General features: G+C 48.8%; 1 long non-coding RNA gene and 1 pseudogene across 1 annotated transcript, besides 4 other annotated features; both read left to right on the forward strand.

Annotated features, from left to right (window-relative positions):
- On the forward strand, positions 6,550-6,655 carry RNA5SP470 (RNA, 5S ribosomal pseudogene 470; annotated as a pseudogene).
- On the forward strand, positions 7,435-18,835 carry LINC01532 (long intergenic non-protein coding RNA 1532). The gene is made up of 5 exons (NR_040036.1): positions 7,435-7,503; positions 8,482-8,620; positions 9,054-9,132; positions 15,611-15,826; positions 17,391-18,835. It is a non-coding gene; the product is annotated as a long intergenic non-protein coding RNA 1532 (long non-coding RNA).
- Positions 23,998-24,499: an enhancer, noted in NCBI's record as "H3K4me1 hESC enhancer chr19:29510025-29510526 (GRCh37/hg19 assembly coordinates)". NCBI's record gives its function as "activates a minimal SCP1, AML or CMV promoter by ChIP-STARR-seq in naive H9 embryonic stem cells {active_cell/tissue: H9 hESC(naive)}" and the evidence as "EXISTENCE:reporter gene assay evidence [ECO:0000049][PMID:30033119]".
- Positions 52,746-53,247: an enhancer, noted in NCBI's record as "H3K4me1 hESC enhancer chr19:29538773-29539274 (GRCh37/hg19 assembly coordinates)". NCBI's record gives its function as "activates a minimal SCP1, AML or CMV promoter by ChIP-STARR-seq in naive H9 embryonic stem cells {active_cell/tissue: H9 hESC(naive)}" and the evidence as "EXISTENCE:reporter gene assay evidence [ECO:0000049][PMID:30033119]".
- Positions 66,866-67,367: an enhancer, noted in NCBI's record as "NANOG-H3K27ac hESC enhancer chr19:29552893-29553394 (GRCh37/hg19 assembly coordinates)". NCBI's record gives its function as "activates a minimal SCP1, AML or CMV promoter by ChIP-STARR-seq in naive H9 embryonic stem cells {active_cell/tissue: H9 hESC(naive)}" and the evidence as "EXISTENCE:reporter gene assay evidence [ECO:0000049][PMID:30033119]".
- Positions 67,368-67,867: an enhancer, noted in NCBI's record as "NANOG-H3K27ac hESC enhancer chr19:29553395-29553894 (GRCh37/hg19 assembly coordinates)". NCBI's record gives its function as "activates a minimal SCP1, AML or CMV promoter by ChIP-STARR-seq in naive H9 embryonic stem cells {active_cell/tissue: H9 hESC(naive)}" and the evidence as "EXISTENCE:reporter gene assay evidence [ECO:0000049][PMID:30033119]".

Here is a 71,007-nt window from a genome sequence, read left to right on the forward strand (position 1 = left end):
TGTACATGACAGTTGCCTCTACCCATCCCCAAGGAAGAAGAAGTTTTTTTAACTTTTATTTAAGGTTGAGGGTTACATGTGCCCCTCAGGTACATGTTTGTCATATAGGTTTGTTACATATGTAAACTTGTGTCATGGGGGGTTGTTGTATGATGTATTTCATCACCCAGGTATTACCCTAGTACCCCGATCCTCTCCCTCTTCCCACCCTCCATCCTTCATTAGGCCCCAGTGTGTGTCATTCTGCTCTATGTGCCCATGTGTTCTCATCATTTAGCTATCACTTATAAATTAGAACATGTGGTATTTGGATTTCTGTTCCTGGATTAGTTTGAAGCTTGGGTATCTACCATCCAAGTAACTTTCATTGCTGGTGGAGGGCAGCCCTCAGGGGCAGTGGCTCTCTAGCACTGGTGGCCTGTATCTGTATGGGGGGAGAGAAAGTCCTTGTGCAGAGAAGCTGGCACTTGCAGTAAGGCACCATGAGCTCGCCTGGGGAGAGTCAGCATGGAGCCATGTGGGAACCCCAGCAGTGTCTGTTACAGCACCCTGCCTGTGATGGTTAATCTTATGTCAACTTGACTCGGCTACAGGATTCCCAGTTAGCTAGGAAAACATTATTTCTGGCTGTGTCTATAAGGGTGTTCCCAGAAAAGGTCAGCATTTAAATCAAGCAACTGAGTAAAGACTGTCTTCACCCACGTAAGCAAGTATTACCCAACCCATTCAGCACCAGAAGGGGATTAAAAAAAAATGAAGAGGGGGGATTTGCTTTCTCTTCTTAAGATGGGATATCCACCTGCTCCTGCTCTTGGACACTGGAGCTCCTGAGTCTCGGGCCTTTGATTAGAACTTGTATTAGTTTGTTCTCACACTGCTGTAAAGAACTACCTGAGACTGGGTAATTTATAAAGAAAAGAGGTTTAACTGACTCACAGTTCCATGGATATACAGGAAACACGGCTTGGAGGCCACAGGAAACTTATATCATGGTGGAAGGCAAAGGGGAAGCAAGCTCATCTTACCATGGCAGAGCAAGAGAGAGTGCAAAGGATGCTACACACCTTCAGACAACCAGATCCCATGAGAACTCACTCCCCATCACAAGAACAGCAAGGCAAGGGGGGAATATGCTCCCATGATCCAATCACCTCTCACCAGGTCCCTCCTCCAACATGGAGAATTACAATTCAACATGAGATCTGGGTGGGACACAGAGCCAAACCATATCAGAACTACACCCTAGTTTTCCTGGGCCTCCAGCTTGTAGGTGGCAGACTGTGAGGGCTCCCTAGGCTCCACAGTCATGTGAACCAGTCCCCCATGTTAAATATCTCTCTCACGGCCAGGCATGGTGGTTCATGCTCGTAATCCACTTTGGGAGGCCGAGGCAGGCAGATCACTTGAGGTTAGGAGTTCGAGACCAGCTCGGCCAACATGGTGAAACCCCGCCTATACTAAAAATACACACACACAAAAAAAATTAGCTGAGCATGGTGGTGCACGCCTGTAGTTCCAGCTACTTGGGAGGCTGAGGCAGGAGAATCACTTGAACCCAGGAGGCGGAGCTTGCAGTGAGTCGAGATTGTACCACTGCACTCTAGCCTGGTGATAGAGTGAGACTCCATCTCAAAACAAAACAAAACAAAACAAAAACTTCCTCTCTCTCTCTCTCTCACTAGGTATATAGATAGATAGATAGATAGATAGATAGATAGATAGATAGATGGATGGATATGGATAGATAATAGATAGAGAGATAGATACATGCTGTTCATTCTGTTTTTCTACAGAACTCTAATACTCTACCCTAAAACAAAACTTCTGTAGTCCAAGAAGCCCCCATTCTAATCAGAACACACAAAAGCCACAGTCACTAAATAATATAATATGTAATATCCCTTTCTGGAAAGTCACAGTATTCACTCACATAGTAAGTGTTCTCAGAAGTTCTGAAATGAGGAGATACCTTGAACTCAATATTTCCCACATTTATTTGACCCTCTTTTGGGAGAAGGCAGTTTGGAAATTGTTGTTCTAGATTGGGGTTTGGCAGATGAGTCCTGTAGGCTGAATGTGACCTGCAGCCTCTCTGTGTGTGTAAACTGTGGTTGGAATGCAGCCATGCCCATTTGTTCCTATGCTACCTATAGCTGCTTTCAGCTGCAACAACAGAGCTGAACACTTGTAATAGAGAATGTGTGGCCACAAAGCCCAGAACATTTACAATCTGGCCCTTGGCAGAATAGTTCTAGACTAACAGACAGTGAGACTGTGACCCAAAGAGGGAAGGCATTTTCCCCAAGGTCACTGAGGAGATAGTGGTAAAGTTGGGACAAGAGTGCCTGGTTCCTGATCCTCCCCTTTTCCTGAAGACCCTTCCACCACTCTCAGCTCTGCCTCACAGTTCCTCTCCTTTATCTCTTGGTCTCTATCCTTGGCTCACCAAGGTGAGTGATGATCATTCTCCAGAAAGCAATCCCCGTGCTTCTGTCTAAAGGCTCCCCTGGAGGCCACTGGACCACTCACCCATCAGGTTTGTGTGAGGAGCCAGGCCTGTTTTAGGAAAGGGGATGATTCAGGAAGCAAGACCTGGATGGCATGCTTCTGTTCTGGGTGCAGGCTAGTGGAGAATGGGAGACCAAGACTCTCTGTAAAACAAAAAAGAATATCGTTTGTGCTGAATGTTTTGGAGACAACTGTAGCAGGACGAGCCACAGACAACACCCCTCAGACACTGGGTTAAAGAAGGAAGTGGCTTTATTCAGCCAGGAGCATTGGTAGACTTGCTCTCAAGAACCGAGCTCCATTAAGAAAGAGTTCCTGGCCCTTTTAAGGGCTTACAACTCTAAGGCGTCCACGTGACAGGGTCGTGATAGATTGAGCAAGCAGGTGGTACATGACTAGGTGGGGGTGGTTAGCAAGGCAAGTATTTCTCCACACCATTGTCTGTGATCTATAGATAGCACAAGCTCTAGGGTGGGGGTTAATGTTTAACCTACAGTCCTGGCCAGTGGCACCGATCAGTCTGTTATTTTTCAGTTTTTACTTCCTCCTTTTCTTTGGAGACAGGAGACAGTAAGAGAAATGGCCTCTCTCCTCACAATGACACAAGTAAGCCAGAGGCCGGGGAGTCTGTTGAGGATGGCTGGGAATTGATGGCCATGGGAGCCCTTTGCAAGGAGGGACACGAAGCTAAGATGCAAATCACAGAGCTAAGACACTGTGTGAAAGCCGAAGGACAAGCATCCAGGCAGGAGGAAGAGCAAGTTAAATGGGTGGAGAGGGAGCACCCTAGCAGGAGAGGAGGGAGGGAGCATTGAGTCAGGGAGGGTTGTGGCCTGACCATCGAAAGCCTTGCGGGGCATGTTCAGAAATTTGGACTTTCTCCTCAGGAAGATGGGGAGCTGGTGAGTGCAAGAGCAATTCCCAGGAAACAGACTAAAATTCTAACACATGTGCAGGCTTCTCCATGGACACCGATGGTCCCAGAGGCCTAGATCATGCAAGAAAAGGCACATGCCTGCCTGGGGATGCTCCAAGGGACGGGTTAAACATTCACACATCTACACCTTAGATGAGGCAGCATGTGCCGTCCTTAGGATGCCCTACATCCCAGCGTGCCCGGGTCAGTCCCCACTCGCATATGTTGCCCTGATATTGATTACTCATAACACCCCCTTTCACTCTTAATCGTTTCTTGGTGTGAATGATAAATTATATGGCTACCTAATTATACCATTTGCGTCCACCTAATTTAAGCCTCAGCTCATGAGGCCCATTACTATTGGGTCGATGGTTTATTCTACCTTGAAATATAAATTCCTTGCAATTAATAAAAACTGTCACATGTTTATGTCTTATTTCTCCTGCTGCACTGTGTATTCCCAAGGGCAAGACACGTGTGTTTATCAGTTCATTTTGATAAAGAGCATGTATTAGTCCATTTTGTGTTGTGTTGCTATGAAGGAACACCTGAAACTGGGTAACGTACAAAGAAAAGAGGTTTGTTTGGCCCATGGTTCTGCAGGCTGTATAAACATGGTGCCAGCATCTGCTTGGCTTCTGGGGAGGCCTCAGGAAGCTTTTACTCATAGCAGAAGGCAAAGGAGGATCAGGAGTGCCACGTGGTGAGGAGGGAGCAAGAGAGCGAGGAGGAGGAGGTGCCAGGCTCCTTTCAACAACCAGCGCTCCCATGAACTCATTACCACTGGGAGCACACCCCGCCATCCATGAGGGACCTGCCCCCATGACCCAGACACCTCCCACCAAGCTCCATCACCAACACTGAGGATCACATTTCAACATGAGATTTGGAGGGACAAACATCTAAATCATATCTGAGCTTTCCCACATCTAACATGAAAGTAATACGCAGGCTTAGGCACATTACTGCTCATAAATGAGGTCATTTTGTCTTCACAACAAAATTATTGGAGTATGGAGAGTCATTTCCCATTTATGAACTGGAGAGGTAAAGTGAGTCGCCAAGGTCTCACAGCCATTAGCTGTCAGAATCAGAACTTAAACCTGGGTGTGACAGGCTCCATCCCTAGGCATCTTTCTAAGCCACCACCCTGCCACTGAAGGCCTGGCTGACCTCTCTCCCAGGGCAGCTCCTGACTGCCTAATAAGACAGAGGAGAATGCACAATAACCTTTCCTGTCTGAGTTTTGCAAATATAAAGCGCCCTGTAACTGCTGAATAACAGCCGTCAGCCTTGGCGGGTGATCAGGACATAGTGAGGACTGTTGACGGTGTTGAGATTTTTATGACTATTTCCTAATGGGTGTCAGGTCAGATGTAATTCCCTGTAATGTCAGAGCTTATCAGTCTCGCTCGAGGCAGTCAGACATGGCCCACACAGCCAGGGTGTTCTTGGCGCACGTTCAAACCATCTGAGTCTCTTCTCAGAGGGTTTTCTGAACACTAGCCCCCAGGGAGGTACACACGGAAGATGCAGGTATCCCTGGGACTAGTTGGTTGAGGGAGCCACAGCTGGGGCCTTCACTAGCAGCCTTCACCTGTAGCCTCAGGGAGACTTGTAAGGTACTTTGTGCTCTCTCGGGGGCAGAGCCATGGTGCCAGGGGAACCCCAGGGACTGGAGAGTCCTCATGTTCTTTCCCTCCCTCCTGAGGCAGGCTCAGAGCTGTGGCTGCCAAGACCATTCTCACCCTAGCTCAGCCTACAGCCACCGGAGAGAACTGGGTTTCAATACTGCCAAGTGCCACTTCTCAGTCCCTCTAGGCCTCAAACTCTACCCCTGTAAGCCTCGGTGACAGGGGCCACCTCACAGGGCTGCTGTGTAGTTGAAATGCCTGGGGGCTTGCACACAGTAGGTGCTCAGACTAGGGGAGCCATCAGCATCCTCATCATCACATCCTCGCCCTCTTCAGGGGCTGGAGCTCTGAAAGAGCAGAAGGTGGGCATGGAGGAGGTGACCTCCCCCCATAAGCTGCCTTCTATGTCTCTGTCCTGGGACACCCCAAGGGGCAGGGGAACCCCGAGCTGAGAGGGTGACACACAGAAGGCTAAGTTGTCTCCTGCAAAATGCTTCCCCGGGCCCAGCTCTTCCCCTGGTTTTCTGCACCCTGCAATGAGTCCACAATTAGGTTAATGAGTAAATTGGATTCGGAAGCCTGGAAAAATGATATCCTGGACCACCCTGCTCTAAGCAAGAGCTGTTTATCAATGCCAGTGGGGTACACACATCCTCCATTCAATTCTCTGTTCATAAGTTTTCATTTTATTTTTTACTTTCAATTACGGAAATTTTCAAACACTCCCCAAAGTAGAGAAAATAATATAATGAATCCTCATTTTTAACAATTACGTGTTTCTGTCATTCTTCTCTCAGCTGCCCCATACACATACATTTTTAAGGCAAATTCCCAACATCGTGTCATTTCACTCCTAAATACATCCTTGTGGTGCCCCAGCCATCTTTGGTGCATGGTCGGGGAGGCGGGGAGAGGGGTGGGGGAGGTGGGGAGAGGGGTGAGGGAGGCGGGGAGAGGGGTGGGGGAATTCCACTTCAAAGACATGGGTGACCGGTCCTGGAATGGAACCAGAGTCCAGGGCCTCCAGAACTGCTCTTTACAAACATCCCATAATGCACCTGGAGTGCAGGGAGTTAGGAGTAGATGTGGGAGGAATCTACCTTGGAATCTTATCTTGGAATCTAACGCCAGCATGGAGGACATCACCCAGCCCTGGAAATATCCGGGTGTCTGGAGATGCATCCACGCCAGGACCCATGAGCAAGGGAGAGAATGCGACCAACTCCTGGGACTCTAGGGCAGCAGTCTTGGGGAAGTGTGGCATCCTCACTGTGAGAGAGAGAGAGCTGGAGGCAGCCACCAGCTCCCCCTCCCTGCCCTCCTCTGCCAAAGGAAGGCCCTGCTATTTCAACACAAGCGGCTTGCAGGAGGAGCCTGTTAAGAGGACGGCTGGTCCACTGAAAAAGCGGCAGCAGCTTCAGAAAGGTTAAAATGTGACTCCCCTGCCCCTGACAAAAAAACTGTTTTCAATTCAGAAAACAAGGTGTCTATGGCCATATTACCATGGACGTGCCTGGTGTCATCTGATCTCAGAAGCTAAACAGGCTCTGGATTGATCAATACTTGGATGGAAGAAAACAAAGTGTGCCCATTTTACAGATAAGAAAGACAAGCCTCAGAGAAATAAAAAATTTATCAGCCACCGGGTGACAGAGGCGGCTCTAATCCAGTGATTCCTTCCCTCCTTCCTCATCTTGTCTTCCTGGTTCAAGGTTAGCTCCCAGAGCTCATTCCCGGGAGGAAACAGTTCTGGGTGACTGATTCACTGATCAGCTTGGTTTGGGTTTCATAAAACGCTGTGCTGGAACACTGAGTCGGTACTTCTCCCAAGTTTCCAGTTCGGAGACACGAGGAGAATGCTAAAAGCTCGAATATGCAAATGAACATTTGGACAGATTTCCTCTAGAGTTTCGGCCTCCAGGCAAATGATTTATTCCCTGCAGAAATGCATTTTTGTTTCTGCTTAACGGGTGAAAAAGGAGAAAAGATTTTTCGGGACAACCAAGCTTAGGAATAAAAGTCTCCATGGGAAATGTACTTTTCTGAAAGCAAATGTTGGCTAAACAAGGACAGTGTTGACTAAACACGTGTTCCCCTCACCCAAAGGAATGGAGTCAGAGAATCCCCCAAGCTCCAAATTGTGGGGGCAGATGGATCTTTTAGAAGTTCACGGTTCGCCTTTCTCCTGCCCAGCCCCATGCCTTAAGCAAAGTGTGGGATGGTCTCGGGAGGACACCCACAAATGTAAGTAGGAAGGTGGGAAGCAGCCTCTCCTCTAATATAGAAAAACAACTGTGACAGACAGAACAAAGCATGTGGTTCAGACACGAGACCCTGAGCTAGCCCTGGGGAGGGAGACAGCAGCTTTGCAGCCGTTATCCTCAGGAAGCCCTGAGCGCTGAGAGGCACTGTTACAGAACCGAACTGGGGTCCACTCGCTAGGTGAGTAAAACCCGACAGCCACACCGAGTTTTCACAGCAATAAAAAGGAAAGTGTTTATTTGCAGGGCACCAAGCAAGGAGGATCTGGAAGCTACTGCTCAGCTCCTGACCTCCCACATGGCTTGAGGGTGAAGGTGTTTAAAGGTAGGGGTAGGCTGGGTGCAGTGGCTCACATCTGTAATCCCAGCAATTTGGGAGGCTGAGGCAGGCAGATCACTGGAGGTTGGGAGTTCAAGCCAGCCTGGCCAACATGGTGAAACCTTGTCTCTACTAAAAATACAAAAATTAGCCAGGTGTGGTGGCACACGCCTGTAGTCCCAGCTACTTGGGAGGCTGAAGTGGGAGAATTGCTTGAATCTGGGAGGCAAAGGTTGCAGTGAGCCGAGGTCACACCACTGCCCTGCAGCCTGAGAGACAGAGCAAGACTGAAAATAAATAAATAAATAAATAAATAAATAAATAAATAAATATATATATATATATATATATATATAGGGGTAAACTTCAGAAGAGCAGAAGCCACAGGCAAAATCAGAAATCAATATATGGAGGGTACACACTGATTTTGGCCTAAAAGGGTGGGGGCATCTTTAAAGGGGAGGAGCTTACAGGTCATAGGTAGATTCAAAGATTTTCTGATTTGCAATTAGTTAAGGAAGAGAAGCTTTGTTTAAAAATTGGGGGTCAGCAGAAAAACATGTTAACTGGCTAGGGGACAGGGTGACTCCCACCAAGCCTCTCAGGAATAAACTTAAAACAAAGAACAGTGTGGTCAGAGTTCTGCCTGCAATTCCCCCTTATCCGAGGTCTACCTGTCAGCGAATCCCACCGGGGTCTGCAGTGGGGTCTGGGTGTGTGAAAGAACTCAGGGACATATGTTGAGATGTTATCTTTCATTTCTGTAGAGAAACCAAAAATCTCTGGACTTATTTCCTTGGCTTTAGGTGACGATTGCTTTCTTGCTTACTTACTTTTCAGGCCTACCTAGGTGCCTGGAATTTCCCTTCGAGGAACGCAGGAGTTTTCTTTATTTTCATGCTTGGGAAGGCTCATTAGGCCCCTAAGAGAGGGTCCCTTCCCCATCTCAGGACTAAAATGCAATGAAGATGTTGCTCAGGTATGCTCGGGGAAGACAGGCTGGGAGGGCTGGGGCCACCTTTAAGGAGAATTCCTAACACACTGGGCGCCCGAACCCCTGATGGGACCTTGTGGTCTTGAATGAAAAGATCAGGCATTAGCTCTGTGTGCCCACTGACTTTTACTAAACAGGCTGCTGCCCAGCCTAGTTCAACGTGACCCCATCCCCACCCCCTTTCTCTGTGCTCCCCCATCACCCAGCCCACATGGTGGGACCTTCACTCTCATGACCAGCTCAGGCCATGCTGTGCACTCCTGATGAAGCCTCTTGAGCTCCTTCTTCAGAGCTGCTGATAATCTGGCATTGAATGGCCAGGCTGGAGGTTGAATGCTGAATCCTTTTGAATGCTGTGGTAAAGCCTGGCATGTCTCAGCACTGTCTCCTTTTGTGTTCAATCATCCTGACACTGCAGAGGCAGCTGGAGAGGGATGGGTCTGTGGAGGATGCCCCGCAGAGTGAAGTCGAGATGATGCAGCCACCAGGGCCGGAGGGTGAGTTTCCTAGTCCTTGTGTGTAACTGGGTCACTATTTTTAGTTGGAACCTCCAGTCAAAAATGTCAAACAGGGAAAATGAATGTGGGCTTGGCTGAGAAGAAGCCAGAGGTGAAGGTTTTGTTCCATCTCACTTAGCAGCTCACTCTGGGACTTGGAAAAGGCCTTTTCTCAGTTCTGGGCCCAGGCTTTCCCACTTGAACAGCTGACATTCTGTGGATCAGAGACCACCACTACCGCAGGGAAAAGGGACTTAGCCGTAGGAAGCCAGCAGCCTGCTGGAAAGTTCTTGCAGATGTCTGTAATGCTGAGGTTTGCACTCAGCTCTCCCGCTCTTGCCTGCGAAAGTCAGAAAATGTGGCCAGGTGCAGTGGCTTACATCTGTAATCCCAGCATTTTGGGAAGCCAAGATGGGAGAATCACTTGAGCCCAGCAGTTCAAGACCAGCCTGAGCAACATAGCAAGACCCCATCTCTAGTGCCTGTGGGCCTAGCTACTCGGGAGGCTGAGGCAGGAGGATCGCTTGAGCCCAGGAGTTCAGAGATTGCAGTGAGTCACGATGACACTACTGCACTCCAGCCTGGGCAACAGAATGAAATTCTGTCTCTAAAATATAAAATGAATAAAAAATTTAAAAATTCAAGAAGCAGAAAAGGGAAATGTTTAGCAGGGTCACAGGTGCCACAGATTTCAGCATGCTGCGGAGGAGCCCCACCTGCCACCGCCCCATCAGCCAGGCCCGCCGGCCCATCCCCGCAGCCTCAGGACCCCCAAATCTAGAGATCCCCAGGCCATGGAAGATGCATGGGACTCAGGACTGGAAGAGAGATCAGCAAGGCAACTTCCTCATCTCCTGGCTAACTGATGGAGCTATTGATGGAAAAATCAAACTCCGTAAGGTATTTTTCAGAGGTTTATTCTGAGCCAGTATGAGTGACCATGGCCCCGGAAATGCAGTCTTAAGAGGCCCTGAGAGAGTGCGTCCGGGACAGTTGGATTACGGCTTAGTTTTGTACATTTCAGGCAGGCAGGAGTTGCGAGTGAAGACATGAATTAATACATGGAAGGTGTATTTTGGATCAGCCCCAAAAGGTGGAATATCTTGAAGCAGGGACTTATAGATCATCAGTGGACCTAGAGATTCTTTAATTTGCAACTGATTAAAGGAGTAGAGCTTTGTCTAAAAATTTGGAGTTAGCAGAAAAGAATGTTTTAAGTTAAGGAAGTTTGTTAACCAAACTACTGGGTCAGAGTGACCTGTAGGGGTGCATGACTTACCCCTTGTCTGGCACGGCCTTAGGTCCTGTTTATAATTGGTATCCTATTGTCGCAAAGGGTCTGCTCTGTCAGTCTTCTGATCTCTATTTTAGCATGAATGCCAAGCAGTGGTTTTGTCTAAACTCCAAAAGGGAGGGAGTGTAACGAGGCGTGTCTGGCCTCCCTTCCTGTCATGGTCAGACACTCATTTTCTAAGATTTTTCTGGGGTCCCCTAGGCCAAGAAGAGGTACTCAGCTGGTAGGGGCTTAGGATTTTATTTTCAGTTTACAGAGAGTTATTGATAGAAATGCCTCCATGACTCTGATGGCTTGAACGAGAATTCTCTCTCTTTCAGTCTCTTTCTCAACACTCAAGGTAGAATTCTCATAAAATACATATGATGCTGCCAGGCGTGGTGGCTCACGCCTGTAATCCCAGCACTTTGGGAGGCCAAGGAGGGTGGATCACCTGAGGTCGGGAGTTCGAGACTAGCCAGACCAACATGGAGAAACCCTGTCTTTACTAAAAATACAAAAATTAGCCGGGCATGGTGCTGCATGCCTGTAATCCCAGCTACTTGGGAGGCTGAGGCAGGCGAATCGCTTGAACCCAGGAGGCAGAGGTTGTGGCGAGCCGAGATTGGGCCGTTACACTCCAGCCTGGGCAACAAGAGTGAAACTCTATCAAAAACAAACAAACAAACAAACAAACAAACAAAAAATGAAAAACACCATATGATGCAATACCTAGATATGTTCTGAACTTCATACTTATTAATTCTCATGTATAACATATGCTCCAGGCGGTAGCAAGAATGTCAGCTCAGGACAGCCTGGTCCTCACTCATCTGCAATGAAAGACTCTCATTCGTGGTGCTGGGGGAAGGATTTAACTGTAGAATGTTGAATGATCATGTGAATAAATTACATAGAGACCCAGAATACGTTATATGATGATCAGCCAACTTAATCAAGGATGTTCTGTCCATGAGTAAAGTATTTGGAATTTGTAGTATTAAGAAGGGAGGGAAGTCCATGAGATGTGGCTGCAGTGAAGTGCTATATCATGTCCCTGGTTCTGCTTGTAACTGTGAAAGCTGCTGCTTTTTTTTTTTTTTTTAACTTGCCTCCACAGAGAAAGTGAAAGCTCACTTGAGCATGAACATAGCTCACAGTAGCCTCTAACTCCTGGGCTCAAGTAATCCTTCCACCTCAGCCTCCACAGCAGCTAGAACTATAGGTTTGTGCCACCATACCCAGCTAATTATTTTATTTTATTTTTTGTTGAGATGGGGCCTTGCCATGTTGCCCAGGCTGGTCTGGAACTTCTGGCCTCAAGCTATCCTCCTCCCGCCCTGGCCACTCACCGTGCTGAGATTATGGGCATGAGCCACAGTACCTACTCAAAAGCTTCTTAAATCAGATCTGGGCTGGAACTGGACTCCAAAATGTGGGAACTAACACATGTTTTATCAGGCTGCCAGCTGAGGGGACTTTGCTGAATTTGTGGTCTCAAGACCCTGGGAGTGACAGCTCTCCTCCCTTCCCGCCCCCCACACACCAGACACACACACACACGCACACAGACACACACACACACACACACACACACACACACACACAGAGTCACCAGTCAGGTATGCAGAGATGAGAAATGAGCTGAAGATCCCACCTGCTGAGGTCCTGAGACTCCTGGCCACACAGAACAATAGCTCCTATTCCCTGAGCACCTACTATGTGCCACACACAGCTCTAGGTGGCTTTGTAAAATGGCCCGTTGGTCAAATTTACATAACAGGGATGTAGCACCTTCCCGCAGCTCATTTTCTAGAGAGGATGCCCCTCTTCCAGCCTGAGGAGCCGCTGTCAATGCCAGGGAGCTCTCCTCTAGTTGTAACCAAGTGGACGCTCATTCAGCCTGGGCCACTTACATTCTCTTTCTGGGGGATGGGGAACTGGGCTCAGAAATACATAGAGGCCATTGAGAGGCAGGCCCCAGCCACCCAAGCCTGGGCTGGTACTTGCAGATGGGAGCTCCAGGTTTCCTACCTACAGAGAGAGGAAAATGAACCAGCAAATGTACAGAGAGGATAAGGAATAGAGGAGGGTGCGGGATGGAGCTGTTGATCACCAAAGCTCCAGACAGATTCCAGCCCTCAGCTCCCAGCCTTCCTGAGAACCCACCTTCCCGTAGCTGCACTGACTCCATGGATGTTCTATTGTACTGGGTGCTGCTGGGGGCCAGGCCTTGTGGCCTTGTTCCAGGGCCCAGTGTGCAGTACTCCCTGTCCAGGGCACTTCCACTCTAATGGGCTCTGTGAGGCACGTCCATTCTTTTAAATAAATCTTTGTTTACTGGAGTGAGCCCAAGTAGATTTCTATTTCCTGCACCCAAGAGATGTGTCATGAGGACCAGGTTGGTATGGATTTTCTCAGTCTACAGAAGATGACTGGGAGGCTCCGAAGAGGCGAGAAGTGGCCCAAGGTCACCCAGACGCAGAGCTGGACATTTTATTTTTATTTTTATTTGTTTTTTTATGAACAAGGTCTCACTCTGTCGCCCAGGCTGGAGTGCAGTGGTGTGATCATGGCTCAATGCAGCCTCTACCTCCTGGGTTCAAGCGATCCTCCCACCTCAGTCTCCCTTGCAGCTGGGATCACAGGTGTGCGCCACTGTACTCAGCTAATTAAAAAAAAAAAATTATAGAAACAGGGTCTCACTTTGTTGCCCAGGCTGGAGTGCAGTGGTTCGATGGTGGCTCACTACAGCCTCAATCTCCTGAGCTCAAGCCATCCTCCTGCCTCAGCCTCCTGAAAAGCTGAGAATACGGGCACTCACCAACATGCCCAATTTGTTTTAATTTTTCTACAGGCAAGGTCTCTCTATGTTGCCCAGGCTGATCTTCAACTCCTAGGCTTAAGCGATTCTCCCACCTTGGCCTCCCAGAGTGCTGGGATTACAGGTGTGAGCCCTGGCACCTGGCTTTGAGCTGGATTTTGAAAGCAGCACATCATCTTGAAGCACACTCACTTCCCACAGGGCTGTCATTGCCTCGCAGGGGCTAAAAGAGTTCATTCTGCCAAAAGAGTTCGGGGCCCTGCACCCAGGGTAACCCCTGGGGTCAATAGCAGAAACCCCAAAGGGTGCTGGGAAAGCTCTGCTCATAGCAACACACCCTCCAGGGTGTTTTGAATGCTATATGATGTTGATTCCCACCACAGCCCTGCTGGAGCCACAGCACAGGTGTTACTTCGCTTTTACAGTTGGAGAAACCCTGAGCTTGGAGCAGCCAAGGGGCCTGGTGCAGGAGGGGCAGGACTCCACCCAAGACTCCTGACCTCTGCTCTTTTCACCGCCCAGCAATACTTTAAATCTGCACCTACCTTTTACATCATCTCCTCTGATCCCTTCCCTCCTTGGGCTGTTTGCTATTTCTTCTTGGCCCAGTCTCCTCTACAAATTTGCCACCCAACTTCTCAAATATTTTTCACCCCTTCCCAGTGAAGCCCCCATCTCCCCTAAAGTCAGCCTCCCCTTGTCTTCCTCACACACTCTCTTGAAACACACCACAAACCAACCACTGTGTTCTCCCCTCCCCTAAACCACTCTATCCAGGTGCATGGTACCCCATCAGTATCACCGTCTCCACCTAATGGCCAGGAGAAACCTGAAGTCAGCAGTGGCTTCAGTCTCTTTCTCTTTCTACGTCATTCACAACATGTCAGCATCACTGGCGAAGTTTCTGTCCAATCCAACCACTTCCATTGCTTCAATGTATCTCTGTCCTGTCTCAACTGGATGGCTGCAGTGGCCTCCGGAGAGGTCTTTCTGCTTCCTCCATTGTGGCTGAGTCTATTCTGTAAACAGCAGCCAGGGGCATCCCCGTGCATCCTTTGGATAAAAGCCAGGCTGGCACCAGGTGCAGTGGAATCCCCAGGGTGATGTTCTCCCAAGACCAGCACAGGAGTGTCGGGAAAGCCTCATGCTAAAATGCTGATTCCCGGCCCTGAGCCCATCCCTGCAAGTCAGAGTGGCTTAGGATGGGGTGGGAATTGCTGTTTAAGAAGGTCCCAGCTGATTTTTCCGCACGCCAAATGTTGAGGGCCATGGAGGATTCTGACAGGCGAGGAGGAAGGGCTTTGGAAGGAAGGAGCCCTCGGTCCCTGCAGCCACTGAACAAAGTCAGAATCTAAGCTCCTGGGCTGGGGCTGAGAAGCAGCTGAGGGTCAGGAGCCCAGCATCGAACATCCGGCCCTACTACTGCCTGGACGTGCAGGCTCCAGCTGAAGGACTCTCTTCGAGAAACCCATGTTCCAAGTCACAAAACGAGATACTGACATCTGCCTGGCAGGGCTGCCGTGTGGATTAATACCTTTGCAGTTTACCCAGTACTTAGCACAGGTGCTAAATGCCTCACAAATGTGGGCATTATGGTAATTAGTGATGTGTCTTCCCGAAAACATCAGTGATTTTCTGGTTGATGGATTTACATAACTTGAAGGCCAGTGGGGCTTCCCTGTGGAATGTGCCTCGGATTCCCAAGGAACATTATTCTCTGTTACCCTCTCCTTACACACACACCCCTAACACACATATGTACACATGTACCTGCACACATACACCCGCCTAACTCACATATGCACCTAGCACACATAGACACATGCACATTCACACATATACCCACCTAACACACACCTAACACAAATATATACACATACACACGCCCACCTAACTCACACACACCTAACACACATATACACGTGCGCCCTCACACATACACCTGCCTAATTCACATGCACACTATTGGCACACATATATACACATATACCTGCACATACACACCCATCTAACTTACACATACACCTAGCACACACACATAGACACTCACACACCCCTCGATACACACCTATCCACGAGCCCCATCTCAGTCCCTGCGAGGCTCCTGCTGCGCCCAGCACCGTGTGTGGTAGGGAAGGACTTGGCAGGGGTCTGGAGTGGGAGGCGCTGGCCCGTGGTCTGGATGCCCAAGGCTGGCGCTCTGCTTCCCTCTCTTTAACTCCTCAGGGACTAGGAAATCCTTCCTTTCCCTTTCTGGGGTTTCCTAAGTGCTGTGAGTGGTGCTACCTACTTAGGAATCAGTTGATTTCATTCTTCTGACAATAGTTTGCTCCAGGTCAGTTTGGGACTGCAAATAAAAGATTTTCTTTATTTTTTGGCAGGGAGGGACATTCCACTTTTTAAATCAGCTTTCTGAAGCATGATCTCCATATAATCACCTAGAAGCGTACAGCACAATGATCTTGACAGATGCCAGCATCCTTGGAACCACTGCCACCACCAACGTCTCAAACCATTCCATCAAACCCAGAACACTCCTGGTGCCCTGAAGCGTCTCCCTTCAGTGGCAGAACCAGCAGAGATTCAGTGGTCACAAGGTGAGTGAGGCGGCCTGGGTCTGGCTCCTGGCCATTAATTTTAAATAATTTGCATTTAACTTTGAACCACCACACCTGGCCATATTGGATAGTGCAGGAGGAATAAACTCACTGGCACATCCTTCTGGGGCGTCTACTGTGTGCCCCCCTCCAAGCGGAGTGTGTGGGAACAGAGAGCAGCATCCCTGCCACAGTGGGTGGCGGTCTGCTTGAGAGATATTTTATTTTCTTGAAACAAATAAAAAAGACAAAAGGATGCATGGTGTAAACACTGGTGGTCAGGCTAAAATCAAAAAACCATTAGTGGGCAACACAGCACAGAGTGGGCTCTGCCCAGGCCACATGTGTGCAGTGCCAGGGCTCGGCTTCAGACCCAGATGTCCACACCCAGCCCTGCCTATTACACAAAGGCGGACAGAGCTGTGGGCCAGCGGCTGGCAAAAGGCCTTGGGGCAACCAGAACTCTCCATCAGGGCATTGCAGCCTTTAAGAGAAGGTGGGAACTGCTGCATTTGCCCCGCCCTGGATCTCAGCCCAGGAAACCCACTGTCACAGAACAACAGTCTTAGGAGCTTTCTTATCGAGACAGTAGGAAGCTTTTAAACACATCAGTGGTGAACGCCAGGCGGGTCTCTGGAACTTTTTCATCTTGGAAAACTGAAACTCTCTACTCATTGAACACTGTACACTTGATTGAGAGCAAATTGTATGTGTTTTTGCCAGCCTCTTCCTGAAGGCGGACATTTGTCTTGATCTGTATTGGAATTCTTTATCTATGTTTAAATTTTGTATGAGATTGAATTCATGTGTATGTGAACTGAAATGAAATTAAAATGTCAAACTACAAAAAGGGGGATATTTTTATTTAAAAAGACAACAGTCATCCCATAATCATACCTTGTGCCCCCCTAGGCTGGCATGAGGCAATCCACTATTTGTAAGCATAGACTTGGGGTCAAGGTCCGCATTCCACCTCTTCTTTAACTTCTCTCTAACTCAGTTTCCTCATAGAAAAATAAAAGCCCTGACTTCATAGGACCATGGTGATGATTTACTCAGTAAGGTACTCAGCACAACATCTGATGCAGAGTAAAAATTAATGCATGTCTAATGTTTACTATATTCCAGCCACAATGTTAAGCTCTTCATACAAACATCAACCCTCCAAGGTGGATGTGATTATTAGTCCTACTCTCAGGATGAGAAAACTAAGGCATATGACTAAATTGCATGGTGCTAATAAGTAATTGCACCGGGATTAACACTCAGGCACTCTGATTCCAGTGCTGTGTTTTTAACCATTAGAGTTAAGTGCCTGTATTTGTTTCCTAGGTCTGTGTAACAGGAATTATTTATTTATTTATTTGAGTAAGGGTCTCACTTTTTTGCCCAGGTGGGAGAGCAGTTGTGTTATCCCAGCTCATGACAGCCTCAAACTCCTGGGCTCAACCAGTCCTTCTGCCTCAGCCTCCCAAGTAATTGGGATTACAGGGATGCGCCAGCACACCTGGCTTTTTTTTTTTTCCAATTATTTGTAAAAATGATATCTTGCTTTTTTGTGCAGGCTGGTCTGGAACTCCTGGGTGCAAGCGATCCTTCCACCTCGGCCTCCCAAAGTGCTGGGATTAGAGGCATAAGCCACCGCGCCCAGCCAGGAATGGATTTTCTCACAGTTCTCGATGGCGGAAGTCTGAGATCAAGGTCTTGGCAGGGCTAGGTCTCTCTGAGGCCTTTCTCCCCAGCTTATAGGTCGCCGCCTCCTCTCTCTGTCTTTCCTTGTCTTCCTTGTGTCCACAGTTGTGTCCAAATTCCCCTTTCTCATAAGGACGTCAGTCATGTTGGATTAGGGCCCTCCCTCCTGACCTTGTTTTAGCTTAATCTCTGCAACTTAACCCTTAACCTCAGTAAAGATCCTATTTCCAAATGTGTTCACATTCTGAGGTCCTGAGGATTAGGACTTTGAAAGGATTAAAACAGGCTCTTCTGGCATATTGACAATTTCAGCTAAAGACTCTTGAGAAACAGCAGGTGCAAAAAGATCACAGTGACCTCCATGCTGTACCTTGAGATGAAATTCCAATGCGAAAGATGCCCTCTCCACCCTAGAAGGGAAAGCAACATCCTTATCTTTGGGAGTGAAAAGTCCAAACTGAGAGCATACTGTGAGTACCTCATTAGCATCATTCCATTCTCTGAGCTTCCCCGCAGACTTCAGTTGCTTCTTCACAGCTCTGCTCTTTGTCCCGTCCAATCTCTGAGTAACTAACTCACTGCTTCTGCAGGTCTTCATTTCTGCAGGAGGGCTCCCATGCTACATAAATCCTGCATTACACTTTTCTCCTGTTAGTCTATGTTATGTCCATTTAATTCTCAGGCCCAGCCGGGACCCTAAGAGGACAGAGGTGGAGTTTTTCCACCCCTACAACTTTACCCAATCACAATTCAATCCTAACAGTGCCTTTCTCTGGAGGGGCTCTGCCAGCATGAATTCCTTTACGGGTGGAAGCCTCACAGTCCAGTCTACCAGTGAGGTCCACATGGGATTGGCTGGAGGGAGCTACGAAGTCAAGCGGCGTCAGGTACAGAGAAACAAATCCCACATCCAAGGGCCAGGAGGCGGTAGAGCAAACCACGCACAGCCGGGTGACTTAAGGGCAAGGAAGTCTTCCTGCAGGAGGTGAATTTGGCACAAGGGATACGTTTTTAGGCCCTGAGTGGAGGATCTGGGTTTCAAACTGGACTTTTGAAAAACACACTCTTATTGTAGAAGGGCCTGCGGGTTTGTTTTAATCACTTCTCAAAGCTACGCTAGGCATTCGCAGCTCAGGATCCCCAGTTTAGCCTAATAAAAAAAAGTAATTACATCATATTACAGATAATTTGATTGTGTCTGAGACGATAATTGAGTTAAAACGCTTATTGTAACAGACACATCAGATTGGCAAGGAGGAAGCTCGGCTTAAATACAAACAGTGTTGAGAGTGGAATTAAAGGATTGCCATTGCAGTTAATCCAATAGTAATTATTTTCTGAACATAAATTCCTGAGTAGTGAGGACACAATTATATCTACAAACAGTCATAAGAAAATAATTACTCCACGTTCCACCTGAAGCAACAGTCCATAAAAGCTCTGGTGCCGCTCTCCAGGAAGCCGGGCTCTTTCCATCAGAAACTCACGGCCGATGCCAGTACTGAGAAAAGGGCTCCCAAGCACTGCGGGACTCACCAGGCAGCTTATGACAGGCTTTCCAAGTGTGATTGCTCTGCCCGCGTGACACCCAGGCCCACCGTGTATATGACCACCCCAACAGGCCGACACTTAAGACACCCCAGAGGATGAACACGCACGTCTTTCGTTCACAGACTGCAGTCTCCAGCCTCACCCCCTGGGCCACCCACCCTCCCCCGCTGGACTGACAGCCTTCCCGTACCATCCAGAGGCCATGGCCTACTTTGTCAACCCTCCCTTGTGAAGATCCTCATCTTCCTGCCATGCCTGCCCAGCCAGACTCTAGCCCTGCATCAGCCAGACCCACTGGTAGATGTCGGGGCGATCTCACACTCGGTCCTGGAGCTGCCCAGGAACCTCACTGTCCTCCTGTAATCTCCCTCGCTCTCCTTGGCCACTTGCTCACCTGGTGAGCTTTCCCCTCTCCAAAGCGACTCCACCTCCTACTCCAGATCCTCTCCATCCCAATCCACAGAGGGCATGGGATAAAGGAGAAGCCCCAGACAGGAACTTCTTCAACTTCTGCCTCTGGCCCTCAAAGACGCCTGCAAACAGTGTCACCTGTAAAGCTCTTCTGCTTGGGTTTTGTCCTAAGGAGATGCCTGTTCTCCTCCTCACTCAGGCTGGCTCCTCACAGTCTCCAATCCTGTCCCATCCTGACTCCTTTGCAAGCCTCCTATGTGGGCTTCGGTGCCCCCCACCTCGAAAGCTTATTCCCTCAACTCCACGGGCACCTCAGTCAAACTTCCGGAAGATCTCCCTCCTTGCTCAGGGCAGCCTCTTTGCACCCTAGCCTCTGTCTCAGCATCTGCTAGCATCGCTCTCGCAGCAGGAGCCGCCCTGCTCTGCTCACCAAGATGCTGCCAGTGTAGCTGGGCCGGAGCTCTGCACCGCGCTGGAGTCCCGCTCTCCCCAGAGCCCCGGCCCTGCTGTGTGCTGCTCCTCCGTTTCTCTGCAACTCCCTCCTGGGCCTCTGAGGTTCTTTCTTGTGGCTGCTCCATAAAACTTGGTGATGGCCAGTGTTCCACTTCTACCCCAGCCTCTTTGCTGCCACCTTATGGTATTCTCCCTGGTGATCAAATCCTCCCTGAGGTTTAAAATACACTGATGCCCCCAGTTCTGTATCTCCAGGCTGAATCTGCATCCTGAGCTCAGCTTGTCTGAATGCTGTGCCCACTGTGTTCTCTCCTGCGGGCTTGCTCTCTAGCTTTCTCTCTCTCTCCCTCTCTCTCTCACCCTCTCCCTCTCTCTCTTTCCTTCTCTCTCTCTCCCTCTCTCTCTTCTCTCTCTCCTCCTCTCCCTCTCTCTCTTCTCTCTCTTTCTTTCTCTCCCCTCCTTCTCTCTCTCTCTCCCTCTCTGTCTCTCCCCTCTCCCTCTCTCCCTCTCTCCCTCTCCTCCTCTCTTTTTCTGCCTCCTCTTTATCTCTCTCTCCCTCTCCTCCTCTCTCTCTGTCTCTCCCTCTTTCTCTCCCTCTCTCTCTCCTTTTCTCTCTTCCCCCCTCCCTCTCTCTCCCTCTCTTCCACTCTCTCTCCTTCTCTCTCCCCCTCTCCCTCCCTCTCTCTCCCCCCTCTCTCCCTCTCTCTCTCCTTCTCTCTCTTCTTCTTTCTCTCCTCCTCTCCCTCTCTCTCTGTTCTCTCTCTTTCTTTCTCTCCCCTCCTTCTCCCTCTCTCTCCCTCTCTGTCTCTCCCCTCTCCCTCTCTCCCTCTCTCTCCTCCTCTCTTTTTCTGCCTCCTCCTCTTTATCTCCCTCTCTCTCTCCTCCTCTCTCTCTGTCTCTCCCTCTTTCTCTCCCTTTCTCTCTCTCCCTCTCCTTCTCTCTTCCTCTCTCTTGCTGTCTCTCTCCCTCTCTCTTTCACTTTCTATCTCCCTCCCTCTCTTTCCTCCTCTCTTCTGTCTCTCCCTCTTTCTCTCCCTCTCTCTCTCTCTCCCTTTCTCTCTTCCCCCTCTCTCCTTCTCTTTCCCTCTCTCTCTCCCTCTCTGTCTCCTTTTCTTTCTTCCCCCCTCCCTCTCTCCCCCTCTCCCTCTTTCTCCCTCTCTTCCCTTCTCTCTCCTTCTCTCTCTTTCCTTCTCTCTCCCTCTGTTTCTCCTCTCCTCCTCCCTGTCCTTCTCTCTCCTCTCTCTCTCCTCTTCCTCTCTCTCTCCTCTTCTCTTTTTCTCTCCCACTTTCTCTCTCTCTTCCTCTTTCTCTCTCCTTCTCTCTCTCTTTCCATCTCTCTTCCTTTCTCTCTCTCTCCCTCTCTCTCCTCCTTTCTCTCTCTCCCCTATCTCTCCCTTTTTCTCTCTCTCTCCCTCTCTTTCCCTTTCTCTCCCTCTGTCTCTCCTCTCCCCCTCTCCCTCTCTCTCTCCCCTGCTCTTCTTCTCTCTCCTCGCTCTCCTCCTCTTTCTCTCTCTCCCCATCTCTTTCCCTCTTTCTCGCCTCTCCTTCTCTCTTTCTGTCCCTCTCTTTCTCCCTTTCTCCTCCTCTTCCTCTCTCTCCCTCTCTTTTCCTCTCTGTCTCTCCTTCTCTCTCTCCCTTTCTTTCCCTCTCTCTCTCTCTCTCCTTCTCTCACTCTCTCTCTCTCTCCCCCCACCCCCACCAATTTTCTTCTGACATTTTCTAATCTGAGGTTGCGTTACTCCATGTGCCTGGAGAAGACGATGGCAACATAGGATTCTGCATGTAAGGATTTTCCTAAGGGAAACAGGGTTGGAAGAAAATGGAGGGAAAGTGGGAAAAGCCTGGAGAATCATCAAAAGGAGGTGCAAACCTGACCCTAAATGAAGGGAAGTGGGAGGGAAGCTTGGGTGGGAGCCACCTAGACCATGGTACAGTCTAGGGAACGTCCACCAAGGCTGTAAGGGAAGCCTCCAGCCAAAATCAACCAGCAGAGTGGTGCCTTCTCCCAGTCTGCCAGGGCTTGCCTGTCTTGGGAGCCCTGCCTGGCTCAGACATGGGCTGGGAGCAGCTCCTGGGAAGCTTTGGTGTAAACGCTGCTCAGAGCACAGAAGCTTGGTCCAGATCCCTGACGTTGGAGATCTGTCAGGCGCATTCCCAGGTCACGGTAGCGAACCAGCCCCACTGACACGGGATGCTTCCTGCAGGGCTCCCTGGACACACATTCACCCCCAGTGCTGAATCCAACGGATTCTTTCTGTACTCACTGACCATCCTCCTTCTCCATGGAGGGGGTTAGGCTCCAGGCCCTAGGAGAGCCAGGCTAAGGGAAGAGATGGGAAAACATGAAATTGTTTGAGGTAGGGGGACATGGAGAGGGTAGATGCTCATTGGCTGAAGCTGAGGGGCAGGTTAATGCAGGAGGGGCAAGGAATGGCCCCCAGCCGCTGTGGCCTGAGGGAGGCTGCTTGCTACCTTGATGCAACTTTTAATCATTATCTCATTTTAGAGATTAGTGTATCTCACACTTTGTCATGCTGCAAGAATGCCGTAAGCTGCAGAACTTGGCAACCAGAGATTTCTGGGCTCTATTTCCAGAGAAGTTGCTTTTCTAACAAATTCCCAGTCATGCTGATATCGCCAGCCCAGAGACCACACTACCCAAATAATTTTGGTGAGAGCCACTTTGGACTGCCATCCCTAGAGGTGGCTTCTTCTTTTCTGAGGAGGACACCCAGGGCCCAGGGACATACGTGTTTGCCTTAGGGAGCTCCTGGCCAGAGCCAGGCCATCCTCTCATCCCAGGCAGCTCAGCTCCGTTTGCAGTGCCTCCATCTGGGGGAAGAAAAGGGAAGAGGTGTCAAGCCCAGTCAAAGGCAGGAGAGACCAATGTCCATGCCGGTCTCATCCCTGGGGCCTGTTGTGGTCACATTTAGTCCTGCCGCCTACTGGGGGCTGCTGAAGTTTGCCAAGGGAAGACATTCTCTTGTCATTGGGGTGACACTGCAAACTCTGCCTCCTGGGTTCAAGCGATTCTCCTGCCTCAGTCTCCTGAGTAGCTAGGATTACAGGCATGCGCCATCACGTCCGGCTAATTTTTGTATTTTTAGTAGAGACAAGGTTTCATCATCTTGGCCAATCTGGTCCCAAACTCCTAACCTCAGGTGATCCACCTGTCTCCGCCTCCCAAAGTGCTGTGATTATAGGCGTGAGCCATCATGCCTGGCTGCAAAGGGCATTTTGAAGCTCTTGTCCCTGATCAATCCCTCCATGCTGCAGATGAGGGCACAATCAAGGGCAGAGAGGGGAGAGGGAGGAGCAGCTCTTAGTAGAAACGGTTTTCTTAGTGCATCCTGTGCACCGGTGGATATGCACATGAGCATTTTCTCTTCCCGTTTTGCTCCAAAGCGTGTGAGATGTTTGTGCTATGGCAAATACAACACCTGTAGGAGTGTGTTATGGGTTGAACTGTGCGCCCCCAGAAAGACATGCTGAAGTCCCAACTCTCAGGATCTCAGCTGTGACCTCATTTGGAGACAGGGTGATTGAGATGTGATGAGTTGAGATGCAGTCATCCTGGAGCAAGGTGGCCCCCAGTCCATGCTCACTGGCATCTTTACAAGGAGACAGCCTTGGGAAGGCACAGGGTGGCAGGGAGCATGCCATGTGAAGACGCAAGTGGAGAGGGGAGTGATGTGGCCGCCAGCCGGGGTTGGACTGCCTGGATTGTCAGGAGCTGGGAGAGGCCAGGAAGCACCCCCCTCCTGAGGCTGCAGAGAGTGCATGGCCAGGCTGACAGCTTGAATGGTTTGGACTTCTGGCCTCCAGAACTGTGAGAGGATACATTTCTGTCTATTACAGAAGCTCTAGAAAAGTCATAACAGAAAGTGTCTGAGGAAAGGTGCCTGGGGGTTCCTGGAAGTGCCTGGGGATTCCTGAGGGTGCATGGGGGTTTCTGGGAGTGCCTGCGGTTTCCTGGGGGTGAATGGAGTTCCTGGGGGTGCCTGGCGCATAGCAGGCAGGGACAGTGCATGATTGTTCTGCTGGCAGTACTGGGGGCTGGGCTGGCCACCCCAAATGTTACCCTGGGCATCTGCTTAACAGCCCAAACAGAGGGAATAATAGACCCTCAAAGATGGCTCCGTCCCTGAGGCCTAGAGGGCTGTGTGAGAGCTGACCTCAAGGCCAAATTCTTGCCCCCTCTCTCTGTTGGTCCATGAGCCCCAGGATCCTCTTCCTGGCTCTACACTGAAGCCTGGACTTGGAAGCTGCCATCCTAAGGCCTGCATTTAATCAGGAGAACCTGAGGATGTCTAAGCCATTAGAATAAATCACACAGATATTCCTTTTGGGGTGTTTGCAATCACTTCATAATTAACTGACGGCTTCATAGCAGCCACTTTCACGTGTGTCCAATGGTCACATAACAACATCGCCTACTCTGTGTCTACACCACGGCAGCGTGGGAGGGCTGGACGCTGAGGGTGCATCCTGCCACCTCTGCAGCCCCGGAGCCCTCCCCCAGCAACAGGGGTTCGTGGGGGCCTGGGCATCAGATGGGTGCTCAGTGCGCCTCCCCTCTCACCTCATCATGAAACCTACTGTGGGTCCTCTCGCAACAGCAGCACCCTTGGTGACCGCCTGCGGATGGGCCACTGTACCGGACATTGTGCTGACAATGTCCACGTTGTCCTGTGGATTTTACAGCAACCCTGCAGAGGGGAGTCTGAGGCTTGGAAAGGTGACATGACCTGTCTGAGGACAAGGAGTCAGTGAGTGGTGGGGCTGGGGCTCAGCCTCAGCCGTTAGGCTCCCGAGCCCTGCTCACAAATCAGTGTCCTGGGGAGGGCAGCATGGATTTGGGGTTTAACCACCTCTGGGCTGTCTTTCTGCCCAGCACTAACCCTCGGTGTCCCCCTGTGGGCTGCAGAGGGGCTAGGGCTGGGGACAAGGTGAACTGCCCACTGTCTCTTAGTGAGATAAATGGAAAATGAATAAATTCCCTGAGGTAAGTGGTCAGGCAGGACTTGCAAAAAGTGAAATGATTCAATAATTTGATTTTTAAAATTAATGAATGAATTAGGACTCTTTTTGAGACAGGGTCTCACTCTGTTGCCCAGGCTAGAGTGCAGTGATGTGAACACAGCTCACTGCAGCCTCAACCTCCTAGGCTCAAGGATCCCCTCACCGTCAGCCTCCTGAGTAGCTGGTACTACAGGCACATGCCACCATGCCCACCTAATCTTAAATTTATTTTTAATATATTTAAGATGGGGTCTTGCTGTGTTGCTCAGGTTGGTCTCAAACACCTTGGCTCAATCCATCCTCCCACCTCAGCCTCCCAAAGTGCTGGGATTACAGGTGTGAGCCACCTCACCCAGCCAATAGTAAGATTTTGCTAATGATTTTAGATGCTCCTTCAATAGGTTCCCTCTCTAGCTTTCCCCAACTGTTGCCTTCCAGTGCAGCTGTGAAAGGGAACCAAGAGAGCCCCCCTCCCATCCCCGCTCTCCAGAACTGCCCACTGGTGGAACTATCTCCCGCCCCTCCCCTCTCCCCATCCCTCTCCCATTCAGGGCCTCCTGGAGGTCGGGTGTGCCACACGTCTACATGCGCTGTTCATAACCAGAGGGTCTGAAGTCACACGATTCGGGGTCCAGCCGCAACTCTGCCCCTTGTCAGCCAAGTGAGCTCAGAGAATTCACTTCTTCTCTCTGATCTCCACCTTCCCATCTAGAAGATGAAGACACAAAACAGTTTTCCTTCAGGTGGCTCATTGACCTACTCTACAAATATTTCAGAGCCTTTTCTGCCAGGCCCTGTTCAAGGCTCTGGGTATAAATCAACGAACCCAACAAAATCCCCTGCTCTAGCCCAAGGGAGGTGAGCACCAAACAAAGTAGAGTATAGGGTTAGAAGGAAGACAAAGCGGAGTGGAGGCGTGGGGTGCCCCCGCACAGTGAAGCCTTCTCTCCCGCGGCAGGAACCCCTGGGCTGCAGCTGGGGACCGCGGGACCGTGTGCAAGACAGGAGCACTGAGCCTGGAGAGGGAGTCCCAAGGACTTCGTTTGAGTCCCTGAACACAGCGTTGCCTGAAGGGACATCTGCCCTCCTGGTCTTTGGAATTCTTGAAGCTAATTCACTTTCCCCAACCCCTACCGGACTTTCCCTTTTTATCTAAATCAGAGTTGGTTTTCTGTCATCGTCATTTGAGAGGGTCCTGGCTCAGGCACGTGCTTAAATGCTTCTAGTTTGTTTTTCCTTCTATTTAGAGGGTACGATGATTTCACTGTGCACCTGCAGTGGGGGTCTGAGTCTGCAGGCAGGAGGAGAGGGCTCGCTGCTGAGTGATGAGCGCACCTCCCCGTCCTCTCTCTGTCTGGGGAGAACCAGGCGAGGGAGGTCCAAGCCCTCACACCCATTGGGAGCTCAGCCCCCTTTTCTGAGAGCACTTCCGTGTCACCGTGTGCCTGTGGACTCCTTTATTAATTGCTCCTTAGAGCCTAAAACCCAGTTCTTTTATGAAAATTATGAAACCATCAAGCAGCCTGACAATGAAAATAATGCCTCTCTAGTATCAATGTTGTAACACTCCCTCCCGTGTTTCTGAGCAATGCATTCATCCCTGTGAGTGTGGAGCAGGCAGGAACCTGAGTGGCGTGAATAATGGGGCCCTCCGCAGCCTCCTACAACCAGGGACAGGGCTGGGAGTGGAAGGCAAAGCGTTGTTCCATCAGGAATAGATTATTCATAATTTCATGCCCTTCGGACCAGCCAGGGTCATTAATCTACGGAGAGCCTCAAGTCCTAGAATGGTGGAAGCCTTGACCGCATGCAATGCAGTGCATCAGAGTCCTGGGGTGGAGACCATCCCATCCTTCCCAGGCCATGCTGGGGGCGGCCTCCAAGCTCCCACCTGCAAACCGGAATAGAGCGAGAATGTTCTATGGAGGTAACAACTTTGGACATAAACATCTGTCATTTGGGCTTGTGCAGGTGGAGTTGAGCTCCTGTATATCCTGTTCAGAAGGGGAGGACTTGGGGTCAGAGGAAGTCCGTGCTGTGCTCCTCCTAGGACCCCGCACCTTCCCTGTGCTGGGCCGCGGGTGTGCGCAGTCTGACTCCATGGCACACGCTCAAGTGGGGTGTGTGCAGTGCAGGAATGCTGTTTTGGGGGCGGGGGCTTTGCGCCACTCCTGCAGTGGGGAAGGGGGATGTCCAACTTCAGCGCACAGTGGGGAGCAGCTGGGGCACCGAGAGCTCCTTTTCAGGATTCTTATTTGATAGGCGAGAAAGGAGGGTGGGAGAGTCCAGCCGCTCGCATGAGGTTGCACAGCTGGTAAGGGTGGGGCTGGGAGACACAACCTGTGCCCAGGGCCTCACTCTTAGTCGCCACCCCTGAGGGCCTTCCTGGCACACACACTAGGTGTCCAGTTCTGTTCTGCATGCCGGCTGTCCCCAGCAGGGCCCAGGTGAGCACATGGTGGGGAGAGGGCTGAGGAGGAAGATGTGATCCAAAAGGTCAGTTCTAGGTGTTGGGAGAAGCAGTAGGTGTGGAGAGGGGGTGAGGGAGCCCTGACTTCCTCCCCAAGCAAGGCTTTCCTGCACAGGTTTTTATAGGGGACTCTGACAGTAGACGACTGTGGGGTGACTGAGTGCTGCCAAGCTCAGGAAGCTGGCGGCAGGGGGAGGACCTGGAAATGCCTTCCCCGGAGGAGCCTCCAGCGTGGAGCAGCAGACAGGCAGACTGTAAATAACAGAGGAGGGTAATGGGAATACAGCAGGGAATACAGGTGTGACGCCTGCAAGAGCCCCACCACATCCATTCTGGGAGATGCCCCCCCGCCACTGCCAGCCCTGTCCAGCCTGGAGGGGGGCCGGAGGAAGACAGCTGAACTACGCCCCTCTGATTGAGCAGAGGGCAAACATCCCCTGCCTTTGTTCTCCTTAATCTAAATTGAATCTGGGGAGGGGGACGATTGCAAGGTGGAAGTGAAAACCCAGCTGCATTTCAAAATTACACTGATCAAAATGGAAATGGTCTGGAGGTTTTGAGGAGGGATGGCTGATGCAGGTACAAACCTTACTTCACATTAATTGGCACCCTTTTCAGGGAGGAAAGGGCAGGAATAACTTCATAATACTATAAACCAAGACTGTGGCCACTGCCATCTGTGCTAAGAAGCCAAGGGAGACTTTGAGGCTGGAATCCTTGACCCTCATTGTCTAGACCCTGAGGCCTGCAGAGGTCCAGAGGCATCCCCTGCTGCGTCTTCTCAAGAGTGAAGATCTCCTGCCCTGATCTCACAGCCTTCTCTGTCCCCTCTGACACTCTTTGACCCAAGTCTCAACAGTACCTGCCCGGTTGTGGAGGCAAAAGGTGTAGAAGAAGGGTCAGTAGCTTGGAACTGGCTGTAGCTTGGAGCCCAGCCCTACCTCCATCTGCTTCAAGGCCTTCCCTGAGTCATTGGCCCTTACAGAGAGCATTCTCCTCTCTCCACACCTGCCCAGTCTCCAGGGACTGCCCTGCCAACATCCTCAGGATCACTCATTTTGGTCAGCACAGCAAGGTGCGGGTCAGTGTCTCCAGGATTCCAGAATCCATCCCAGGAGCTCACCCTCACACTCCTTCCCTTAGAGCATATAGGAAGATATCCCCTATATACACACACTCTTATCTCTCCTTGAAATTAAGCAGTATTCACTCAGCCTGCAGGAAAGTAGTCCAAGACTTTTTTTCATGTTAATCTAAATTAAATCTGCAAATGGAAAGAAGGCCTCATGTGAGAAGAAGCCAACCTCATCCAGTTGCTGGCCGAATGTTGGAGGGAGAGCGAGTGCCTGGGTGAGCAAACGCGTCGTTGTGAAATGTGCATCCTGCGCAGGACCATGTGCACATGTGCAGGTGTCTGGGGAGGGAGCTTGGGCCATGATTCCCAACCTGCCTCCAGGGAGGTCCCTGGCATTCTAGATGTTCTGTGTTTAAAAACAGCCTCTCCAGTGGTTTCAGGAGTGAAAAGGATAAAATCTAAGAGCTGTGTGACCCCACCCTACCTAAACCTTTCCGCCTAATTAATCCAGGACTCAGAAGCCTCAGGACCATTGCTATGCCTCTGAGGCAGATTTGGGCTCCCTGAAGCCCACATGGCCCAAGATAGCTTGGTCTGAAACCTCAGCATCCGCCTCACTCCTCTGAGCTAAGCCGTCTTGGCTCCAGAGGGTCTTTGACAGAGTGTGAATAACCTGGGAGGTTTCATACTCATCAACACAGCAGCCTTGGGCCGGATAAGAAAGGGCTTGCTGCCTGGTCCTACTGGAGAAAACCTGGAATTTGGGCCACCAGATGGGTGCCCAGGGTAGGTGGGAAAACAAAGTTCTCCAAGTGCGTTAAGCTGCTGATCTGATGGGGCTGCCAGGTAAAGTACAGGATGCTGAGTTAAATTTGAATTTCATGTTGGTGATGAATCTTTTTAAGTGTAGGTATGTCCCATGCAACATTTGAGGCATACTTATACTGAAAAAGTGTTTATTATTTATCAGAAATTCAAATGTAACTGGGCATTTTTAATTTTTATTTGCTAGATCTGTCCATCCTAGCTGCTGAGGGCAATGGCATCTTGCAAATAAGATGCAGGGAGCAGCGATCCTAGTGAGTTTCCACCCAAGGATCCAGCCTTTCAGGGGACAGTGCACCCCACGCCAGCTGGGAATGGCTGAAACACTGGGCCAAAGCCACCAGTTCTCAAACGAGTTGACAGATGGAATCCTGTCTTTATTGATATCTGTCTAGTGAGGTCTTCCCTGAGACTGCTGTTTGAAGGCATAGGTGTGTCCCAAACGTGTCTGTGTGCCCTGCAGGGCCAGCTCAACCCCAGGCAGTGCTAAGGGCCAACACCTTGGGGCTGGGCGCCGTGTTGCATGTCTGTAATCCCAGTACTTTGGGAGGCCGAGGTTAGTGGATCCTTTGAACCAGGAGTTCAAGACCAGCCTGGGCAACATAGTGAGACCTCATCTCTACTAAATCAATAAACAAATAAAGGTGGTGCGTGCCTGAGTCCCAGCTACTCAGAAGGCTGAAGTGGGAGGTTTGCTTGAGCCCAGGAGGTCAGGAGGTTGAGGCTGCAGTGAGCCATGATCCACTACTGTAGTCCAGACTGGGTGACAGAACAAGATGCTGTCAAAAAAAAAAAAAAAACAAAACACCTTGGGTTTAGTTCCACTTTTACTGGACACAATCTCTCTAACACTATGTGTCCTCATCTGTAAAATGGGGTCAATCATCTCTTCTCTACTGGTCCCACAGTTGCTTGTCACGAATAAATGATAAGTTTTAGGAAAATAGTTGGTGAACTGTAAAATATTTCAAATCAAACATCCTACAGTATTTGTGTTGCTGTCAAAATACGACTATTACATTCCCCTGAGCAGAGATGTCTTACTTGGTTCCTCCCTCCTTGGTGGGAGCAGCCCCACCTTACCAAACGGGTTTCCCAGAAGGCTGTTACAGAAGGTCTCGGTGCAGGATGGGCTTGCTTCGGTCACAGTGGCATGGCAGCCCCACCACGGACATCAGCAGCCAAGCCTCCACCAGATGCTTTGACCAATGTTGCAGGCAATAGGAGGCACTAGGGAGGCATCAGCACACCCCAGCTTGGACTGTCTGTTTTTAAATAAAATAAACCCTGAGCCAGGCGTGGTGGCTGATGCCTGTAATCCCAGCATTTTGGGAGGCCGAGGCGGGGCAGATCACCTGAGGTCAGGAGTTCGAGACCAGCCTGGCTGACATGGTGAAACCCTGTCTTTACTAAAAATACAAAAATTAGCCGGGTCTGGTGGCGCATGCTTGTAGTCCTAACTACTTGGCAGGCTGAGACAGGAGAATCGCTTGAATCCGGGAGGCAGAGGTTGCAGTGAGCCGAGATCATGCCACTGCACTCCAGCCTAGGTGACAGAGCATGACTCAGTCTCAAAAAATAAATAAATAAATAAATAATAAATAAATAAACCTGCAAGGGATGCAGCATGTCAGGAACGGATATAATTTTAAGTGCTTCTAACTGAAATATGTAGATTGATAGCTGAATCACAAGGACATCTCAACATACATACGTTTATTCCCACACTTTCAACCGTGTACTCAACACACCTTTCCTCAGCCCACAGTGAGTCCGGTCTTCCCTCTGGGAAGCCGAGGCAGGGGTGCTCCAGGCTGCTCCACGGGAGATCGGGGGCTCCTCAGACCTCCCCTCCCCAGGCCTAGCGATTCAGTGTCCAGCTTCAGGTCAGGCCCGGCCCCACTCCCCACCTGTCTTTCTGTCTCTGTCTTTCTCTAGGGGTCAGGCGGAGCTCCACCAGTGTCTCCAACTCAGGTGCTGGAAACCAGTCACAGCACTGGGCTTGGTGACACCAGGCCAGGGACCTAGCAGACCCTGTGTAGAGCTGATTTCTTGCTCCTCTACACAGGGGGTGGGGCTGCTGCCCTTCAGCAGAGCCTCGGCTTTCATTTAAAGCCAGCAGTTTGAGCCCTGCCACAGGACATAGTCAGAGCTTTGCCGCAGCCTGCTGCTCCCGGGGAGGCTTCCCTGATTGCTGCAGCTTACACCACGCTCCCTGCTTCCTTTCTGCTTCTCAGTGGACACGGGTCAGCTCCCTCATCCTGCCTGGGGCGTCCTCAGCTCCTGGGCAAGGCCAGCAGCTGCTCTCCATGCCCACCGCAGGGGTGGGAACACAGAGGTATTTAGGTTGCGACTCAATTAGAATTTTTAGAAATCTCCCCCTAAGTATTTTCCAAGCTAGTGAAGAAACAGAAACCCATAACAACCACGAAGCAGCCGTGTGACAGCAGCACGCTATGGTACTGGAGCAAGGAGATCAGCCCTGTGCTCAACAGGATAAATTTTTTTTTTTTTTTTTTAAAGACGGAGTTTCACTCTTGTTGCCCAGGCTGGAGTATAATGGTGCGATCTCGGCTCACTGCAACCTCCGTCTCCTGGGTTCAAGCAATTTTCTAGCCTCAGCCTCCTGCGTAGCTGGGATTACAGGCGCCTGCCACTTAATTTTTATATTTTTAGTAGAGACAGGGTTTCGCCATATTGGCCAGGCTGGTCTCGATCTCCTGACCTCAGGTGCTTTGCCCACCTCAGCCTCCCAAAGTGCTGGGATCACAGGCGTGAGCCACAGTGCCCGGCCAACAGCATGAATTTTTAGGACCCTGCAGGAGGAAACTGTCTGGGGCGCAGAAATGGGTTCATTTCCACCCAGGAAGCTCAGCTGCCCAGGAAGGTCACAGAACTGCTCGTGCCTGCTAGACTGGGATAGGACAGAGCAGGGACAGAAGGTGAAGGGCAGATGCCTTGTGCATTTGGGAGGAGAACGGAGCTGAGAAGTAGGCAGTGGTGGCCACTTTCAGCCACAGCTTCACCAGGCTCTAACATCAGGGGGCACAGGCCTGGTGACAGCCCCAGGACCTCACCACCTGGGTCAACTACCCCTTGGCAATCTTCTCTAGGCTTTGTGGTCTTTGTGTCACTCTGTCTCCTCTGTGGATTTTTCATTATGGGCGTAACAATTACTGGATTGATGCGTCGCCTTTGAAAGCCTTGTTGGAAGCGTGTCGCTTTGGAGAAATGTGCTCAGGGGAAGCCTTGAACATGCATTATCCGCCCCCCAGGTAGGCAGGCCCCTGTCTTGAGAGCACACAGGGCATCTTCTCACTCCTTAGATCTCCTGAGAGGTGCCTGGCGCTGGGGTGTTATCAACCATGGTGATGTGATGGGAGAGGCGCACCAGGGAGTGCAGGGAAGAGCAGGCTGACTTCTGGCTCTACGAAGCTGGAGAACCCTGCTAGCATAGCACAAAGAGCGCCGGACTGGGTGCCAGGACAGCGGGTCCCAGGCTTGACTCTAGCTGCGTGTCATTTGGCATTGCTTCCTCTCTCAGTGTCCTCATTTGCATAATTAGGAGACAGAATATTTTTCCAAGAGTTGCTCATTCATTCATTTAAGAATATTGCAGAGGCCGGAAGTGGTGGCTCACGCCTGTAATCCCAACACTTTGGGAGGCCAAGGTGGGCGGATCACCTGAGGTTGGGAGCTGGATACCAGCCTGACCAACATGGAGAAACCCTGTCTCTACTAAAAATACAAAATTAGCTGGGTGTGGTGGCACATGCCTGTAATCCCAGCTACTCGGGAGGCTGAGGCAGGAGAATCGCTTGAACCTGGGAGGTGGAGGTTGCGGTGAGCTGAGATCGTGCCATTGCACTCCAGCCTGGGCAACAAGAGCAAAACTCTGTCTCAAAAAAAAGAAAAAAAAGACATGTCTGTAATTCCAACACTGTGGGAGGCCGAGGGGGCAGATCATTCGAGACCAGTCTGGCCAACATGCCAAAACCCCGCCTCTACTAAAAATACAACAATTAGTTGAGTGTGGTGGCACGCCCTTGTAATCCCAGCTACTCAGGAAGCTGAGGTAGGAGAATTGCTTGAACTTGGGAGGCAGATCGTACCACTGTAATGCATCTCCAAAAAAAAAAAAAAAAAAAAAGAAAGAAATTGAATATTCCTGGGCGCAGTGGCTCACGCCTGTAATCCCAACACTTTGGGAGGCCAAGGGGGAGGATCACTTGAGGCCAGGAGTTCGAGACCAGCCTGGCCAACGTGGTGAAACCTCGTCTCTACTAAAAATACAAAAATTAGCCAGGCATAGTGGTGCATGCCTGTAGTCCCAGCTACTCAGGAGGCTGAGGCAGGAGGATCATTCGAACCTGGAAGGCGGAGGTTGCAGTGAGCTGAGATCACACCACTGCACTCCAGCCTGGGGGACAGAGCGAGACTCCATTTATGAAAATAAAGAATATTTATTGAGTGCCTTTTATGTCCCAGGCACTAATCTGGGCATTTGAGCTACAGGAGTGAACCAAAGAACCCTAGTGCAGGAGCAGGGGAGTGCTCAAAATAAAACTTGAAGCAGGGTGGTCTGGAGAGGCCCCATTGGAAGACTGTCTCTTAGCGACTTTCTTTTCCTTCAACCCAGCAAGGCCAGGCCTGTGGGTGAAGAGTTGTTCATTTACAAATAGACTAGGCCAAGAAAATCTTACCCTCTTTGCAAGTGAAGATCAATAACTCATGAATTCAAAACTAGGTTTGTGAACAATGATGCTTATGTTAATTTAATTTTATCAGTAGGTTTAATAATGTCTTATTAATTCAATAGAAGGCTTTTTAAAAAAAATAATGAAAAGCTGCATTTGAATTAGTCTTGAACCAAGCAGGGCGCTGACCTTGGTCTCCCCTGACGATCCACAAATAAGGCTTTTTTGTGGACGAGTCGTGCCTGCTCCCTGCCATGCATGGTTCTTTCCATCCCGCCCCACACTGGTTTCTGGCATCTGGCTTCGCCTGTCTGATGCAATGCAGAGAAAGAGATCCAGAGGGAAACGTGGAAAGTGGGAGATGGGGTGGAATGTGTGGAGGGAGACTTACTCTCAAGGAAGCAGAAAGCAGCTTCTTCCCAGAATCTCTTTACAATTGGAGAGGCCCCATCAGCTGTGGGGAGGGAGGGCTGCTCACACCTGCCTGTGGGCAGCAGGTAGAATAAATTATTTCTAGAGGCTCTTTGAGCAACACTGGAGTGAAATTAGGCCACCTTCCACAATTCTAGGATCCTGCTGTCTACCCCCAGAGCCTGATCAAAACATTACTCCACCAATCCCACCAGGTCTTCCAGGGCTGTGGGGAGAAATGTCTTTGTTCCGGATAACCAGAGCTGTGCTACGGCACCTCTGCAGGATGGGGTAGCTCAGAGTTGGGGACCCCAGCTTCCTCTCTCTGGCAGGGTTGGTCTCTGGTTAGACGTGCTACTAGGGAGCTAGGCCACGTGGACATCACAGACAGGTGCAGGCATTTGGAGGAGAGGATCACAGCAGATTCCGGGAAGTTGGTGCCCTTGGGGCCTGGCCTGATCTTTCCTGTTAAGCTGTATTGTAGGCTGAGCACCAGCCAACTCCTTCTACTGCCCAAGAAGGGAAGGCTGGAGCCTTGGAAGTCTGCTCTAGATAGGCCTGCTGGATGTGAGAAGAAACCAGGCAGGATCTGAGGAAACCACTGGTGCTGGCTGCGGAGTCCAGAGCTGATCTCCTGAAGATTAAAAGTTATATCAGTAAGGAGAAAGTTGGAGAGCGGCCCTTTGGGCTCCAGAATCAGCTGAATTCAGGAGACAGGTTTTGGGAGGAAAGATCCTAAGCCTAGCTAACTCACTGCTCAGTCAATGGTGGAGAATGACTCATCAAGAGTCAAGATAATGAAAGGTGGTGGAGATAAAGAGGATGGTGATGGTGATGATGGTGGGAATAAAGATGAGGACACCATTCCTTTCCTCTGTATTCAATTCCTTGCCACATGGGCCTACCCAACATCATGTGTTTTTTCATCAAAGCCAGCAAGGCAGAGAAGCAATAAAGTCAGCTAGCAAGATGGAAATTACAGTCTTTTGTAACCTAATTATGAAAGTGACACCACATCACATGTGCCATGTTCTTGCTTTTAGAAGCAAGTTACGAGTGGCCAGGCCAGCCCACATTCCAGAAGAGGGGACAACTCAAAGGCATGAATACGAGGACATAGGGATTATTGGAAGCTTCTATGGTTTGAATGTTTGTGTCCCTCCAAAATTCATGTTGAAACGTAATCCTCAATGCAACAGTATTAAGAGATGGGTCTGTTAGGAGGTGATTAGGCTATGAGGGCTCCACTCTTAGGGTTGATATCAGCGTCCTATAAAGGGGCTTGAGGGGGCAAGTTAATCCCTTTCATCTCTTCCACCATCTGAGGATGCAGCAAAAAGTGCTACCTTGAAAACAGAGAGCCAGCCTTCCACAGACACCACATCTGCTGGCTCCTTGATCTTGGACTTCCCAGCCTCCAGAGCTGTGAGAAATAACTCTGTTGTTACAAATGACCCAGTCTAAGGTATATTGTTAAAGCAGCACAGAACAGACTAGGACAGGAGGCAACTTAGTCTGTCCACTGCACTAACCCTCTAGTCAAATTCAGTGGTGTAAGGGACTCCAGATGAAATCAGCAGAGATGAACAGCCCAAACAACTCACAGAATGGTGAGAAAAAAAATGCTCTTTTCAGCTGCTAAATTTTGGGCTTTTTTGTTATACAGTCAGAGCTAAATGCAGTATTTCAATTTTGTGTCAGAAATGGCATCCTGCTTTAACAAAAACCTAAAACGTGGCATGAACCTTGAGACTAACAAGCAGACAAAGGCTGAAAAAGCAGCTTCTGGAAAATGGCTGGTGGAGGCTGAAAGTTCCTACAGGAAGCTGGGGGGAGGATGACATTTGTGGTGTAATCATGGAGTACTGAATAGCCATGCCTGTGGTCAGTTCAAAGATAGAAATATACCTCATGAATTTGTAGATAGGGCTCAGGAGATATCCAGGCAGTATGCAGAATATATCAGTTGGCTTTTTATTTCTCATATGCATTTGATAAGATATAGAAAGAGGGGGATAAAGTGAAGAAGGGACTGCTGAATTTGAAAGCAGAATTTAGAAAAAATACAAAAGAACCAGGATTTTCTGCAGTGGAAAATAAAACTGTTGCTCAACTTCAGTGTTTTTCAACTAGAAAAATATGCTCTGAGTACATTAAAACCTGGGTGAACTTGGAAGGGTGCTACCAGCAAAATATGCCCTCAGGGTCAAGATTAAATTAAGGGTATAGTAGGGAAGGTCAAATGCAAACTTCTGACACTGTCCCTTTGGTCAAGACAGTAAATAAGAAGCAATGCCACATTCCAGGTAAAATGTCAGGAAGCAGAGCTCCCCTCAAAGATTAAAAGATGCAATGGTTCCCCCTATATTCCTGAGTTTAATTCACTAATACAGCCATTTAAGAACCAGAGGATACATCAGGAACACAGATGGTCATGGTATATCAGAGAAGACTCCTGTGGTAAGCTTAAAGGCCCCTGCCTATACCTAGGCCCTAATCTCTGTGAGTGTTGCCTTTGTATGGCAAAAGGAATTTGCAGATGTAATTAAGTTGAAGGTCTAGAGATAGGGAGACTATCACCAGTTACCCAGGTAAACCCTGAATATAATCACTCATGTCCTACTAAGAAAGAGGCAGAGGGAGATTAGAATACAGAAAAAACATTGTAAGTTGGGCAAAGGACATGGACACTTCTTAAAAGAAGATATACACACACGGCCGGGCATGGTGGCTCACGCCTATAATCCCAACACTTTGGGAGGCCGAGGTGGGCGGATCGCGAGGTCAGGAGATTGAGACCAGCCTGGCTAACACGGTGAAACCCGGTCTCTACTAAAAATACAAAAAAATTAGCCAGGCATGGTGGCGGGTGCCTGTAGTCCCAGCTACTCAAGAGGCTGAGGCAGGAGAATGGTGTGAACCCGGGAGGCGAAGCTTTCAGTGAGCCGATATCGCGCCACTGCACTCCAGCCTGGGCGACAGAGCAAGACTCCGTCTCAAAAAAAAAAAAAAAAAAAAAAAAAAAGACATACACGCAGCCAACAAATGCATGAAAAGAAAAGGTACTCAACATCACTAATCATCAGGGAATCGCAAATTAAAACCACACTGAGATACCACGTTACATCAATCAAAATGGCTATTACTAAAAAGTCAAAAGACAAAAGATGGGGGTGTGGAGGTGGAGAAAAGGGAACACTTATATGTGTTGGTGTGAATGTAAATTAATTCAACCTCTATGGAAAACAGTATGGAGACTTCTCAAATAACTAAAAATTAAGTTACTATTCCACCCAGCAATCCCGCTGCTGAGTATCTACCCAAAAGAAAAGAAAGCATTCTATTAAAAAGACATCTGCACTCAGATGTTTACTGCAGCACTATTCACAATAGCAAAGTCTTGGATCCAACCTAAGTGTCCACAAACGGTGGACTGGATAAAGAAAATGTGGTACATATACACTGTGGAATACTATGTAGCCAGAAAAACTAATAAAATCATGTCTTTTGCAGCAACATGAATGGAGTTGGAGGCCATTATCCTACATGAACTAACTCAGAACAGAAAATAAAATATTAAACAAGGCCAGGCGCAGTGGCTCATGCTTGTAATCCCAGCACTTTGGGAGGCCGAGGTGGGCAGATCACTTGACACCAGGAGTTTGAGACCAGCCTGGCCAACATGGTGAAACTTCATCTCAACTAAAAATACAAAAAATTAGCCAGGCATTGTGGCAGGTGCCTGTAGTGTAGATGCTGAGGTGGGAGAATCACTTGAAACTGGGAGGTGGAGGTTGCGGCAACTGAGATCGCACCATTGCACTCTAGTCTGGGTGACAGAGAAAGACTCTGTCTCAAAAAATAAAATAAAATAAAATAAAATAAAATAAAATAAAATAAAATAAAATATTAAATGTTCTCACTTAAAAGTGGGAGCTAAACAATGGGCACACACAGACATAAAAATGCAGAGAATAGACACTGGAGACTCCTAAAGTGGGGAGGTTGGGAGGGGGAATGAGGGTGATGGGTGCATTAGAAGCTCACTTCCCTCCATTATGCATGTAATATCCATGTAGCTAATAAGCACATGGACCCCCTTAAATCTAAAACTTAAAAAACAAACAAAAAAGGAATACAGAAGAAGAAGGAAATGATACAACTGAAGTCAACACTATGCTACTGCCTTTGAAGATGGAAGGGGCCCTTAGCCAAGGAGTGAAGCTCTAGACAGTGGAAAAGGCAAGAAAACTTATCCACTTTTAGCACTGCTAGAGGCAGCATAGCCCACTGTCACCATCATTTCGGTCCGAAGAAACTAATTTTGGATTTATGACCTCCCAAACTGTAAGAGAATAAATGTGTGTTTTGTTTGTTGTTGTTGTTTTCTGAAATGGAGTCTTGCTCTGTTACCAGGCTGGAGTGCAGTGGGGGGATCTGGGCTCACTGCAGCCTCTGCCTCCCAGGTGATTCTCCTGCCTCAGTCTCCCAGGTAGCTGGGACTGCTGGTGTGTGCCACCACGCCCAGATAATTTTTGTATTTTTAGTAGAGATGGGGTTTCACCATGTTGGCCAGAATAGTCTTGATCTCTTGACCTCGTGATCTGCCCGCCTTAGCCTCCCAAAGTACTGGGATTACAGGTGTGAGCCACCACGCCCAGCCAAATGTGTGTTGTTTAACAAATTTATGTTAATTTGTTTCAGCAGCCATAGGAAATTAATACAACCACCCAAAACTTACCTAAGTGGTAGCCCCAATTATAGCAGCTGTAGCAGATATTGTATTTTTACTAGAATAGACCAACCCAACCTCTGACATAAATAACAGCTATTGGTCTAGTGAAAGCATCCGTTTCAATTCCTATCATCAAGACAGATGGAAGACATTTGCATTCATTTGAAAGGACAGCAGCAGACACTCACAGTGTTGGCAAACCTCTGGGTTAACGCTCCTGCTCTCTGTTGCAATATAGTCCAGTTAGACCTGTCCTGTTGGCACTCCACGGAATATCCCACTAGTCCATAACATTGATGACACCATGGTAACTGAATCTAGGGGGTATAAAGTGGCAAGTACTGTGGCTACACCAGGGGGTGGGAGATAAACCGTTTGTAGATTCAAGGTGACTTGTGGAATGCTGGAAAGTGCTTCTCCCTTGCAACTCTTACTGCAAGATAAAGGTGCAACTCTTAATAAGTCTCTTACCTTTGGAAGCAGCACACACCACACTTGGGAACCTACATCGCTCCACTCATTAAATCACTCAGAAGGATGCTGCTTTTGAATGAAACCCAGAGCAAGAGATACCTCTAGAGCAGATTCAGGCTGCAATACAATCCCCACTGCCAGTGAGTCACATGACAGAGGACTGGAGGTATCTGTAGCAATCAAGATGTGGTTGCATCTTAGGCAAGTCCTAACAGAAGAGTCTCAGAGAATAACCCTGGGGTTTTGCAGCAAGTCCGTGTCCTCTTGTGTTAGTCTGCTGGGGCTGCTATTACAAAATACCACAGACTGGGTATTAAACAACAAAACAACTAAGCATTAAACAACAAAATCGTATTTTTTCACAAGTCTAGAAGTTAGTATTCCAAGATCAAGGTGCTGTCAGAACTGTTTTCTGGTGAGGCCTGTCTTCCTGGCTTGCAAACAGCTGCCTTCTTGCTGTGTTCTCACATGGGCTTTCCTCTGTGCTTCTGAGGAAACAGAGAGACCTCTCTCGTCTCTCTTCCTTTTCTTATAAGGACACTGGTCCTATTGGATAGGGCCCAACCTTATGACCTAATTTAACCTTAATGATCTCCAAACAGGTCACATAAGGTTTCAACATATAAATTTGAGGGGGACTCAATTCAGTCTATGACATATCTGCAACAGAAAATTATCTACAATTTAAAGCTCCTGGCATACTATTGGACCCTAACAGAGGCTGCACACCTGATCATAGGGCATCAAATTTCTTCCCAATATGATTTGAGTTTTGCCTCCTGAGCTGGGTGTTGTCAGCCCACTAATTAATAAGGTTAGGCAGGTATAACATCATTTTATCATATAGTGGCAATAAAACGTTTGGGATTAGACTGAGTAGATCCAGAGGACACAAATAAATTAAACTACCACTTGGCCCAGACCCTCACATCCCCTATCTTTGCTGCACAGATGGGTCTTCCTCATTCCATATCTATGGCTTTATGAATGTTTACTACCACCAGCTGAAAAAGGAGGAAAAACATGTTTGGTCCACTGATAAGTTAGGACAATATGTTGTTACAAGCCCAAAATGGACTGTTGCTACCCTTTAGTTGCATTTCAGAAGTAAAGAAGACTTCTCAGTGGCTAGGCTTAAGCAGTACACCTGGTTATTAGCTTGTATTAGAGTGAGAAATGACCTAAGATAAGAATATTCAGGACCTTTGGCTATTATGAATGGCTTTGCTGGTTGTTCAGGAACTTTGGATGGGGTTGGGGGGCTGCAAGAGGGGAAATGTCCCAGGATAAAGTATGCAGATGTATCTATGAGAGTGGCCTTGAGGTGTGAAGATAGTTCTATCACATGCTCATACCCACTGGAGAGCACAGATGACAGAGGAGGCACTGATCAACTAAGTAGCTTAGATGATCAATCTTTGCCCACTCCAGTGCCTGTAGGATGGGTCCATGAGCAGAGAAGCTACGGTGGCAGTGGGTGGCAGTGGTGCAGGTTATGTACAGTTCCAAGTGGGCTCTTGCTCATCAGGACTAATGCAGCCACTGTCATTATTGAAGATCTGATGGATGAGTACTAGATGCCAAGGTTGAGCCCTCCATGGGTACCAGCTCCAAAGAACAGTGTGCCAGTGGGTTCTCCAGAAAGAAGATGTCAAGATGGAGTCAGCAATACAAAAGAATTGTTGGGGGTAATGCCTGTGAAAGATAGAGGGAAGAGGGGGTAGACTAGGAAGGGCAAGCCTGCCAGATGTAAGGCAAACTTTCCCAGGAGGAGTGAGAAGGGAGGAGGGCTGGGTAGGACAAAATTCCATCTGAGACATGAGAAATAAAAATAAAATTCTAAGCCTCCACCCAACTGAATAGTAAACCTCCTCTTGGTTAAAGGGACCCCAGAGTGACCTTGCAAACTGAATTCTCGACCATGACAGGAGGGAGGTCGGACACACCTCATTATGTCCCCTCCCTTGCTAACCACCACTACACCTTCTTCCCTAAGAACCAAACAGAAACCAGCCCTTTCAACAGACTCCACACTGGTATCAACCAACCACCTAATGCTGCCACTGTCTTTTGCAGTTTCAACACAACTGACCCGCATTTTTTTCCCAACAAGAGACCACTGATCATGGCATGGTTCTGGTGAGTCTATGGAGAATGCCCAGTTTTTGCGTCCTCTGCTTCACCTTTTAATGTCAGAGGGCTGAAAACTCCACCTTGGTTCATGCTAACACCATATTTTGTACATGGGACCCATGAAGGGGCATGAAGCTCCATTGAACATGTGCGCATTTCTCCTTTCATAAATATTCATGACTACTCCTATAGCTTATTAAATATGTATACTTAGCCATCCTGCTCAGCATAGATGTCTGTTCCTTTTTCTTCTCCCTCCAAGGGTTGGTTTTTCATTTCTGATCAGAGGCTATGCTTCCTGGCCCGTCAGAATGACCACCCTGCAGGCTGCAACCCTTTATAAGAAATAAAGCTCTCTTTTCCAAATTTATGAACCTCATCATTCTTCAGGTGGCAGGTGCAACTCTAAGAATGTCTCTGCCAGCCCAAAGGGAAGTTCTGGCAGAAGGACTGATGGCTAGGAATGGTGCCTGGTTCCACTGCATGAGGAATCTTTGGTTTAGCTTGAAACCAGAGGTAAATTCTGAAGGCACCCATAGCTGGAGGCTACTGTCAGTTAACTGAGCTTCTATGACTGCCACAGTTACCAGCTAGCCATATGGTGGCAAGTGGACTCTATTGGGCACATTGCCCCATGGAGGAAGCTGTGTTTCACCCTCACTTGGGACTGTTTCATATTCTTAAGAATAATTTGGCTTCTCTGCCGGAAGAGTCTCAGTGTCTGGTTGTTCAGAGAATCTCACATATCATTGGCTCCCACCAAGGGACCAAATTTACAATGAAAGAGTTTCCACAATGGCAGATAACCAAGGACTCCAATCCATGGTATGTGCATTGGAGCCAGTTTGTATTGGCTTAGGAGAGTTGGCTGTTAAATATTCAAGAATTTTGAGAGGCAGTTGTGAAATCTCTGGGTGATTGAAATTGGCAATAGCGAAAGCATTTACATAACAAAACTTGGGCAATCTTTACAAATCGGACATCCCTCCCCCTTCCCCTACACACAAACCAGTTTACAAACACACCACTGAGACCACTGGTGCTAATACACTACATCACCCAGAGCTGCCAGCAGCCTGAGAAAATGCTGAAATGGCCACTTCAAGGACATGAGCATCAGATTAGGAAGAGTCCTTTGTGGGTTTAGGGGTGGTATTTTTCAAAATGCAATCTCTATTTGGAACCAAAGACTATGTATGGTACTGTGTCCACAATAGATAGGGCACACTTGTCTGGGAACCAAGGAGTGAAAATAGGAGGAGACTCTGCTATTAAGTCAAATGGCCCACCTGGGGAATTTCTGCTGCCTGTCCCCAAAGCTTCAGGCTCTGCTGGGCTAGACACCCTGGAAGAAACACTGCCACCAGGGACACAGTATGGATTCCACTGAATCTGAAGCTGCAGCTGCTGGCTTGTCATTTGCAGTTCCTTACCTCAGTAAACCTGTAAGCAAAGAAAGGAGTTACCAGCCTGACAGGGTATTGGCCAAGCTTATCATGAATGACAGAGTTGCTGCTGTGTAGGGGAAGCCAGGAGGAGTTTTTGGAGCTCAGGGAACTTACTTGGGCAGCAAATCTTGATGATTCCTTGTTTGTTGATAACTGCTAATGGGTAACTTCAAAGCCATGGCTTGACAAAGGTATGAGAACCAAATGCCCAGATCCATCAGGCATGAAAGTCCAGGTGACCAGGCAAGCAGCCTATAGCATGCTGAATGCTGATAGATGGTGATAGGAGCATAGAAGTGGTGGCAAAGGAGTGAGATATTGAATAGGAAGCCCCAACCTCAGGAGCAACTGGCCCCAGCTATAGCTTGTCCCACAAAATTTCCTGTTGATGATTGACAAACTGTGATTGACCATGAAAAGAAGTTGTTATCAGGGTAAATTTAATGTGGGTCACAAGTGGACCTGAGGGGAAAAAGGATGGACCATGGTGAATGCTGTTGGTCTCCCATCCATATTCCTCCTAGCCATATCAGTGCAGTGAGCCAGCTGACTTCAAATTGCCAATACCTGTGTCTTTTTTCAGGAAGACTTTTTCCAAAGTCATATTGAAGCCAGTCTGCCTGCTTGTAGCACAGCCTAGAAATCCAAAAAATTAATATTCACCAGGACCAGCTCTCCATTGATGATATAGCCCCCATGCTAAAAGGATAACCCTAAGACATAGGTTCTATATCATTTTCTAGGGGGTTCCCACAGGATTCAGCTCTAGTTAGCCACAGTTGGATCTGGCTTAGTAATGACCCTGCCACAACCATGGAAATAGAAGGGGATTCCTTTGTTTTAAGGTCTTTCTTTTCTCTTTCCCTTTCCCTTCCTTTCCTTTCCTTTCCTTTCCTTTCCTTTCCTTTCCTTTCCTTTCCTTTCCTTTCCTTTCCTTTGTTTCTTTCTTTCTTTTCTTTTTTTTTTTTTTTTACAGAGTCTTTCTCTGTCGCCCAGGCTGCAGTGCAGTGGTGTGATCTCAGCTCACTGCAACCTCCGCCTCCCGGGTTCAAGCAGTTCTCCTACCTCAGCCTCCTGAGTAGCTGAGATTACAGGCATACACCACCACGCCTCGCTAATTTTTGTATTTTTAGTAGAGGAGGGGTTTCACTGTGTTGGTCAGTCTGGTCTCGAACTCCTGACCTCAGGTCATCCACCTGCCTTGGCCTCCCAAAATGCTGGGATTGCAGGCATGAGCCACTGCACCCAGCCAGGTTTTCTTTTAACCTTACAGTCACTGTCTCACCTGTCTCATTTTCCCACTCCCCTATCAGTGTTTCAGATACCACCCAGATAAATAATTTGCATTTTAATCCTTATAGCAGGATCCACTTCTAAGGGAAACCAAAACTAAGACAAGTGGATGCAATAAATATGGAGAAAGGCAGATTCCAAAACTATTTTTTGAATAAGATTTGCAGGTGGGCTGAATGTGGCAACTGAAAGAAAGAGAGAAAATTGGGAATGATGCCTGGATTTCTCACGTAAGCAAGTGGGTAGAGAAGGGTATCATTTACTGAGATGAGAGGTAATTAGAAGTATAGAAAATTAAGAGTCCCATTTTGTTAACATTACATTTGAGACTTTTTTTTTCTTTTAGTCAGGGTCTTGCTCTGTTGGCCAGGCTGGGGTACAGTGGTACGATCATGACTTACTGCAGTCTCTACCTCCCGGGCTCAAGCAATCCTCCCACCTCAGCCTTCCAAGTAGCTAGGACTACAGGCATGTGCCACCACACTCAGCTCATTTTTTACTTCTCGCTTTTATAGACATGAGGTCTTGCTAGGTTGCTCAGGCTGGTCTCAAATGCCTGGCTTCAAGTGATCCTCCCATTTCAGCCTCTGGTAGTGCTGGGATTACAGACAGGAGCCACTATGCCCAGCCATACATTTGAGATTACGATAAGACATCAAAGCAGAGATTCAATTAAAGTCAGAGCTAGAGATACAACTTTGGGAAGATGGTAGGGGTCAGAAAAAAATTGGGTGTCACCATGGGACTTTCTATGACCATTAACTGTGGTCAGAATAAGCTGCCCTCTGCCCCAGGCACTAACAATATTAAAGAGAGCGGCCGCTGCGTTGGCTTGGGCCCCAGAGGGAGGACACGTGGAGCAGTGCCCCGCCCTCCATGGACTTGGCCCACAGTGAAGAATAAGTCTTATTTTTGTAAGCCTCTGTGAATCTTAGATGTCGCTACAACGGCAGACACTGCATTACTCTTAACTGTTGCAGAAACCCCTGCTTATTAAAACAAGAGGGAAGAGGCAGGTGAGGAACATGATTTCAGTTAGGCTGAGGGGTCTGATGTTGAGAAAATAAATGAGTTCACATGTAGCATTAGTCCAGAGGAAAAAAAAAACAGTATAAACACCATTTCCATTCCCCAAATCAGAGCGCTGGAAAAAGTCATCTAGCACTGTTTTTCCAGCTAGTATAACAGGAGTGTGACCTTTACCTGGACTGACATCCCAGGGTGTGTGTAATCAAATGTAAAAAATTCATTATTGTGTCGACTCTTAATTGATTGTATAACAGAGAATGCAGGTCACACAGGAGCCCCAGAACCGTTTGGCTGGGATTTCCTCATGCGCTGGTTGTTTTGCTGCGGGTTTACTTTCTGCTTTCGTTTTTTTGTCTGCTCACATTAAAAGTCTTCATTACTCCTGACGGGCAGGTGGAGACAGGCAGGGAAGGAAGGTCTGGGTTAGGATTCTCCAGGCACGCCCACTGGCAGCTAATTGAAAGCCAGTTGCATCCTCTGAAAGACCTGAATGGCTGACTGCCTAGAGGGGTGGGATTCCCGCAACCCACTTCCCTATTCAGAGCATTCTTCCTGCACCTGCTCACTGAAGTCTGAAATTTGTTTACAGGAGACACAGACTTTTATTCCCAGATTAGAGCTTAGGCTTCCATTGCAAAAGTCCAGGGAGAAAGGTTGTGTCTCCTGTAAATGAGGAGGAGCAGCAGTGCGTATGGAGGAAGGAGGTGCACAAATCAGGCCGAAACAGGAAAACAACTAAGTTTTTACAACAGGAGGAGTTTAATGCAGCTAAATGGTTACAGAAATCATGTAAACCCAGAGATTAGTAAGAAAAGAAAGACACGACTTTCCCTGGGCCAGTGGGATCAAGGGAGGAGGCAGAGTTTGTGGGACCGAGGTCAGCCCTCTGAAACTCAGACCACAGGGACATCCCGTGCCAGAGCCAGAGCCACAGAAAAGACCAGCTGCTGCCAGAGAAGCTGCCCGAGACAGGGAGGAAGGGGAAGATACACCAGGCTTCTCGCATCCTGCAGTCTCCCCAGTGCATCTCATCGCTGTCCCCAACTGGAGGCAAAGGCGGAAGCCTGGGAAAAGCAGCCCATAGCAGTCAGATCCCTTGCTATGCAGAGCAGAGCAAAGGAAGGGCAACATATGAATCAGTGGGAAAACAGACACGGAAAGTGCAGCTCCCAGGACCTGGGGTGGCTGCCTAATGAAACACAATTCCTTCTGCCGCTGCACCCCTGCCATTCCCCATTTTTAGGAATGGCTGCTCCCTTCTGGCTTCCGCTCCTCAGCCCTGATCTAGCCATGAGCTCTGAAGAGGTATAAACGATCCTATTACAGGGCCGGGTGCGGTGGCACTTTGGGAGGCCGAGGTGGGTGGGTCACCTAAGGTAAGAAGTTGGAGACCAGTCTTGCCAACATGGTGAAACCTTGTCTCTACTAAAAATACAAAAATTAGCTGGTCATGGTGGTGCGTGCCTGTAATCCCAGTGACTTGAGAGGCTGTAACAGGAGAATCGCTTGAACCTGGGAGGCGGAGGTTGCAGTGAGCTGCGATCATACCACTGCACTCCAACCTGGAGTGCAAGACTCCGTCTCAAAAATAAAAATAAAAATAAAATCCTATTACAGCTGGGTGTGGTGGCTCATGCCTATAATCCCAGCACTTTGGAGGCTGAGGTGAGAGAATTGCTTGAGCCTAGAAGTTTGAGATTGGCCTGGCAACATAGTGAGACACCATCTCTATACACACACAAAAATTAGCTGGGTCATGTTGGCTTGTGCCTGTGGTCCCAGCTACTTTGGGGGCTGAGGTGGGAGGATCATCTCAGCCTGGGAGTTTGAGGCTGCAGTGAGCCATAATTACACCACTGAACTCCAGCCTGGGTGACAGTAAGACCCTGTCTACAAAAAATGGAAAAAAAAAAACAACTGATTCTATTGCATGATCTCATTCCCAGCCCTTTGTGATTGGACAAAAGATGGGCACATGACCTGGGTGGGCCAATCAGAGTCTTCTCTGGGATTTTTCACACTGGGGCGGGTGGAGAAGAGTCCTGTCTGCTCTGGTTGTGGAGTGGAAGGACAGGAGTCTGTACACCCCCATCCTTGACCTGTGATGGGAGGCAAAAGTGATTTAAGTAGATGGAACATAGCCAAAGTCCATGTGCAGAGGAAAGTGAAAGGAACGGGAGAAAGACAGAGAGGGGGACTAGAGACCCGATAGCTTCCTGTGCCCTGACTTTGGGAAGGGCCAAGGAGAGCTCCATCCTGCTCCTTCACAGTGTGGTTGCTGGAGCCTATAGATCACTCTTCTGGCTTAAAGTAGGATATCATTGTTCTGTCCCTGATAACTGCAACACAGAAACACTCAGAGCAAGTGGGAGAAAGAACACAGGGCCTGACATCATACTAAAACTTTCACTAAGAACAAACGGGGCTGAGAGGGCAAGGAAGGTCAGGCAGTCCAATTGCAAACAGGCACCAGCGAGCAGGTGGCTAGGATACCAATGTGCAGAGTCACAGTTTTCTCGAGGGTGTCAGAGGTTCAAATCCCAGCTTCCTTCCAGGCAGGGACGGCCAATGAGAAGTCAGCTGAAGTCATGGGACAGAACTTTCGGGAAAGTTCTGTCAAAGAGGAGAGGGGTTGATTGAGAGGACAGGCTCCTTTCTCTACACCCATCACTGCCAGACTCACCCCCCTCTCTCCCTTGCATCACACAGATTCATCGGAGAATCAGGAACCTGAGGGTCCTTGCCCAAGACAAGCAGAGCTGCCAGGAGGAGGGAGACAGGATCCTCCATGCCAGTGGAGCTGCATACAGCTCTGGCTGCTCACAGCTTTCATTACCTGAGGAAAAAATACGATGTTTTCATTCTTTTGTGTGTTTTTCTGTTATTTTGTTTTATTTAAGCCACTAATTTCCACGTCTTAACTATTCAGGGCTGATAGAATTCCTAATTGACAGAGGACCCACGTCTGCCTGCTGTGTTAGTCCGCTCATGTGGCTATGAAGGATGCCTGAGGCTGGGTGATTGATAAAGAAAAGAGGTTTAATTGGCTCATGATTCCGCGGGCTGTACAAGCAGCACAGCACCAGCTTCTGCCCAGCTCCTGGTGAGGCCTCAAGAAGCTTCTCCTCATGGCAGAAGGCAGAGGGGAGCAGGCCTCACATGGTGTGAGAGGGAGCAGAGAGAGAGGAGGAGTGTCAGGCTTTCTAACAACCAGCTCTCCCACAAACTAATCACCAGGAGGATGGCACCAAGCCATCCATGAGGGATCCACCCCCATGACCCAACGCCTCCCACCAGGCCCAACCTCCCACACTGGGGACCACATTTCAACATGAGATTTGGAGGGAACAAAGCATCCCAACCATGGCAGGTGACTTTTTGTGAGATGCCTTTTTCTCAAATGAAAATCTTTGCTTTCAGGATCTCCATAAGAGATCCTTCTCCTAGGAGAAGGCCACGTCTTCTTTATGCCAAGGGTGAGCCCAGTGAGGATGAAAACCCCACTTGAACTGTGGTTCATGGGCCAGGGCCACGAGCTAGCAAGGGACACCCAGCCGGAGAAGCCTGGAGGCCTGCAGGACCCGCAGAGGGGCTCATGCTGGGGAAGTGATGTGCACGGGATCCTCCAGCTCTGAGAGACAGAAAGCATCCAGAGGCACTCCTGCATGTTCACTGCAGTCCCAAATCAGCTCCCTTGCCTCTCTAATCCCAAACCTGGCCAAGGGACTATGGGGGGTTCTTTGACTAATCCACTGTATCATTAGCTCCTTCCTTTCTGCGCTGGTTAATTTTATGTGTCTGCTTGACTGCTGTGGGGTGCCAAGACATTTGGTTTTATTAAACATTATTCTGGGTGTGTCTATGAATGCATTAGTCTGTTTTCACACCACTGATAAAGACATACCCCACGCTGAGTAATTTCTAAAGAAAAAGAGGTTTAATGGACTCACAGTTCCACGTGGCTGGAGAGGCCTCACAATCATGGCAGAAGGCAAAAGGCATGTCTTACATGGTGGCAGAGAAGAAAGAATGAGAGCCAAGCGAAAGTGAAAACCCCTTATCAAACCGTCAGATCTCATGAGACTTAATCACTAGCACGAGAACAGTATGGGGTAAACTGCCCCAAAATTCAATTATCTCCCACTGGGTCCCTCCCACAACATGTGGGAATTCGGAGAGCTACAATTCAAGATGAGATTTGGGTGGGGACACAGCCAAACCATATCAATGAGGGTGTTTCTAGATGAGATTCACATCAAAATGGATAGACAGGATAAAGCAGAGTTACTCAATGCGGCGGCAGTGGTCAGACGTGGGGGGTGCGGTGGGGGCAGGGCTCATGCAATTTGTTAAAGGCCTAAATACAATAAAAGGCTGAGTGAGAAAATATTCTTTCTCTCTGTCTGACTGTCTTAGAGCTGGGATGTCTGTTGTATCCTGCCCTTGGACTTGCATTTGGACTGAAACTGATACCATCTGCTCTCCTAGTTCTCAGGCCCTTGGACTCACACTAGAGCTAAACCATTGGCTCTGTTGGGTCTCCAGCTTGATAGCTGTAGGACTTGGACTTCTCAGCCTTTATAATCTGAGCCAATTCCTTATAGTAAATCTGAGCCAATAGTAAACAGGAGCTGATTCCCTATAGTAAATCTCTTTGTATATCCACGTGTCTACACCTATATCTATATTTATTTCTATGCTACTGGTTCCATTACTCTGGAGAAGCCAGGCTAATACACTCCCCAAGACAAAGGCCCAGATCAAAGGAGAATGGGGGCAGCACTCCCAGCAGAGCTCAGGCTGCTGCTTTTTACCAAGACCCCTGCCTTCAAAGAATCTGATCTTCAAATCTCACTGAGGGCTGAGGGTGTCGGAATTATTCACACAAGGGCATATCTTTCCAGTCTCACAAGGATTCAGACTTCTTATGTTTATTAAGACAAAAATCCTTTAAAAATAATAGTCTGTTAAGATTTGCTTCCAGTGCTCTGTTCCCCAGTGATGGCCCTAAAGACGTGCAGTAGAGAGAGAGGATCCTACAGGAAGATTCAGGGAACCAAAGATTGTCGCTGAAAGACCAGGCCCAGCTGGGAGCAGTTTTAATGCTTCTGTTTACAAGAAGGAACGAAGTTCAGAAAAGTTGCTTTTCTGTGCAAAAATGTCAGTGACTGTGAGCTCAGATGCAGGGGAGTGCAAAGTGGTTAATCAGTGTCACATAAAAATAACAAAGACCCCTGGGGGCCCTTAACTCAAATTTTGCAAGTCATGCAGGATGAATGGAGAATTCTTCCTGGGCCTTTTTTAAAAAATCTGTTTTTAGTAGTGGGGAGGGGACAGTGGATGGGCAGGAAGAAGATTAATTATCTGTGATGAACAGATTGGCGAGGCCGGGATTCTTCCAACAGAACAAGCCTCATTCATGGGGTCCCTCGGAGGTCATCCTCCCAGTGCTCTCAGTGTGGGGGTGTGGGGTTTTCCACCTGCCCACCTCTAGGAGCTGAATGCTTCATGCAGAAAGCCAACACTTTAGCCCAGGGTCACCCCATGGCCGAGGACAGAGCCCCAGGCATCAGGGCTCTACATGAAGCAGACTGCCCCCCACCCCCACCATTTTCCCTTAGACATCTATGGTGTTGAATGTCACAGCATGAGCCTGTGCTGCTCCAGAAGATCACATGCCACCTGGGTGTCTGCCAGTGGACCTGGGCAGCCCACCCTCTGCTAGCACCTTGCCTGATCAGTCTTCCTGAGGGCTTTCTAGAAGGGGTCACATAGGAGCCAGACATGAAGCAAGGCTTGGTGGCAAGGCCCATTGTCCAGCAGCCCCTGCCTTGTCCCTCAGCTCCGAGGTGTCTGTAATATTGTGGGACTGCTCCAGGCATGGGTTCAACCTTATGGCACAAAGCCTATAAGCCTCAGGGCACTCCACGCAGGACTAGGTTTCCCAGGGAACAGGCTCTGAGATGGAGAGAAGCAGTCACGATGCTTACTAGAAGATGCTATTGGGATCAATATCTGTTGGATGCAGGGGAAAGAAGCAGGATTAGGCAGAGGGAGAGGGAGATATCCGGCTGGGATTGGGACCAACAAAGACTGCAGCCGCCTTGCAGGGAGCTTTGGAGCTTCAGTGGCCCTGCAGAGATGCTCCTGATGGGGGAGGGGCTGAAACTTTATAGCCTTCATTGACCAGTTATTGGGAAGCCTATGTCACCTTGGGTGTGGCTTTTTTTTTTCTTTTTCTGTAATTTTTATTTATTTATTTATTTAAGAGACAGAGTCTCGCTGTGTCACCTGGGCTGGAGTGCAGTGATGCGATCATAGCTCACTGCAGCCTCTACCTCCTGAGCTCAAGTCATCCTCCTGGCTCAGCTTCCTGAGTAGCTGGGACTACAGATGCACATCACTACACCTGGATAATTTATTTATCGATGTATTTTTTAGAGACGGGGTCTTGCTATGTTGCCTAGGCTGGTCTTGAACTCCTGAGCTCAAGCGATCCTTCTTCCTCAGGCTCCCAAAGTCCTAGGATTACAAGTGTGAGCCACTGCACCTGGCTGAGGCTGTTTTCTTCAGCAAAAATACTATACAAAGCACAGCTGAGGGCCATCTTCTGCTGTCCTCCAACAGCTTGGGAATAAATCCTTGGCTGTTGAAAGGGGTCTGGGTTGCATATACAGTGTCCCCTCACCCTCCCTAGGCCCTAGCTCCAGGAATTCTGTGAATGCTCTCTTGGGCTCCAGCTCTAGGCCCAGGAGTCCTCTGCCACAATGACCATACTCTAAGCTTGAGCTAAAACACGTAAGATAAACCATACTTTACCAAAGGTGGGATTGTGATGAAAGAAGGAGAAGAGGACACTAGCTGTGAAAGGAAAGCTGGATGTTCTAAAGGCAAACATTGTCCTGCCCAGGGGCCTTTCTACTTTTCATTTTTATTTTACTTTATTTTTCTCTTATTTTTATTTTATTTTATTTTATTTTGGGATGGAGTCTTGCGCTGTCGCCCAGGCTAGGGGTGCAGTGGCACGATCTCAGCTCACTGCAACCTCTGCTTCCCGGGTTCAAGCGATTCTCCTGCCTCAGCCTCCTGAGTAGCTGGGACTACAGGCTTGCACCACCACGCCTGGCTAATTTTTGTATTTTTCATAGAGACGGGGTTTTGCCATGTTGACCAGGCTGGTCTCGAACTCCTGATCTCAGGTGATCTGCCTGCCTCAGCCTCCCAAAATGTTAGGATTACAGGCACGAGCCACCGCACCCAACCTTATTTTACTTTATTTTTAATGCACCTAACTAACAGTGAAACAGATAAAGTCTTGAGTCCACGGGTCAGTCTGGGTGAGACTTGCCCACTCTCTCGACATTTCACCTTCTTTCATGGCAACATTCTGGTGGACAAACCTCACATTAGACATACGCTAAGGCTTCAACCCTGAGCATAGCCCATTCTCCAAAATCAGCCCCACCCACTGACCCCACTGGGTATGCGATCGCCTGTGTGACCTCCTAGCAATGAGTGATTGGATGAGAGGCGAGCGCTGGCCTCACAGGCATGTGAGCTGGGTTAGTCCATCCCCTCTGCTACAATCCACAAGGGGCTGGTGAAGACTGGGTCACTTGGCAGTGGGACCCGCAGCAGAACAGTAATGACCTAGAAAGGACCCAGCACAGGCCACCGCTTGGGGTACGAGTGAGCAGAGGAGCATCCCAGCAGAGAAAAGGAAGCTTAAGTTCACAGCCGGCTGGCAAGGCGGGAAAGCTGGGAGCAGCAGCTGCTGACCAGCCAGCTTCCTGGACACAGGTGCCTGGCACTGAGCTCTCCAAGAAACTTGCCCTCATGGGAGGTGGCCAGGGTGGGCAAAGGGTGAATTCTGGCTGACGGGACTTGAGGAATTGCCAGGGGCTTCAGATAATCATTTCTTCTTTGGTTAAAAAAGAAAGACAGCTGTGTCCTTTAGTCCTTCCTGCTTGTAGATACAGAATATTCAGATCTCCAGTAGCCATTCTGCAACCATGAGGCGAGATGGAGAGAACCCCAAGGAATGAATTTGGCAGACTCCGAGCTTCTAAAATCCCACAAACATCCTGCTTTTATATTTACCACCCTAATAGAAAAGCGCAGTCCTGTCACTGAAGTCACTGCCATCCCAGGAGCCTTGACTTACAACCAAATACTTCCTCGCAGAACAGGAGCAAGGATGGCTACCAGGGACAGCAATAAGCGCAGTTTCAGGAGCCCCATCCTCGAGTCGGTTTCATGGGGAGAATGTCAAAGAAGGGCTGGTGCAGAAGCATGTTCAGCAGTTTCCTCAGGCTGCCACGGCAGATACATACCACAAACCAGACACTTGGACAAATATATTCTCTTATAGCCCCAGAGACCAGGAGTCCAAAATCCACAGGTGTCAGCTGGGCCATGCTCCCTTTGAAGGTTCCAGGGGAGAATCCCTGGCCTCTTCCAGCTCCTGGGGGCCCCAGGCATTCCTTGGCCTGTGGAAACATCACTTGAGTCTGGGCCTCTGTCTTCACATGGCCTTCTCGTGTATGTGTGTGTGTTTGTGTGTGTGTGTGTGTGTGTGTGTGTGTGTCCTCTTCTTAGAAGGACACCAGCCATTGGATTTTGGGCCCACCCTAATCCAGTATGACCTCATCTTAATTAACGTGCAGACCCTATTTCTAAGTAAAGTCACATTCTGAGGTTCGTGGTGGATATGAATTTTGGGGGATACTATTCAACTCTCCAAACATGGATGACTATTTCCAGGTCAGTGTGAGGCCCACTGCTGGTATTTTCTAAATCACTCAGAGAAGAAAGTTTTCAGAGAACCGAGGTCCTGCCAGGAGCCAGTGAGGTCTGAATTACTGTTGTTTAGAAAACCAGAAAACCTGCTCTGACCAGAGTGCTCTGAGTCCTGGAGAAACGCAGGTGCCTGCAGCATTGAGCGCAACGCAGGTGTGTTTTCAGGACTAATGAATACCTGCAAATGCCACCAAGATCTTGGAGACATAATTTCTGCTCAGTCACACAAGAAAACCAGACTGCAAAAGGAACAGGGCCTCGAGGCATTAAGGGAGAGTTAATGGTACCAGGAGGTCTGCAAGGGTCGCTGTTGAATATCATTCTCAACGAGCTGGTGGGAATTCACATGTCTCAGGCACCGCACAGAACAGCCATGGGCTTGCCTCTCCTCTTTCCGAGCAGTGAAGAAGCAGAGGGGCCTTCAGGGAGACAGAGCTGCCTGGGGCCCATTGACATTAAATAGAAGAAAATTTGCATCTTGGCCGAAAGAAAACCACCATGCCTTAGGCTGTGAATAAAAGCACCCAGTCTGCACCCACACAATTTAGCAGCAGGTTGGAGACCCAAACGCCTAGAATTCCTTGGACTACTATGCAAGTGGCCCTGGCCAGAAGACATTGAAGAATGAGAGTTGGCTCAGGGCTTCAGAGGGTGTCAACCCATCATGACCATGCTCTTTTTACAAAAGGAAGACCCAAGACCAGCAGAGAGGAGGCGGTAGGCTGCGGTCATTGAGTCGGCCCACAGCAGAACCAAGTGGAGCTGGGACCATGTCTCTGCACTCGGGCCACAAGTTTCCCTTTGTGCATTTTTTTTTTTTTTGAGACAGAGTCTTGCTCTGTCCTCTAAACTGAAGTGCAGTGGTGCTCACCGTAGCCTCGGACTTTTGGGATCAAGCAATCTTCCCAAGGAGCTGGAAGTACAGGCACATGCCACCTTACACGGCTGATATGTTTATTTTCTGTAAAGACGGGGTCTTGCTATGTTGCCCAAGCTGGTCTGGAACTCCTGGCATCAAATGATCCTCCCGGCTCAGCCTCTCAAAATGCTGTGATTACAGACATGAGCCACCGCACCCAGCCTGTTTCCCTTCTGAAGGAAAGTGAGACATATCCAGCCCTGTAATATTCCTAGACTGGGTAACAGTCCTCACAGTCCTCTTTCTGTCCTGTAGAGATTTTCCCCAAAATAATGCCCAGGAGCTTCCTGACTATCTGCCAACTGTCACTCTTGTCATTTGAGGCCCGGGGATTTTGGGGACGTTTCTGAGGTTCACTGTCACTTTCCCATGGCCTGCACAGCCAAAATGCAAACATAGCCAAAGCCAGAAGCCAAGGATATAGTGACAGGACGTTCTCACCAGGGACGTACCTGAGCAAATGACGTCCATCAGCCCAGCTCACAGAGACGCCTGAGGCTCAATTTTGTCCGGAGCCCAGAGAAAGGCTGGGTCTTGAGGGGCAGTGCCTGTTGGGTGGGAGCGCCTCATCCAGCTTTCTCATTTCAGGTGGGTAATTCTGAGCCCAAGAGGAATCTGAAATTCAAGACAAAGCTTCCAAGAGCAATGCACTGTCTTCATTGTCTTCTTGACTCTTGATGGGATTATCTTATTTATTTTTGATGGGATTCACTGCCCAGAGTGTTAGAAATAGAAAATCAAAGACAGAGGTGTGAATCAGAGCCGTGCTGTGGTTTTCTTACTCGCCTGTGATCAGGTGTGTGCACCTAGATCACTAAATGGAACTGTGTCCCGCCCCACCGCTGCTGGCTCCCAGCCAGAAGCCTACATATCCCCAGGGCAGGACAGAGGTGGTACAGCTGGGGGCAACTGGCTAGATTCCTTACATATACCCTCACTGAGTATCAACCTCATAGGGAAACTGTGAGACTGAGTTTCCTTCTTTTAAAGTAAGGGAACAATGAGATCATACTTGCTCATAATTAACTCAACATTTGTTAATTAAGAAGCCAGACCTAAGCTACAGGGTGGGAAGAGACTGGGAAGTGAGAAACCAACTGGCCCTTGACTTTACAGAGCTTTGTTTTTTTTCAACTTTTATTTTAGATTCAAGGGGTATATGTGCAGGTTTGTTACATGAGTAAATTGGGTGTCACCGAGGTTTGGGGTACAAATGATCCCATCACCCAGGTATTAAGCATAGTACTCAATAGGTAGTTTTTCAATCCTCACCCTCCTCCCCTCCACACCCTCAAGTAGGCCCTGGTGTCTGATGCTGCCATCTCTGTGTCCACATGCGCTCACTGTGTAACTCCCACTTATAAGAGAAAACATGTGGTCTTGGGTTTTCTGTTTCTGTATTAATTTGCTGAGGATAATGACCTCCAGCTGCATCCATGTGTCTGGAAAGGACATGATTTCATGCTTTTATATGGTTGTGTAGTATTCCATGGTGATATGTACCATATTTTCTTCATCCAGCTCACTGCTGATTGGCACCTGGGTTGATTCCATGTCTTTGCTATTGTGAATAGTGCTATGATGAAGAAACTAGTGCATGTGTCTTTAGGGTGGAAGGATTTGTTTTCTTTTCAATTATATACCTAGTAATAGGATTGCTGGGAAGAATGGCAGTGCCAAGTTCCTTGAGAAATCTCCAAACAGCTCTTCACCATGGCTGAACTAATTTACATTCCCACCAGCAGTATATAAGCATTCCCTTTTCTCCATAGCCTCGCCAGCATCTGTTATTTTTTTACTTTGTTTACAGAGCTTTTGCATAAGAGAGAGATAGGATACAATCACAATAGCAAATGGGAAATTGCAACTGTGGTCAGGGCCATGACAGAGAGGAAGATTAGCAACTTCTTCTACAAGAGGCCCATGTGTGATGTGACCCAGTCAAGGAAGTCAAAGTGACCTTCAAGTTGAAGCAGGAATGGTGAGTTAGAGATTACTTGGCAAGGAAGGAAGGGAAGGACACTCCAAGCAAAGGAACAGCAAGGCTCGGGAGGATGCGGTAAGTGCAAAGATGGATGCAGGGCAGTGGGGCTGGGGGGCAGGGGTCGGTTGGTGGGCGAGATGGCCAAGGTGAGCGGCTCTGTCCATGCAGGCAGCAATGGAAAGCGATGGAAACCTCATGAGTAGATATTGATCCGATTGGCTCATGCTTCGAAATAAATAAAGCAAAAGAAATGTTGGGGGTGAGGGCAGCACACAGGGCCTGCAAGGAGGCTCTGTTGATGGTCCAGGTGACAGAGAACTTGAAATGCAGGATCACACAGGTAGTAGGAGCCAAAGCCTGGACTCAAGCTACAGCCTAGGACCACTTATCCACTGCTGATGGGAACGCACATCGGCTCAGCCAGCAGTTCACATATTTCTTAAAGAACTAAAAATCAAACTACCATCTGACCCAGCAATCTCATGACTGGTATAGACCTGAAGGAATATAAATCATCCTACCACAAAAGACACCTGCACTCATGTGTTTACCACAGCACCATTCACAACAGCAAAGGCATGGAATCAACCCATGTGCCTATCAATGGTGAGCTGGATAAAGAAATTGTGGTACATACACATCACGGAATACTATGCAGCCATAAAAAAAGAACAAAATCATGTCCTTTGCAGAAACATGGATGCAGCTGGAGGCCATTATCCTAAGAGGATTAACACAGAAATAGAAAAACAAACACTGCATGTTCTCACTGACAAGTGGGAGCTGAACATTGAACACACATGGACACAAAGATGGAAACAACAGACACTGGGGACACCCAGAGGAGAGAGAGAGAGAGAGGGAGAGGGCAGGGGCTGGAAAATCTACCTATTGGGTACTATGCTCACTAACTGGGTGATGGGATCAATCGTACCCCAAACCTCAGCATCACACAATACACTCATGTAACAAATGTACACAGGTACCCACCAAAGTTAAAATAAAAGTTGAAATAAAATTTAAATTAAAAACAAAGCCAAAGCTAGACCCACTGCACTCAGCCTCGTAGGTGAGTGTCTTAACCACATCAGGAACTCCTTGAGGCTTGCTTTGGAAAGAATCTCCAGGTGGGGCAGCTCATGCCTGTAATCCCAGCACTTCAGGAGGCTGAGGCAGGCGGATCATTTGAGGTCAGGAGTTTGCGACCACCCTGGCCAACATGGTGAAAGGCTGTCTCTACTAAAAATAAAAAAATTAGCCAGGTGTGGTGGTGCACGCCTGTAATTCCAGCTACTCGGGAGGCTGAGGCGGGAGAATCACTTGAACCCAGGAGGTGGAGGTTGCAATGAGCTGAGATCGCACCACTGCACTCCAGCCTGGGTGACGGAGTGAGACTCTGTTTCAAAAAAACAAGAAGAAAGAAAGAAAAAAAAGGAAAACAAATCTCCAGCACTGTGCCCTGGAAGGGCTGTCCAAAGAATGACGTGTTTGTGCATCTCCAGGGTAGATCTCTGAAAGAAAGCATCCAATATCCAGGGTTTGACATTTCCCAACAGATAGCCTCAAGCTCCCAGTAAGGGCCTCCAGGACAGGCCCTCTGGGGCGTCGGTGCTCCCCTGCTCTCCTGGGAAGATGATGCTGAAGTTCAGCCTCAATAGCCCACTGCTCCTTCAGTCCTGCGAGGTGAAGACACAACTTCCACATACCACATTGTCTAGAGAAACAACTAAATTACTAGTTTTAAGCAAAACTGGAAATCAACACCTATCCCTAGGTTTCTGGAGCTAAATGGGCTCAGAGATGTGGATGACAGAGTACAAGTCAAAACTCCATGCTGTAAAATACTGCACGCTTTTTATAAATGTTAATTGGTTAGAGTATCATAATTTTTACACACATGTAAATAAGGTTAATGAATTTTATTCCACACAGATGATTTAAACTATAAAACAATCAAATTACTTTTCAGGTAATACTTTGGGCCCAAATGAAATAAAATTTCAAGTCATTATAACTTTAGAAAAAGAAACTAATTTGAATATGTGATTTAGATCCATTAAAAGTCTTCTCAACTTTAAATAGTGATAATAGAAATCAGAAAAGCTCGAGAGTGGTTAAGATTAATTAAGAGTGAATGCATTTGGGAAAAGGAAATTATGAGGCTATGATTTTAGAATGCAAATGAGGTCAAGAAGTTTAAACTAATGTGCATCTATATAAACACAGCCTCAATAAAGGAAAAATATTTCATTACAAGGGTTTATAAGTACTGTATTCTCTACTTCTTGTTACATGAGTAGCAACAAATTGATAAACAGCAACCTGTTGTCAGCTAATTACAGCACCCTTGTGGCTGCCAATAGTTAAGCTGGTACGAAATTAGAAATCTTGATTTTCAAAGTTCTATGCAGCCTGGTTTCTTTCCTTATGATGTAGGCAGTGCTGGTGACCCACTCAATCCTTTGAATCCTTTTGTAGTAGCCCATCTTCTATTTCGTGGGCTTGGTTACAAAAGGCCCCCACCTGCAAGGGTCTTCAGGCGCTTTCTCTTGGGCTACCAGAGCCACCTCCTCCAAGCAGACAGCCAGGAACGCCTGGAAGCTATGCTCCCCACCTCCACTCCTCATCCTGGTTAATCACTGGTATGAGCTTGCAAAGCCCACCTTCCTTGCCTTGAGGTGGCAGAAACTCGGGTATATTTAGACTCCAGAGCACAGGATCAGGCTATGTGTAGGACCTTGCCCTGAAATTGCAACACTGCAGCTGGACCTGTGTTAGGGTCCCTCGAAGTAGACCCTGAGAGGAGGATTTTTATGAAACTCTTTTACAGAGAACACTTTCTGATGAAATGTGTGCAGAAGTGGGGAAAGCAAGGAGGAGCAGTGAAGAGGCAGGCAAAGATGTAGTTTCCTCTGAAGTCTGGCCTCAGCCTGATCACAGAGGGTGCTCTGGGAAGGGAGGGGAGACAGTACCGTCCAGTTGTCCCACTTGAGGGTACGGGGTGCTCTTTCATATTCCCATATCAGTTAGCCCTTGGCTATGGGCCAATCCTGGGAAATATAAACTTTGTTAACCCAAGGTGATTCTCTAGAGAATGGTGAGTCACCAGCAGCCCAGACTCAGCAACCGAGGGATCTGCTCCCAGCTCAGTGAAGACAAGCTGGGCGCTCACGGCCTCTGCTCAGTGTTCCCCATTCCCGATCCTGCTCCTCTCTAGCCTGCCCTTTCTCTTTCCTCTCTCCTTGAAAACTCACTTGTACCTGAATCCCAGGCACAGCTTCAGAAAAACCCAACCTAGGACACCCTCCTGCTCTAAGGATCAAGAACTGCACTGCGTTTGATGCCACAGCTTTCCTTAACCTGAAAGCTGCTGTTATTTTTTTTCCTTTTTTGAGTCAGGGCCTCAGCCCACGCTGGAGTACAGTGGGGCAGTCACAGCTCACTGCAGTCTCAACCTCCTGGGCTCAAAGTATCCTCCCATCTCAGCTTCTTGAGAAGCTGGGACCACAGGTGCACCCCCACACCCAACTAATATTTATATCTGTAGAGATGGGGTCTCACTATGTTGCCCAGGCTGGTCTTGAACTCCTGGCCTCTAGTGATTCTCCTGCCCTGGCCTCCCAGCTTTCTGAGTCCATGTGAGGGAACAGCATTTGTAGGACGGGGCTCCTGCAGCTCCTTCCAGCCTAATATCCAGGTTCCATTCTTCTAGTAACAGTGACCTGATTTTTCTCTGTGGAACCAGACTTCTGTCAATCTAAAAAGTTTGTGAGCATACAGACACACACACACACACACACACACACACACACACACACACACACACACACACTCTTCAGAAGGGCATTTGGCCTAGGCCTGGCCAATAAGAAGTGAGGGGTTGGCTCTGGGATAGGCGTGTGATCCAAGCTGAGCCTCTGCCCTGGGAATGCTGCTGGAATCCTTGAGGAGGTGGTGCTCGCACATCTCAAGAGGCAGCCGAGCGCCACCTGGCCACAAACAGGTAGACTCTGCCCAAGGTTGAGGCAATCACAGAAGAAAGCAAAGCCGAGTAGCAGAGTGTGAAGGTGCATGGCAGCCTCATGGGAGCCTGGAGCAGTCTCTAGCCCTCTGAGTTGTGGGAGCCAATTCAGTCCCTTCAGCTGTGGGAGCTGCTCAGGCCACCTGGAGATGAGTTTCAGTCACTCGCAACCAGGTGGCCCTCCCCTGACTAAGATCCCTGAGAAGGATCTGGTGAAAACCCGCTCTTAGGAAATTGTCTGTTCCTGAGATGTGTGCTGTAGCATTAGAAGTATGTGCTAGCATACTTCTGGAGTCCTGGCAACTCACATGACCTGGATCAAGGTCTTTTTTTCTTGGCCTCAGTTCTCCTGTCATATTACGGGAGTGTTTGGACTGTGTATATCCTAGGAGTCAAGTCCTCAGTCCAGGACTCTATCCTTTATGAGCACACGCCAGGTGCTGGGCTCTCCCGTCCAACCCTCCAGGCCCCCAACACTGTGAGCTCTGAGGCTGAGCTTTCTTCACAAGGGCAAAATCCTCCCCATACTTCTGGCCCCACCTCCAGGGACCTGTCTTGGGAGAGATTTGGGGCCCAGCCTAGATGAACAGATCCAAGAGCTGGGGCCACTCCTTGGCAGTCCTCTGTCTGCTGGAGTCACCCTTGTGCTTTTTGTGGGAGCACGACTCTCATTCATCATTTCACCCTCCACTTCATGAAGCCAGCCCAGGGGCTCTCCCAGGGCCGCGTAGCCCCGTGCATGGAAACAGTCCTGGCAGGGAGGGGCTGGGTTTGAATTCTGGCTTCTGTACAGAGATGTGCAATCGATTTCTTCAACTTTTCAAGCCTCGATTTCCTCATCTACTCAGTGAGAATAATGAACATTAGATGTGAGTGTCTTAGGTTGGGTTGGGTTGAACTTTCTCAGGGTTACATAACTTACTGTAGCGGATGCTGTCAGACTCTGCCCATAGTTCCTTGGGTCTCTTTACCAGACCCCTGTCCTCGCACTCACCCCGAGCCAGAAGGGGTGTGTCTTAGTTGGAAGGTTGACCTTAAACTTCCGGAATCTACTTTGTGTGCCTTTAAGGAAGAGCCAGAAATACCTGGACATGTGCACCCCCTCAACCCCACCCCAGCCAACACTTACCCAATGCCAGACGGTGTCTGCATATACAGGGGTATAAACACACCAGGCCTCTTGCCCTGGGTGTGGGCAGCCCTGAGATCCAATGCAGTCTCCAAAGTCATCCACTGTGAGACTTGGCTTCATACCACATCCTTGCTGGGTCTCCCTTTCTTCCCAGCCCCACTTTCTACTTCCCTCCTGGATATTCCTGCGGACAGCTCCCACTAGGGAATCCTCACAAGCACTGTCTTCTCTGGAATGGGGAAACAGTCTTAGGTGCTCCCATCTGATGTGTAATGGAGTGCCCTACCCATCACACCTGTTCAAGCAGTGGCTGCTGCCATGGCTGGTACAGTCCAGTGCTGGCATGCATACACACAGTGCACAAATCCCTGGGGGGGGTAGACACACACGCATGCCAACACACGCACACACACACACAGTGTTCATTCCTGGTGGAGACAAGATGGCGAGCACACCTGAGATGCAGTGTAGTGATCCTCCTCTAAGTCATGTCTGAGAGCCCCATGGAAACAACACGACCGTGAAGCTAATGCAAGAACCAAATCCCTCTCACTTTAAGAAACCTATCCTCAGCCAAGTGCGGTGGCTCACGCCTGTAATCCCAACACTTTGGGAGGCCGGGGCAGGTGGATCAGAAGGTCAGGAGTTCAAGACCAACCTGGTCAACATGGTGAAACCCCATCTCTACTAAAAAATACAAAAATTAGCCAGGTATGTTGGCAAGAGCCTGTCATCCCAGCTACTCGGGAGGCTGAGGCAGGATAATTGCTTGAACCCGGGAGGTGGAGGTTGCAGTGAGCCAGGATGGCACCACTGCACTCCAGCCTGGGCAGCAGAGCAAGACCCTGTCTGAAAAAAAAAGAAAAGAAGAGAAACCTATCCTCAGGCATGTAATGAAATGGCCTAGGGCAGTTCTTCACAGCACCTGGTAGCAGCAGCCCCTCCATGTGTCTATGAGATGCTTAATCAGACAGCACAGTCATCTGTCACATTTCTATTTCCCTTTATTTTCCAGAACCCTATTAGAAAGGTCAGGCAGGATAGAAACAGGGTTAAGGAGAGCCATGAGGAGGCCTGGAGGATATTCAGTGGAGACAAGGACCTCCCAAGGCTTGAAAGCATCAAGAGGCCACCAGGCAGGGGTCAGCAGGTGCTGGTTGCTTTGAGCACCCCAAGCCCCAGCCTGGATATGTGTGTCAGGGGCTGGTGGGGAAGCTGCCGTGCAGGCGGGACTCCCATGGGAAGGCACCTGGGGGAGTCACTCTGCCTCTCAACCCCTGGTCAAATGAAGGCTGGAGTGCAGAGATCCACTGTGTCTAGGACACCTGCTTCAGAGGGACACTAACGCCAAAGGAAACAGTTGAGAGAGAGTGAAATGGGAGGGAGGATTTACAATGTGATTTAAGCGCCTGGATTCAGTCACACCTGAAACCCAGAACTTCTTGATTTCTAGGCCAGTTCGTTCTCTTTGTAGCTTCAGCCAGTTGAAGCAAGACCTTGTCACTTTCAACAGTGATTGTGGGTGAATGATATAGTGATTGGAGGCCCAGAGCTTTGTGTGGGCACGAGTGGAGCCCTAGGCCCCCGATCACCACACCTAGGGCTTATGCTTTTGTGCCTTAGCCCATACCTGGTACCTATAACTTGAGATACCTGAAGATATGCCACTTCCTCCAGACCCACAGATACCCTTCAATATGCTGCCCCAAATCTCACCCCCAACTGAGGAGTACATCCTGACAGTAAACATTCTTTTTCTTTTCTTTTTCTCTCTTTCCTTCTTTCTTTCTTTCTTTTTTTTTTTTTTTTTTTTGAGACAGAGTCTTGCTCTTTTTGCCCAGGTTGGAGTGCAATGGCATGATCTCGGCTCAATGCAACCTCCGCCTCCTGGGTTCAAGTGATTCTCCTGCCTCAGCCTCCTGAGTAGCTGGGATTACAGGCACGTGCCACCACATCTGGCTAATTTTTTATTTTTAGTAGAAACAAGGTTTCACCATGTTGGCCAGGCTGGTTTTGAACCTGACAGTAAACATTCTAACCCAAGCTCCTGAGTCCTGCCCTTAGCGCACATTTGCAATGGGAGCAGGAGGCGAATTAGATTAGACCAGGCTGAGCTGGGAGAGTAAATAACTCTAAAATGCCATGGCTTCAACCACATTCATTTCTCATCCCTGCAAAGTCCACTGTGAATCTAGGTGACTCTCTGGCCATCCTCCTCCATGTAGTGACTCAGTGATCCAGGCTGCCCTCATCTGGTGACCCCACCATCTCAACGCCAGGCCTCCGCAGTTGCTGCAGCAGGAGAAACACTCGGGTGGGTCCCTCACAGCACTCTTCTAAGCTTCAGCTCAGGCCCTGCCCACATCGATTAGCCAAAAGTCATCCCGAGACCCTGCCCAACTGGGAAGGGGATTTAGAAGTGTGCCTTTCTTGAGAGAAACTAGCTGTGGGCAGCCAGGGTGATGTCCCCCCACAGCAGGTACAGGAATGCAGTGTGATGCTGAAGGGCCAGCCTGGCTGTTGAGAGGGTCAGCAAGAATGGGAGACTGGAGAAGGGAGGGGCACACTCTTCACTCCTGCTCAGAGCCCGTCACTGCACAGGCTAGGGACTGGTGCAGCCACGGCTGTGAGTTTGGGGTTTGCTGCTTGGATTTTAAAACTGCTCCAACCAGCTGCCATGTTTGTTAGAGATTGCCATTGCATGTATGAGAAACTCAAGCAGCTCAGCCTCATAGAGTTTGTTTGTTTGTTTTCTAGTGGGCCAGGAAATCTAGGGAGGCAGCTAGGGGCTGACATGGCGACTCTGAGATGCTACCCAGACCCCAGGCTTCTGGGCTGTCCAGCCCACCGTCTCTAGCTTGTGCTTTTGTTCTCAAGGCCACCTCATCATTACAGGTGTTCCCTGGCCACTCCACCTCAGACAAGAAGACAGAAGGACACAGAAGGACCTAGAAGGGAGGAATGCTACCTGGGTCGGGAAGTAAAACTTTCTCAGGTGTCCCCAGCAGGCCTCTGCCCATGTTCCGTTGGCCAGGGCACTGGGGGCCTGGGAAGCACCGTGTTTAGGTGAGCACGTTTCTGCCTTGATGAATTTGCAATTCTATTATCAAGCAAGACAGGAGAATCGATATTAGGTGGGTGAATGAACAAACTATTAAATAACAGGCAGCTTCCTACAAAACATTGAGTTTCTATTGGCTCTTTTGAAGATTGAATTCTTAGCATACAAGGCCTGCATTTCTTAATGGCAAAGTCTCAGGGGATGAGTTTGGACTTCTCCCCTTAGGAGGTTATGCCCCCAGCATTTTCTTGTCTGTTGGTGTCTACTTATATTACACTCAGTCCACCTTACCCAGGGCTGGCTTCACACAGTGTGACCTGTGTGATATCATAGTGTTCCACGCTTGGTTTGCCTCTGTGGCTCCTGGGGAACCAGAAAACACATGGACATGTAAGCAGACAGGGAGGGTCCCCCGGGATTACAGGAATTTAATCAACAGAGCCATCAGCCTGGTGCACAGCTTCCTGCCCTGCAGCCTGCTTCTCTTAATCCCTGTGAGAAATGTGGTCACCTACTTGGTTAAAACCAGCTCCTGACAGAGCTGGGCAACGTATAAATGAACCCAAGAGCTTTCCTCATGACTACTCCAGGAGGAGCCACAGTTTCATCACCATGACACGCGACCCATTTGCTGGCATGAACTCACTGCATCTGCACCAGGGGACACCCCCCCTCCATGCAATGGCGTGCCCTCTCCCCTCTCCATCATCCCACAAGACCCTGCTGTCCCTTTCCCTCAGGGACACACTGCTTGGGGAATACGCCCATGTCCTCCTTACTTGTGCCAAGTAATAAAACTCCTGTTGATCAACACCTGCCTTCTCATGGAGAGTCATTTGTTACTTGCCAGGTAAACTCCCGTTTCATCAGGGAATAGACTCAGGACCTGAGAGACCTGGATTCAGAATCCCAGCTTAGAGTCATTGGACAAGTTACTTAGAATCCTCTATTGGCCGGGCATGGTGGCTCACACCTATAATCCCAGCTCTTTGGGAGGCTGAGGTGGGATTACTCATCCCACCTCAGGAGGATTGCTTGAAGCCAGGAGTTTAAGATCAGCCTGGGCAACATAGTAAGACCCTGTCTCTACAAAATAAAAAATAATAATAAAAGGCTGAGTACATTGGCTCACACCTGTAATCCCAGCACTTTGGGAGACTGAGGTGGGCCGACTACCTGAGGTCAGGAGCTCGAGACCAGCCTGGCCAACATGCTGAAACCCCGTGTCTACTGAAAATACAAAAAATTAGCCGAGCATGGTGATGTGTGCCTGTAATCCCAGGTACTCAGGAGGCTGAAGCAGGAGAATCACTTGAACCCAGGAGGCGGAGGCCGCAGTGAGCCAAGACTGCACCACTGCACTCCAGCCTGGGTGACAGAGTAAGACTCCATCTCAAAAACAACAACAACGATGATAATAATTAATACAGAATCCTCTAATCTCAGTTTTCTCATCTGTTTAAAGAAATAAAACCACTTCTTCCTCAGGGGGCTATGGTGATCCTAGACAGAAAGGGCCCAGCCCAGCTATGTGTACCTGGAGTTTCCACGACAGTCCTGTCCATTATTAATGCAATTTCCATTTCTGTTGTAAAGACTGCTTCCACCACACCTGCCTAATGACAAAGCCTCACCTTCAAAGCTGGGGCATAAGGATGTCTGTGGCTGCTAGATCTGGAGTAGGGGCTCTCAGCCCCCTACTCTCATTTGAACAAGGCAGCAACCATGCTCACGGGATGCCAAGGAGAGAGACAAGTGAGGCTGGTGGCAGCTGGCCGAGAGGGTCCCCGTCCTACCTGGCCAGGCCAAGAAAGCTGTTGATGCATCCCAAGACCTAGCAAGACTTACTTTCTCAGTCACCTTGAAAGGAAGGACAAGCCTCCAAGTCGGCTCCTTGGGAGTGGAGAGAAGAAGTTTCCTCCACTCCACTGCTGAGAGTTACAAAAGGAGCCATTAGCACTTGCCAAGCAAGGCCACCTTCCATCTGAGGGAGAAAGTGCAAAAGACAGTTTAAAAGCCTCATTAACACAAGGCAACAAGTCACAGGTGAAAATTGAGCCTCTGAGGCCCTGCTGATTGCACGGGGGGGAAGGCATTTGCATCTCTTCTCACCACAGAGGGGTGGCAGCCAATTACCTCCAGGATTAGAAAAAAGTTGCAAACCTGAGTCTATCTTCACTGACGGGCTTGAATTCCCTGCCATGTGCCCCTCGCTAAAGCCTCCGCTTTGTGTATGAGAAAAAAAGCCTCTAAGACCTGTGGGAAAACATAAAATCTGGAAGCAAGTTCACCCGTGGCTGACCAGAAGCAGAAATGTTGCTTCCTTTGTGCAAGCCCTTCCTGGCTGGGCCAGAACATCAGCTAATGCAGCCTGGCACGTGGTCTGGCAGGATAGGCCCTGCCAATTAGAAATTCAAACACAATCAGTGTAATGCCTATGCTTTTGCTCCCTACAGGCCGTGCAGGAAACAGAAGCCCTGCGTGTCTGTGTCCCCTAAATAAATGACTCTGGTTCATTCACTGCCTCCTACCCACTCCCTTGCCAGCTGTTATGTGTGGGTTGTGGAGAAACCCCGCAGTGCCCTGCAGGGGCTTCTTCCTGCCCTTGGGGTCTATGGGAATGCTGGTTGCCTACATAGTGCACACTCAAATGTCTTCAGCGCCCAAGGCTGTCACTTTCTCAGCTCCCTGCCTACTCAGGTCTACGAAGTCAACTGCAAGGTTGTGGTCCATTCTTTCCACACCAACCCTGGCCACGGGACCTTAGCCCTTTCAGAACTCAGGGTGCTGAAATGTCTGAGAAGTTTCCCCAAGGAACGTCACCGAGCTGTCCCCTCCCCAACAACCTAGGGCAGCACAGGTCTCCATCCATTGCCCCTGAAGCCCCCAATGTCTCTTTCTCCCTCCCACCCTCAGGGAGGCTCACTGACCCCCGCTTAATTATGCCGTGTCCTCCGTTGAAGACCTCCTCAATGGGGAAGTGAGTACTGGCAGGGGAAGACCACAGTGGGGAATTTTAGGTGTGAAGTGTTCTATGAATACATCTTCATCTGGGCGGCGGCCACACAGACACAGGTGGGCATAAACATGAGGTACAATGGCTGGACACTCAGTATTCATGCACAGACATGTGTTACTGTGTGTGTGTGATACTTCAGTTTTAAAATTATGACACCCCACCCCAAAAAAATTAATTATCTTAGACCAAGCATGGCAAACAGCCAACATACAGTCCCTCAGAGTGGCAATTTCCTAAGTTCAACCAAGTATTTTTGGCCGGGTCTGAACTATGTGTGCTTTTAACAAAAATTTGTTTCCAACCTTTAAAATGGAAGATTTTACATAAAAATTTTGAATTTCTGGCTCCCACTAAAAGCCTAAGGGGCACTTGATCTCCAGTTGTAGCCATTTGGATTTGCAAGCTCTTTTTCAGTCATTAAAATACAAAATACAAAGACCCCAACCAGCTGCTGGAAAGGTATTGGGGCTACTTTCCAGGACTGCACTGGACAGGGGTGGGATGGGGAGGAGCTGGGCATAGGGAATGCTGTTGTAAATGCAGTTATTTTTTTAACCTTTTTTTCTGCTATATCAAGCAAAAACATTAAAGTAAAAAATACATATAATGTGTATACATATATATACATGCATACGTACCTATCTATCTATACATACATATTTTCCCCTTTCTTTCACTTAAATCTTCACTCACTAGTTCCTGTTTGATTATTTTTTTCTCCCTCTCATCCATTGCTATTAATTTCTGGCAGCAATTTATAAATGCCCCACTACTCTAAGAACCATTGAAATCACAGTTGGAAACCTCGATAATTTCACCAAGGCAGAAGCAATTAAATGCAAACATTGGCAAAAATTTTTAACGCTGCAGAAAATCACGAAAATGCCAAGGTAAGCTCATTGCTGCTGCAGATTTAATTCCTACTCTCCTTAAAAGCCAGAAATCACCTCTCTCCCCAGCAGGACCTGAACAAGCCTTAAACTAGGGCCATGTGAGGCCACATGAGGATGATTCTTCCCCCTCCCAAACCCAGCGTGGCAGAGAAGCAGGCAGCCCCGAGGGCATGAGAGATGGAAGCGTCCCCCTGATTTTTCTCATCCCATTCAAGTTCAGGACTGAAATGGACAGAACAATAGTTAACCCCACAGCCTGCAGCCTCTACCACTGATAACCAGGAAAACACAGCTACCTTATACACTTCTGCTCTGCGCTTTTCAAGGTCATTTTCTCACTAGGGCACTCACTGAAAGTCTAGAAGTTAGAAAAATGGGAAGGTTGAGGGACCCCTTTTTCATACACATAGAAAGACAGAGCTCAAGTTTAATCAGCAATTTGCCATTCAAAGTAGGATAAGAGCCAGGGTCTCCAGGCTTCTAATCTAACCCCACTGCTTCTTTCTTCTAGACCTACGACTCGTTCCAGCACCGTGGGGGCTGACACCCATCTCACTGCTGGATAAAAGAGAATGAGATCCTCTCTCCATCCTACGTTGGATTTGCTTGCTCACACAAACTGACCCTTAGGGACAGAATTGTTCAACTACAATTAGATTTAGTTAACTAATCCTGGAAGCGAAGCTTAGCATATCAGACAGGGTTCTGGCAGGAGACTCACTGCCCTCAGAAAGTTCACCCTCACAGGCTGCAACGCAGTGACTGTCTACAGCGATGGGGATGTGGCAGGGGCTAAGGAAGCCAACAAGAGATTGTCACCTTCTTAGAGGAGAAAGCCAAGATGGGGAGATATTAACCCCTATGCGTGAAAACATGAGGGGAGGAAGGAATGTTTAGCCCAGTGAGACTCAGAGGCACGAGTCAGCACCTATTACAGACGTGGTGCAGAAACATGGAGGACATGGAGAAGAAATATCCTGACCTTGTTCCACTTTCACCCTCCAATTCCCTGACAGTGGTTCCCATTGACTGAGCCCAGCTCGCAGTCACAGGCAGGGAGCAGGGGTCAATCTCCTGGTGCACAGGCAGGCTGAGGAGGGAATGAATGTAGGAAAGGGCTGGGGAGAGAAAATAAGTAGCATGCCTTACTTAAGAGCCTCAGGATCTTTATCTGTAAAATTGGATGATAACATCTACTTAATAGTGCAGTTCCGAGAATAAAAACTAAGATATCTAAGGCATGCAGCACTAAAAAGTATTGAAAATTGTAAACTTACTCTCCTCATCATCATGAGCTATGCTTCCCTTAAACAATGCTGTTCTGTTCCCAATATGAGGTATCCCGCAGATTAGAATGGCTGCATAATTGCTTATCCTCCAGGCCTCATTCCCCACAAAAGGACGGCATACTTTCTGGAGTATAGCATTCCTGAAAAGGGCCCCTCTAGACCATGTTTGATTAGTTTCAGTGATGGTGGACTAACTGCATCCCCATCTCTTCTGCCACCAAATCACTCAAAACTCAGAAAACTATTTCTGTATTATCAGGACAAAGCACTCCCTATGCATATTCTCCAAGGCTTCTGCACTCGGAGGTCACCAGGAAGAGATCTGCTCTGCTCTCTCATTCACTG

Source organism: Homo sapiens, chromosome 19 (genome assembly GCF_000001405.40).
Source record: "Homo sapiens chromosome 19, GRCh38.p14 Primary Assembly".
In the NCBI taxonomy this organism is placed as follows: Eukaryota; Metazoa; Chordata; class Mammalia; order Primates; family Hominidae; genus Homo; species Homo sapiens.